This window comes from Agelaius tricolor, unplaced genomic scaffold, assembly GCF_023055355.1.
Source record: "Agelaius tricolor isolate 1412-34295 unplaced genomic scaffold, bAgeTri1.0.p SCAF_26, whole genome shotgun sequence".
Lineage (NCBI taxonomy): Eukaryota > Metazoa > Chordata > Aves > Passeriformes > Icteridae > Agelaius > Agelaius tricolor.
In genome coordinates, this window is record NW_027269286.1 from 1,474,955 (window position 1) to 1,528,258 (window position 53,304).

The window sequence follows — 53,304 nt, forward strand, 5'->3', positions numbered from 1 at the left end:
ACTCTCAGTGTGAACCCATTCCCCCTTACTCTGTCCCTACATGTTGTAGTGTGTTTTTATATTTTGTAGTACTTTGGAGTAGTTTTGTTTTGTATTCCCATATTTTTCCCAAATGGTTTATCCCAAACTGTGCCCCCCATCCCTTTACCTGTGTTAACCCTCTTGCGGGATGAGATCATCCCCAAACCCCCACCCTGGCTCTCTGTCAGTCACTCAGCATCCCATCCCCTCCATCCAGAAGCTTCTGTCCAGGTCATTGAGTGATGAGCCAGAGGCCAGGGGTCAGCCCCCCAAGCCTTGCCCCATAGGCTGTCCTAAATGTCGATCCCTCAGCATCCATCCCTTAGGGTCACTCATTGGTTGGTAAAATGTTACCTACTTTTGGTTTCTACCTCCCTTTAAACAGTAACCTTGGCACATCTCCCGGGGCTCTTGGCAGGAGGCACCTGAGGTGCAGGAGCTCCTTTGGGACTCCTGGAATAAAACCTTGGATTAACCCCTGCTAAGAGTCGGCCCTTTCTCTTCTACCGATGGTGTCTCTTGTGTCTCTGGTGTCTCTTGTGCTGCAAAGGCGACCAGCCCAGGTGCCCTCAGTACCCTCGGGGCACACACAGACAGTGTCTCCCCCCAGCCCAGGTGCCCTCAGTACCCTCGGGGCACACACAGAGAGTGTCTCCCTGCCAGCCCAGGTGCCCTCAGTACCCTCGGGGCACACACAGACAGTGTCTCCCTGCCAGCCCAGGTGCCCTCAGTACCCTCGGGGCACACACAGACAGTGTCTCCCTGCTGTCAGCCCAGGTGCCCTCAGTACCCTCGGGGCACACACAGACAGTGTCTCCCCGCTGTCAGCCCAGGTGCCCTCAGCACCCTCGGGGCACACACAGACAGTGTCTCCCCACTGTCGGCCGTGTCGGGGCTGCCCCCCGGTGGCTGCCAACTCGGGACTGGCCCAGGGTTCCTGAGAGGCTCGCAGAGAGACCAAGACACCTACATGCCCTTGTAAAAAGTCCCTCTCCCATCTTTCCTGTAGGCTCCCTTCAAGTAATGGAAGGCTGCAATTAGGTCACCATGAAGCTGCTGCTTTTCCAGGCTGAACAATCCCAATTCTCTCAGCCTTTCCTCATAAGAGAGGTCTTTCATCCCTCTAATCAGCTTGTGACCTGTCTCTGGATTTGCTGTAACAGGTGGATATCCTTCCTCTGTTGTGGCTTGCAGAGCTGGATGCAGTCCACCAGATGGGATTTTTACCAGAGCAGAGGGGCTGTGATGGGTTGGCTTTGGCTGGACATACAGATTTAAAATTTTCATTAACTGCTATCCCCTGTCCTTTCACCGATAGGTATTATTTTCCCATCTCAAGAGCATCCTCCACCCCTTCAGATGTCCAAAATCAGGCCATGACTTGGGTTAGATTCCATCAATGGGTGCTCAGGCCTGGAGAAGCAGCACGTAATTATTGGACACTAACATTTGCCCTGTGCCTCCCACTCTCCTTAGTCCTCACAAAATTCATGCTTCATCAGTTTATGTCATTTTTACTGCTTTACTTTTGCAACATACAACTTAAACCACAAATTATTTTTCCCCTGAGGTTAAATCTCCTTGGAGCTCATGGGTGCTCTCCAGGTGTCCCCATCCTTCTGCATTACCCACCAAGTACGCCCAGGTATTTGAGCAAAGACAATCCCATAAACGGGTTTGCCTTTTCCTATAGGGAGAGGAATCCACCCCGATTTTCCCAGCCACTTCCCATGTATAGTATGGGGACCTTATCTCCTCCCCCAGTGTGTAGGGGTTTTGTTTGGGCAGGACCAGGGAGGTTTGCAGACCTGGTGTTAACCAGCCAAGTGGCTTCTGTTAAATTTACATCCCAGTCCTTCCATGCCTCATTACCTAACACTTAACACAGTCTTCAGCAGTCTGTTATACCACATAATCATTCCAGAAGGCATATGGGTGATAAGGGATATGATCTCCTTTCAATGCCATGTTTTTTTGCCCAAGAGTTTATTAGGTTGTTTTGAAAAGTAGTCCCATTGTCTGATTTGATTCTCTCTGGGGTACCATGTTGCCACAAAATGTGTCTCTCAAGACCTGAGATGGTGTCTTGAACAGAGGCAATGGTTTACAAGGAATGTGGCCAGCCAGCCAGTTGTTGCCTCTACCACGGTGAGTATGTACCACGTATTTGGTGTGTTCATGGCAGTGGTCCACTCTGCCAGGTCTCACCATACTGGAAACCCAGCTGCTGCCCTCTATTCCAGGGAAAGTTTACTTCAGTGGCTTGGTTGATTGCAGCACATGCTTCTCATTCATGAATGATCTGTGCAATGGCCTCTATGGTCAGGTCAGTCCCTCAGTGATGAGCACATCTGTTTGTTGCAGCTGATGTTTCGTGGCCCCATCAGGTTATAAATAGCTCACCATTCCACACCCAGTCCAAGTGTACCTAATTTAATTCAGTTTTGGCAGCCATATCTACCTGTTCTTCAGTGAAGTGGTTTTTTGGCATGTGAACATCTCCCTGATACACCTTTCCAGTCATATTTTCGACCTGTGCACTGATGTCCTGCCCCCTGCGCAGGTGCAGTCCAGCCCAGATGGGCTTATTCTTGCATTGCCAATTGGTCTTCTATTTTTGCAGCCACCTCCATAGGTCATTAGCCACCATCCAGGAGTCAGGATAGAGAAAGAGGCAAGTCACTTTTCTCATTCAGCAATCTCTCTGACTAGTTCAGATGGCTTTCACCTCTGCTTGACTTGCCTTCTCCTTCAGCAGCCTCAATGACTTGTCCACCTCTGATGGTTTCCTGCTACACAGCAGGATCCGTCACTAAATAGGGCAAAGCCTCTTTCATCTTCTGGAAACTCGTTATATGGGGGTGCTTCTTGTGCACAAGTCTCTTTCTCTGGCAATGCTCCAAAATCTTTGCCTTCTGGCCTGTCCATGATTTTTTCCAGAATTCCCAATTGAGCTTATGTAATGCTACCCTCTTACTCCATGTAGCACTGGCTGCGTGATCTCTTATGGGGATGTTTCCTTTGAAATCTGGAGAAGTCTTTTCCAATTATTTTTAAACCTTCATTTTAATATTTAATTTTTTAATATTTAATTTGTAAATAAAAACTTGTTTATGGTAGCAGTGTTTAGCTTTACACCCTTTTCTACTAAAATTATAATAAATTAACATTTTTCTATGTAAACATTTACAGTTAAGCCAGTCTTTGATGACAATCATTGATGGAAGTCAGTTACTTTGTGTGGACATTGTGAAACAAAGTTCTGAAGTTGAGTCAGTCCAGTGGCATTAGCTTACAGCAATTGCTCAGGGATATGAGAGATTTATGTCCTATAGAATCTTGTACTAAAGGCAAAGACAACATGCCATCAAGAAGTCAATCCAGCTTCAGAAAACTTCAGAAAAGTACAAGTCGGTGATCTCTTTCTTACCTGCAAGTTGAGTAGGTTTGAAATGCTTCATTGTGCATAGCATGTAAAAGAATTTGCACTTAAAAGTTTCTAAAGTGATAAATGGCAAAAAGCTTTAAAAAGTATCAGGTGAAAAGTATGAAACTGAGAGTTGGACCTTGTTACATGGAGTTATTTGAAATTACTAGCTTCTTATATGTGAAATATAATTTAATTACAGATTAGAATACCACTAATTTTTAAGTGGCTAAATTAAATTATAAAGTTTTTAACTCATAATAGTAAATAATTCAAAATCTACTCTTTTTCTTCTCAAAAAAGTATAGTTAAAATTCTTTTATTAAGACAACAGATCTCTAATCAGCTGCAGTGCTAGACTTCACAGGTTTTCAGCCAATTAAAATGAACTTGCAATTGATTGGGTTAAGAATCCAAACACTATATTATGTAAATGTTAAATCCCATGTTATATTTATAAAAATCATTTTGTATTAAGCCACATTTCTGAATAGAGGTTATCCAAATGGGTTAGGTGCTTATTATCAAGTACTACTTTTATATTGCAGCAGTTTGATCCACTAAATAATATCTCTTTGGCAGTGTTTGTTAGTCTTATGGATTTTTACATGCTCTGCTTTTTGTATCTGTACAACTTGTTCTGTGGGGATTTTTTGTGTTTAGCATTGTGCAAGTTGTTCTTTAAAAAAGAACTTGAAAGACTTTGTATAAACAGTTCTGGACCAATAAGTGAGTAAAATCTTTGGTTTTTCTTTAAAAAAATTCTGTTCTTTTTTGTTTTGTTAAATTTGTATGGGTTTTTCTTCCTGTGCTAAAACAGCCAGCTCTGACTAGAAGGAAATTTTGTCTTTCAAAGTCTTGCTACATAAAATTATTTTAGATTTAAGCAAAATTAGGTTACTTTTCAGTGTGTAAGAATATATGTAAAACATAATTGGCAAAAATTGTAGAATAATGTATTTGATTTTGTTTTAAATAGTCAACTTTTAAAAGGTGAACAGGACATTTGGGTGGACAGATCTGATTGAACTTTTTTAAAACCAAAACCCTCAGGGCAGAAAATTGGCACAGGGAGTGTTTGTTAAGACAATATTGAACAAGTTATCGATGTCAAAACAAATGTCAGGTGCTGAAGCTGTGCATAGAGATGTACAGTAGAGTGCAGCTCACCTCTCCTGTATTTTTGGTAGTCTGTGACAGCAGCACCATCAGGCTGGTGCAGACACTGGGAGATGTGCTGGTAGCAGTGCTCTCCTGTTCAAGCAGAAGATTGAATGGGATTCCCAAGCCAGCACTGTCTGTGTAGCTCTGAGACCCATTATGTTGTCTACTCCCTTCTGTTATCAGAGAACTAAATCCGAATTTTAGGAAGATGGAAACACAACACTTCCCTAAGAGTACATTCTTACTATATCTCTCACTGTCCCTGAGCAGTTCAAGAACTGCGCAGCTGCAAGTCTGTCTTTCCACTAATGTCGGTCTGGTCCAGAGGGAAGGCTTCTGTCACAGGGCAGCATCACTGTTCATTGACAGTGATTGCCTGTCAGATCAGAGCTGTCCCCATCCAAAGAAAACTGCACCATCCTCTTGAATCATCAAATCTGTCACAGGACAGTGAGGGATTCATATACATGGAGATTTTATGCTGAATTAATTTTCAATATATTTTCTTGTGTCAAGCGTCCCATTACTCACTGATTCCTCTTGCCTAAGACTGATTTGTATGATAAAGGCTTTCTAAATGCTCCAGTTCCCAAAGTCACTTGTGGTCATACTGGGACCTACAGCCAATCTCTTTAAAAGAGAAGAATGGGAGACAACCAGAGAAGGAGCTCTTAAAACAGAAATATCTTTATTAACAGTAAAACACAAGATGTGAATAATCCCTTTTACAATAGAATAATTCCGGCCAAAGAAAGTGGAGTGTGTTAAAAAGTGTATTGTTCAGACTAAATGTGTTGTCTTCAGAATGCCTCAAATCAAATGCAGCAGAAGGAATGCTTGGGAAAGTGTCCTCTTGGTTAGCAGTTGTTCCATCTTTCTTGGTATGACATGGCATGGAATAGAGTACTCTGGGGCTGGTTGGAGGACTCTGAGCTGCCCGGGTCTCTTGCACTCCTGAAGCTATGTCTGTGATTTTTCATTCTCCAGAGGCAAGAGCCCAAGTATTGTTTTTTATACAGCGACCTACGCTGGTTGACAGAATGTCACAAACCATGAGTAATACTTGTGGATAGTGCAGATGTTTTGCTTTGCTTCTGATGGAAAACAGAGGGCAGAATTATTCATAGACATGAGTGACTCTTGTTAATCTGTGGATGACTCACAGTGATTTTCTCACCAGACTGATAGGTCATAGTTAACACAACCCCATAGTTAACTCTCCTTGCTCAAATCCACCATTTTAGCCCCTTGCATAGAGCTTTGCAACTTCATGGCTTCATTGATCCATACAAAAAGGCCTGTTTCTTAACTTTCTTGTCTAACTTCTCAACCCCATTAATATCACAGAGGTGATATGAAATGAAGGCTTAAATTGCTAACACTGACTTATCTGCAGAAAGCAGGCTGTGGTACATTTAACTTGTACTTTAAAAGTACTATAAATAATTAAGAACTCCAATTGCTTGAGTAAGTGAAAAAAATTTATCTGAATGCGCATATATCTCTGCTCATCGTTATGTTTTTTCCCTTGCTCTTGTTTACAAAGCTTCTCATGGACATAATTGTGAATTAATAAGACAACACACACTTTAGCATCAAATAAACCACTTTGAATATGACGTGCTCGCTCACTACTGTGAAAGTGCAAGGGGTCAGATTTTACCAAGTTTTCTCTAGCTTTTCTTTGCTGATGAGGTCTGTATTTAAAATTATTAACTGGTTGGTCTATTTCACCCTATGCTATTCATATGCAATATTATTTGAATACTAACACAGAATATAAAATAGCAGCATCCATGGATAATAAAAACACTATGACTGAAGATCTAAAATGTGTTCACAATTAGCTGCAAATGTTCACATTGACCGCAATGGAAGAGTAGCTGATTCTGGAGGACATAGTGGTTATGTCTACCTTGTGTGAGAGACATGGCCTGCAAACTAGATTTGTTATCTATACAGGCACCAAGTTTGCAAGCATGGCCCAGGTGCAAGTGGAAGTGTCCTCTTGCTAGGATTCTCATGTGCCTCACCCCCCTGGCAGAGAAATGTGGCATCAGTATGGCAATGTAATGTAAGGCACGCCTGGGCAGGGTGTCTGGACAGCCCTGGGGTGAACACGTAACAGGATTCTGGCTGTTCCTGACTGTTCTGGAGCTTCCTGTGGGTAGATGATGGGTACAAACCAAAGGCTGTGTTCTGTGCTGGTCCCCAACATGCAGAAGTGTCTGTCTGTCCTAGACACACAGTTTTCTCTCAACTGAACAAAGACTAAATGCCCGCTCAAGCTTCCTGTATCTTGCAGAAGGGTAGTCCTGGAGCTGCCATGAGGAACAAGCCCTGTTTCAGTGGCTGCAATGAAGCCTCCAGGTTGAGAACTTCTTAATTCATAGATCTCAAGTCTCACAGAATCTCTCTCCCTGCTACAAGATGAGACTAACTCTCTCAAGCTCTTTTTTCATGGTAACTTGACCTCTTAGTTGCTCTTAGGGAAGCACACTTGTCCATCCTTATGTACTGTTAAAAATCTGATTTCAGTCAGGAGTCCTCATGAAGGTTCCTGCTGACTGTTTTTCTTTGGGCACTGCAATTTCCCACCTTATCTTGTAATGAGCTGGTTTGTCGCAATTCCCAGGTTAGATGCTCTATATTTAGTCCACAGCTTTCAGCAGTGCAGTTTCTGTTCAGACTGCATCTTTCTTTGAGGAGTATATACTGGATGTGTTTGTAGTGTCCTTGGACAATGCCCTGAAGCTGAGCTCCTCATTAGTCTCGTGGTGAGGCAGAAGATAATCTTCCAAGTTTGGTTCCCAAATGCAACCAGAGCTTACTCTCTGGAACACATGGGACACCATTTGCCCCACTACATTGGATGGCTTAATCAGGAAGCTGGCACATTCTCCCGGGCCAGGTGTAACAAAAACCCAAGCAAGGATTATGGTACTTCAAGCTGCTCCTAAAACAGGCCTTGAGTGGCTGCCTGAGCAGGTACTGCCTTATACCTCCAGCGATGACCTGGGTTATCTGGTTGTATGCTCCCTTTTCCTCCTCAGTCTCTTCATCATCTCAGTGCACTTCTGGCTACTAGAACACCCATGAACTAGTAAATCCTTTATAAAAAATTTCTCAGCCCCTTCAGTGAGGTCTCCACTCACTCCGAAGGACTTGCGTTCAGATGTTCAAGTAACAACCAGTTCTCCAGGTTTCTCCAGGGCAAGGATGTTTTGTTTCTGGCTTGGCAGGCATCTGGGACATCATTGTCATCAAATAGTTTGGGTTGGAAGTGACCTTTAAAGATGATCAAGTCCCAACCTCCTGCCATGGGCAGGGACACCCTCCTGTAGACCAGGCTACTCAAAGCCGCATCCAACCTGGCTTTGAACTTCTCTGGGACAGCTTTTCCTGTGCCAGTGTCTCCCCACCCTCACAATAAAGAATTCCTGCCTAATATCTTAACTAAAACTACCCTCTTTCAATAAAGCCATTACCCACTTTTCCTATAACTACATGGCCTTCTCGTGATATAAACCTACATTTTAGGCAGCACTTCTCAACTTTGAAAAATGATATGTAATTACTCTACTTTATGACTCATTGATCTTTTTTTGTTGTGTTTGATTTTGCTTGTACTAAGTTAGGTTATGCGGAGCTAGGGGAAGAGCTGAATCGTACAGAGGATGTAATGTTTCTTTCCTTTGCTGAGTACCATGTAGTGCTAAAGTATTCCTAAAAGTTATAGCTGTACCAGAGCAGTCTTAATCCAAGAACATTAGTCTTATACTTGATACCCCTTTAAAATTCCTAAATTGATCAGGCTTTTTTATTAATTGATTCCATGCAGTCAAGAAGCCAAGTCTCTGTCTGAGCTGCCTCTGTAAATCCAGCTGTTTGTGCATCTCCTTAGTCACTGGTGAGATTCATTTGTAGAGCTGATAGACAAAGGTGGATGTTGTAAGTCAGGAAGAACAAGAGCATATTAGATAAGGTTACAGTCACAATTGCCTTGTTTTCTGCATTTTAAGAGGGGTGTGGTGAAGATATATTTACACTGAGAGACATTTGGAGTGCTGATTTTATGCTGAGGGAACACTAATATGAAATAACTAAGGAGAAACATGTTTCATCCTGAAAGTGCTGTTAACAGAGAGCTCCTTCCTGTGGCAACCAGTTATCACTGAATCTCCACAGAGACCCAAAGGATGATGTATATTGGAAGGGATCTCACCATGGCATCAAGTCTGACACCCTGTTCCAGAGGGTGTTCAGGGACTGCTTGAAAAAGGCTGCTCAAGGTAGTGAAATCTTGACACAGTACCTGCTGGAGATATGGAAAGGATTTCCTCAACTCCAGCTGATGCTACTTTGGGCCACAGTTGCCCTTTATGCTTCTGATACTTTACCCTTAAGACTGAGCTTGCCAAAGCATTCTGATGAGGAGTAAACACATTGGTGGTATAGCAGCTGATGGGGAGGGCAGGCACGTGCTGCACCTTGCAAGGCTACAGTCACTGCTGTGCCATACCTGGGCAGCTTTTCCTAGGCAAGGGGATGGGACTGAGCCACCCAAGCAGCAGTGCCATGGAATGGCTCCAGGCAGTCAGGGTGCGAGATTTGTTCCTGTCATCTCTGGATGAAAACAGCACATTAATACTGCTGCTGCTGAAGAACTGGCAGCAACTGAAGTCATCTTTAATAGGAAATTTAATAGGAAAACAAGTGGTCTACATACCATGCTGCATGTGCTTTATGACTCTGCCTCATTAGGCTCCCACCGCTGCCTGCTGATGCATGGTAGTCCTCCACAGAAACTTTTAAGAGGCTATGAACTGTTGATGACTCAAAAAACCCATTTTAAAAATCTGCTTTCAACTAAGTAGTCTTGCTGTAAGTGGTTTTAAATCTCTCAGGAAGACTGTCTCCAAAGGCTGAGCATTAACGAGTAGAACATTTATAAAGACCTTAAAGTGACTATGGGTTTAAAGGTTCATGAAGACATTTGAGCAGAAATTATCTCCTTCTAAAGTGGGGAAGACATTAGAGATACAAAGTTATATTGCTGTAAATTGTAAGAAACCTGAATTTTACCAATTGCAATTCATATATATTAGAGAAGCCTGTAAAAGAAACCTTGTTAAAAAAGAAAGGGAAATAAATGGTTTATTAGCCTTACTTTTTATCTGGGCAGGTGTCATCATATTTACTTTTTTGTCTCATCCACTGTTACCGCTCCTCCCATGTACTGTGGGCTTTGGGGAGGAGCTGTCAGCTTCTGTGTGTTTGCACAGCACAGTGGGCTAAGCCCCCAGAAACCATCACAATAGGAAACAACTGACACAGTGGTATCTGCCTTCCCAAAGGCTAAAAACAGATGGTTGTTGCCAGAATTGCCCAGAATCGAGTGCTTTGATCCAGTTTTCAGCAAATAGTTAAATTTGTGGAAATTCATCTCATCCTAATACAGGTGTTTTAAATGGGTCAGAAGAATCATGCTCCAGAAATGCCTCTTTTCTTATTAGTAAGGCAGTTATTAAAGTGACTACCTTAAATGAGATGCATGTATGGACTACATGGAAGCCAAATCCTATTTGTAAAATGATTAAAGGTAGACATAAAGGAAAGGAAAAACTGCTCTAAATTGACCGACTTCCATTTAAATGAAACAAACACTTGCTGAGCAAGCATCATTACTAGGCTGGGAAAGTCACTGCACCTTCATTAGGTTCCCTTCATCTATTTTTGAATACATCCAGTGTAGCAGTCTGCATTTGAGCTAATGACCCTGAGTTCCCCTTTTATTCAGTGGGAAGACACAAGCATGTTCAGATAGGAGTGTATTTCACCTGCCTGAAACACCTTGTGATGAAACAAATAATGCCCCAGAAGAAGCTGCTTCTCTTCACTGGCCATCCAATTTTTCTCTGCAGTATTGACAGAAAACTGAGTTCTGGAACTGCCCAAGAGCAGATGCACCTCAGAACATTTCCCTTTGCTCTCTGTGAGGAAGATGACAATGCTGGGAATGTCTAAAAGGAACTCCTAGGAACTCCTAGGCTTCTCTCTATATTAAAAGGGAAGGAGGCTTCAGCCTAAAAGACAAGGAAGAATCTAGGATAAGAGACAGAGCTAGATCCTGGACAGTAAAGGTGATATCCTCTGTCCTTAGCTGCTAAAAAAAAAAAAAAAAGAAGAATGAGCAAAATCAAAAGATGCTCATCCTGGAGCAAAGGTGCAGCTGTGCAGCTGGAGAAGAGGGGCAACAAACGTGCTAAAAAATGTTACCAGTATCTGATCACTTGTAACAGAGAGAGCTGAGGAAAATGCATTTTTCCAAACTGATGTCTCTAAAGTCTACTAAGTAGTATATGGCACACCTGGAATTTCTGTATATGATTATTATTGTTATTGGATTTCATTGCTGCAAGAGACTGTAAAGTTTATCCTATCTCACAGTGACACTGCTGACGTCAAATGGTGACAGAATAGGGTTCTTTGCACTTACAAATTTCCTATACAACTTGCTATTACTGCTCAAACTTAACAGCAATTTATCCTTCTGTGCCCTGCTAAAGCTGCAGGCAGCTGAAGATGCATTCAAATGAAATAACACTGTTAGTTTACTCACTGTCTTTCTGGTGAATGTTATTTCCTTTTGCATTTGTGATACAGCTGAAGATTTCAGGAATCTTCTTCTAATTATGCAGCAAAATGTCCAGCACCAGATATTGTGTGAGAAGAAAAGAAATATTCTGAAAAACATTTTTTTTCCACTAATATTTCTACTTGTTCTATGGAGGAATGATGTTGCAGATGTTTTCAGTCTTTCTGACCCTTAAATAAAAACGATTTTCAGTGGACTGTTATGCCTGGAAAGAAATAATCTCAACTCTTTCAGCAAAAGGAACAATTATCAAAATGTAGTAAGAGTTTCACCTGTCTTCTCAGGAAAGGTTTCCAAGTGAACAGCATTTTGCAAGGATGGGATTAGGGTACAGGCAATAGGTTTCCCTGCTTACAGAAAGAATACAGACAAGGTTCTGCACACAGATTCACTCTTTACTTGTTCATGGCTTCACCATGCCTCACCATCCTCTGCAGGCAAGGCAAAAGCTCAGCAAATGAAGAAGCGTGCGTGTACCTCAGATGAGAAACCATCCACAGGGATGTATGGAGTTACTGGCAGGGAAGCCCTCTCAGTCAGACCCGAGCAATGCTGTCAGATCCTGAGGACTGGCCCAATACAGGGGATGGATATGGCTGACTCCCATCTCCTTCTCATTGCATCCTTTGAGTGCGGGGCTTTCTGTTCCCAAGGTGAATGATAAAGTAATTATTTGCTTCTTCAATGCACAATTAATGTCCCTTTTCTGAATCACAGTTCAAATCCCTTCTAGGAGTACCTTGATATCAGCACAGCAGTCTAAATACAGACAGTCCTAATCTTAAAACAAACTACATCAATACTGTAGAATGAACAGGATTTAGTTTACACACCGGACACATATGCAAGTATGTATGTACTTTGCAAAAAAGCACTGGAAGTTAATTAATTTTTTTAACTCATGGGCATATATTTAAATTATTATTTTTTTCTTAGGAGCTTGTTGCTTTTCAGTGCAGCAGTACCATACCCTACTATGTTAGCAGTATCAGACTACTCAGATTGTCCAGAATGCTCTGAGATAAGGTTCCTGTGCTGAACATGCTCCCTTCTCCTGCCAAATCCCAGGAGAGACAGTGTACATCAGCTCTTCAGAGGATTTGTTGTCCCATCGTGCTTTGCAGTAGGGAGACAGACTGGAATGGCAGTTTAGTCCTTCAGTTCACTAGATAAAAATCATCTCTATGCATAAGTCCTGTGCACCACCTCAGGTCCTCTTCTGGACTTGAAATCAGGATGTAAGATGAATTTAAATGGCACAGAGATCTGATTTTGGTTGCCTGCAGAAGGGTGAATTTCACCTACTAGGAGCAGTGACAGACAGGTTTCTGAACCCACTTGAAAGTGCTGGGAATTTGCACCGTTTACTGGCTTGGCAGGGGAATGAAGATGCTCACAGAAAATGTTTGACACTTTTGCAGGAATTTGGCTTATTTTGTACTAGAGAACAGATATGCTATACCCGACTTTCTAAACTTATTGTACTGGCATCAGAGTAACTAGAAACCACAAAATGAAAAAAAAATTAAAAAAGAGAGTAGACTATGTATAGATATATTTACATCTACATACATCTACATATAGAAGCTTCTGTTCATGGGAATTCTATAAGCCACTGCCTGCAATAGCATCCATCCTAAGGGAATTCTAGAGATGATTCTTAAGAGACTGAGGAGATGGGGTTGTGAGGTGAGCCCATCTGTGTCAGCACCTTATCCAGCCATTGCAATGGTCCATGCAGATGGATCTCAATCCAGCAGGGTGTGCTTGTAACATCTTGGCGATGATACTCTGCTCCCCAGCCCTATAAAAGGACCAAAAAGTGAGGTGGTTTTGTTTTTTTGTTTAAAAACACTCAAAACATTAAATCATAACTCCAGTGCTGATAGTCTAACACAACTACAGACAGCCCACCAGCCAAGTTCCCAAGATTTGCTGCTTTATCCTAGGGATAATTTTCTCTAAAAACTTAGCTCCTTTTTAAGGTCATTGTTAGCATAATTGCCAGGGACTCAATGCTATTAAATTAAAAATCTCAGTTACACTTCCAGGTGCAGAGAACAACTATCATGGAAAAGCCTGGCTGCCTGTTTCCAAGCCTGGCTGCCTGCAAACAGCCCGTGGGGAATGGTCCCTGTTGTTTGCACCCCAGGGACATGCCCAGGGAAGTCTGGCAGACTGCTGTCTGGCACTGACAGAAAGCAGGCCAGCCTTTTTCATTAACAGGAACTAGGGATGGTCCTGGGCACTGCTTTGTGTATTGGTAGAGATTCATCCTGTGATTCTAAGAATTTAGAATTTCTAAGTATTTGCCTAACCTCTGGAAACTTCCAGCAGTTCCTATGTACCATACTTAGCCTATGTATAAATATTTCCCATGGGTTTTCTATCCTTGAACATGATCCTCTTTGCCAACAAGAGTTCCCAGCTGTCTGCTGTGGGAAGTCCTGCAGTAATTTCTCCAACTCTCTTGGGGAAGATAAGGGATATGAGGCATCTGAGAGAAGGTAGGGATGGGGTGCTGGCAGGGAGAAGAGAAAACCTGAAGTACCCATGCTTCAAGGAGCAGGTTTAAGTTAGGAAAAGACTTTTCTCTCAGAGGGTGGCTGGGCACTGGAACAGGCATCCCAGGGAAGTGGTCACAGCACCAAGCCTGACAGAGTTCAAGAAGCATTCAGATAATGCTTGTGGGTGTAATTCTTGGGGATAGTGCTGTGCAGGGCCAGGAGCTGGACTTGATGATCCTGATGAATCCCTTCCAACTCAGCATATTCTATGATTCAAGCAGGCACAGTGTCTAAGCAGTGCTAAGTAGGCAGCCTGACGTCACAGCAGCACAAGGCATGCAAGTCACAGCCCAGAGTCTTGCAGCTCACCAGATGTCTCACTGGCAGAACTGATCTCAGATTTCCATAGGGCAATGTGCAAAACATGGTCCTACTACAGGATGAGGATCTTCATTTTTGGGATGCTGATCAGACACTGAGTCATACCTGTCATTATGATAAGCAGGCAGGTTGGTATTCTTGTCACAACAAAAGGACATGGAGGTATATTAGGACTGATGGCTGCCAAAGTCACCAAAATTTGAGTGCTGAGCAGCTCAGACAACTGTGGCTGCCAGTGCAGCTACTTCTTTAGATGATAGCTGGAAAACTAGGATCAACACTAAAATGAGATGTTACCATAAGTGGTCTGGGTAAAATCCATGCCAATTAATGAAGAAAAGGGAAAAGAAAGCAGAAGAGTAAGATATGGACCCACCAAAGCCCAAAGAGCACTTCCAAACAGACAGCATTTTTCTGAACTGCAGAGCATTTATCAGACTAGAAAGAGCCTGCATTCACAGAACCTCAAATTGATGTTCTATCTGTTTGCATAAAATGCCAGCACAGTCAGACTTCTGAGATGGTGAAGTCACAGGTACTCAACTGCAGTGAAGATACACAGCCAGGAGAGCAAGTGTCAGAGGAGGTGGCACACCTTGCTGACAGGCAGGACAGAAAATCTAGAGGAACAGCAATTACAGGATTCAAGCACAATGTGCCAGATTTGGGGGAGCCTGGCAGGTGGCTGGCCATCTCCCTCTGCTGGCAACTCCCAAACACTCCCAGCGATGCTGTCTCTGGCTGGAGCGCCCCCAGGGGAAATGCCAGGAGGGCAAGGACTCTGATGCTCCCTCTATATCACTTTTGGGTTGCAGGTAGCCTCCTTCACCCCAAGACTGAGAAGAACCCAGAGCTGGAGTTCTCTTAATGAGGGAATGAAGTGTGTACAACTTTCAAAGCTGCAGTGGTGTTTTCCACAGATGGTGGGAAGAGGATACCGGTACTCCCATGGGTCCTGCTGCTTCTGCCAACACTTCCCTCCTCCTGTGGGCAACAGCTCTCTCCAGCCTAGGCTCCATGTCCCAGAGTGCTGAGCTTTCAAGTCTATTGGGTGTTCCCCTTAGCCCCAAAACCTGGGGAGATGTGGGAGGGATTGAGCTGGGTTCAGACCTTGGCTTGGAGAAACTCTCCATCTCTTCCCTTTGTGCTTCAGCTGCTTCACCTGTGGAGAGGTGGCAAGAGCCATCCTGCTTTGGTTATCAGCAGTGCTCAGTGGATGGAAGCTGCTCTCACTGATGATACACCACATTTGAGCTCCTCTAAGCTGCTCTGTGGGCACAAAAAGGGCATCAGAGGGGACAAGACCTCCCCTCCCTCTGTCCCATGCCCTACCTCCAGAAGATGGCACAGCCCTGTCAAGTTTCTCATATCTCGATCCCTACCTATCCCGGCCTCCCAGCTGGTAGCTCAAGCATTGGTGGGGTCAGAGGCAGGGTCTCCAGCCCTTTGGGCTGTGGCTGTAGGTGACCAGCAGTATCTGGACACGAGTCAGCAGAGAAGCCACAGCATGGCCCTGCACACGAGGGCTCTCTTGGACTATGGCTCTGATAGACAGCAGGCCCCTTTGGCACTGCATTCCCAACATCCAGGATCACTCCTGACCCCAGACTGAACACAGGAGGGCTCACTCCTTGGGAGGGAAATATTTTGGGAAGACTGAATAAAGGGAAGTGTATTTGCAGGCCAGGAAGAAAGAGCCTAGATGAGATTTGCATAGCAATTTTCCAGACGTCATGGGAAAGAGTTCAAAATAACTCCTTGCACTGGTCTTCTGGTGCCTGAGGCACAATAACAGCTGCTATTATTTCAACAAAGCAAGGTGATAATATGGCAGCAGCATTTTATAGTGCATCAACCCCACCATTTCTGCTGCCGTGCTGGGCATGGAGGCAGATAACACATCAAAGAGCTTGCCCCTGAATCGCTGATATAATGAAAATATTGTGTAACTGGCTACACTGCCTTTACAAACAACATGCCCATTCATGCCTTCCATTAAAGAAAATGCTGTTTGTTGGGTTTCTTGCTTTCTTTTTTTTTGCCCTAACGCTTGTATGTGAACAAGATATCAGTTCACTCCCAAGAACAAAGCAACAGCATGGTCGTGGGCATGGAGATTTTGGCTTGGACTCCTGGGAGAGATTACAGGGCACTCCTAATGCTCTTGAAGACTTAAGAAGATGGGTCCCCAAGGATGGCTAGAAAAAGACCAGAAAGATATGTAGGACACAAATCATCAGCTCTGTAGAACTTAAGGAAACTGGACTTGAGCCTCAAACACTTTTTGGTATCTTAGATGAGAATTCAATCACCTCAATTCAGTCATTTGTATAAAAACAAATCTGCAAGACAAAGGAACATACTCAAGCCATTTTTATGGTACCTAGCAGGACCAAGAGCTTCTAATGGTGGAGCAGCTCTAGTTTGCAGGCTGAACATTGCTGCCGGCTCTCCCCAGCAGCACTATAGCAAGTTGGTCTAGCATCATCTGGAAACTATCTGATGCTACAACAGGCATGCAAATAAATCCTAAGTGCTAAAAGGAGTTGAGAGATCTTGTTCTGGTGAGAAGGCCATTCAGAAGATTTGAGAAAGTCACACAAAGACTGATAGATTTCCCACAGAGCAGTCAGACTGTGAAATTCAAATATGAAGGACATCAGAACAGTAATGCATTTGGTAGCTTCTTGTCTCTTTCAAATAACAGGGGGAAGGTAAAGTATTCTTTTGGGCTTTCCATTCTGCTTGCAAGAAGCCCTTCTGGTTGTGTGGCTGGCCAGAGTGACTATCATCAGAAAGTAAGATGATATTTGTGAGGGATTGGGCAGATGGCAAACAACAATTCTCTTCAAGCTCAGTGAGGGATGAAGAAGGACCCAGTGTTTCTTGATTAAGACATTGTATACCAGTCTGTGCTACTGGTGAGACTGTAAATTAGCCTAAATACATATGGACATTCTTTTAAATGGCTCTATTAAGCTCTGTTTCAAACCAGTAACAATAGGAGAGATCACAACTGCCTAAGATATGTGCTACAACATTTATATGTTGCTGAGCTCTTCTGAGTTGAGCTTTTTGAACAATCAGTGGGGGAATACCACCATACATTCTCAGCCTATTTTCCACAGAGAGTCTATGGAGCACCTAAATTTCGTAATCAAAGAGATTTTCAGGTTGACCACAAAAGCTATTGATTTTGAGCACCTATAAGTTTAAGGCAATACTGGAAAACAGGCAGTATGAATTGCTATTCGAAAGTTGGGTATCTACATCCTCCCTTGAACAGATTTGATGCGATCTAGTTTTGCACCAAAGGATGCAAGAGAAAGCAAAAGCAAGAATGTAAGAGAAAGCAAAGAATCCTTACTTTAACAAAGCTCATTCGAATAGTACACATCTTGGTCAGCTCATACACCACTTCAAAACCATGATTGACTGACTGGGCAAGAAGCTGGGCAAAGAGCTGGTTGTTGAAGATCTTGAGGCTGCAGCCACTGGGGATCTTGCAGACCGTGGCTGGATGGAAACCGTGCTGGTAGTTACAGTTGCGGCTTTGCACAAAAATACTGCTGTCACTGACACATTCAGCATAAACCTCTCCACCGACATAGTAAAGATGAACACCTTGAAAAAAAAAAAAAGTAACATGTATTATGTCTCCATTTTTCACAGCGCATTTTATGCCAGTAATTAATTATTTTACTGGTTTGGGCATACAAGCCCAGGATCCTTCCAGGATCTTTGTTTCTCAGTGCTGGTTTCTTTACTTCTACCCAACAGCATAGTTGTACTAAAGTAGTAACTTTATGACAAAATACACATACATAAACATCAAACACATGTCAACAATATCCTAAACATCAATCAAAACTACCCAAGACCTGAAAAATCACTATTGCATTACACAGCTAAATGTATTTTTGCTGTTAAGCAAATGCGCACTGGCCAAGATCCACTTCACTGTACGCCGTTGTTTTACTACAGGATCCTATTGTCAGACATTTAAAACACAGCATGGCATGTACTTAAAATACTTTTCTGTATTTTGCTTTATCTGCCCCTTCAGAACCATGTATTTGCATTTACATGATGTGACTTACTCATCAGATCCTGTTCCAAGTGACCTTTTGCAAGAAAATGACTGATTTTCTTCAGAACTTTTCAGTGCCCAAGTAACTTACCAATACTAACTCAAATTTTGACTGTGACTTGGGGAAATTAAGATGGAAGCACTTCTATCCCTTCAAATATTCTGATCCACCAAGGATATCTGCTTGCATGAAAACATACCTGAACTGGTGGGAGAATTTATCTTAGCCTAATTCAGCAATCTTGAATTTGGGGATCATCTGTAAGATAATAACTGTGTAGATGCCTTCTCTAGCTGATAGCTAGCGAGAGGCACTGTGACCAGATGATTCACTCCATCTGCTACAGAGTGCAGGCTCAGAGCCAGCTTAATGCCATGGAAATCTGTGCAGGTGCTGAAAGGGCTCTCCCATTCCCTGCCCCTGCTGACACACCTGCTTTCATGCTGGCAGCAACAGCTGAGGATTGGGCTGCTGTCCAGGCTGAGGAACTGAACCAGCTAATAAACTTAAAAACAAACAAAACAAAATTTATTTTCAGTGAGATCTTGTGAGATCTTTATCAGTATAAGTGTGGCAATGGGGACCTTGTCTGCTTGAAAAGTGAGCATGAAAACTGCTTGAAAAGTGAGCATGAAGCCACAACCTGAAAAGGGACAAGTCATCCTGTGAAAATGCCCAGTCACCCTTCCCATGGCTAGATTAGGGGAAATGAATGCTTCCCAGGGCCAAGAGAGGTGGAAAAACTCAATTCTTTGATCTTGTAAAAACCACCACTACATAAAAATAAAATCCTCCTCTCTAATACTAGGCATGCTCTTCAGACACACACAAATGTTCACAGAGCCTCAGTAGACTGCCTGCAAAGCTACTGGTAACTGTGCTTTAATAATGCAGCTGTAATTAGTTTTATTCCTGCTGTCTTTCATACAAACAGACTGGTTACATATTCCCAGTCTGTTCATCATTCTGCAGTCTTAACAACAAGGGGCAGCAGCACATCCTTAGGACAAAACCAGCCTCTAAACAGAAGTGGGAATGGCACAGGGGAAAGCAGGTTGAGTGGGAAAAGAATCTGGGAAAAAATACACTCTCCCATAGTCTTCCAGGGTGACTCAGATGGGAACCTTAAAACCTGTCTTCAAGCCATCACTTGACTTCTGAGCACCCACAAGATCTGAAATGAGCTGTGAGTGGCAGGGCTGTGGCTCAGAGCACACTCTGGTGCTGCACTGGGAACAGCAGTGACAGGAAAGCATCAGCTTCAACTGCACCAGGCACTGTGAGGTGCTGCACACCATGACTGTTACCACTTGATCTTCCTTCCCATGGAAATGGGCAAAAGGGAAGGACAGAAAGGAGCTTGATAGAGTCCATATAGCTGTCTGAAATAATCAGATGAAGTAAGAACAGAGGGTAGGGAGAGAAGAATTAGGACGTAAATGTGCACCACATTTCAAATCTTCAGGAGAAGCTACTGACTGAGGGTCACCACAGGGGATGCTAAGGTGAAAAATTTTAAAGGCTGAGTTTTCAAAGTATATTAAGTAACCCATTTTCTGAGAAAAAATGAATGCTTTCAAAGGCATTGCCCAAACATTGTGCTACAATAACAAAAACATCAATGCCACTTCTGAAAGCAGAGAGGTTACAAATTGTTTTCTTCTTGTGAACTTTTTAAAAGCAGTAAATACAACACTGATCAGTGTGTATTCTTATTATTCTAGTACTCATTCACCAGAGGAAAGCACCCTAAAGGAAATCAAGCAGCTAAATACATATTTGTAGAAGACCAAATCAAAGGTCCATATGTTTTAGTGGTATTTCATTGCCTTTGCAGAAACTGAAAATTCAGCAGTCTCCAAGCATCCACATCTTTTTGACACTGATCAAAAGTTACTTTTTTGTCCTTGAAGTCTGACTGCTGAAACAGGTCCAATTGCTCATATATGTTGCATTGTGTTCTGGATTGTTTTTAGCTTTGATGTGGTATTTCCAGGAAATGGTTTCATGCTGATACTCTAGATGACAATTCAATCACATATCCTTATCCTACTGAGCTAATCTTGTTTACTCACTCTTTTTTCTCCAGTGTTAACATGTGACAATTGTATCCATTTCAGCAGCTTTCATCTGTCCACCATGCCTTTGAACTATACGCTTCTGGAGCTGCTCTGTGCTCTTCTGCAGGCCTGCACTGGTGCCACTTCTATTCCACTTGTATATGTTTTTTTAGGATTTGCATAAACAGGGAAGAGCAGTAAAATTAAGGATCTCTGATATATTAAGCTCCTCTCTGGGCAATCTGCTCCCTTCCCTTGGGCACATTCCTAGTGTAGGACTTTAAAGGACTTCTAATCAATTAAGACAGATCTTCACATTTAAATGGATAAAGACCATTAGCATTTACCTAACTTTATTTCTGTTCTGTCTCCTCACCTTTTGGGGGCAGAAAGTCACAGACTGTCACATTGCCAAATGACAGCTGGGATCTTTTGTCATTCTTCTTTTGGGGCCAGGTTCGGCTTTGATCTACATCCCTCTGACAGCCTACACTGATAGGATGTAAAGCTTTGCTTTATTTTCTAAGTAAGTTAGAATTAGATGTACAACACATTTGCACTCCACACAACAAACCACTAAGGCACACACTTGTAGCATCTGCAACAAAAGTGTTTTTCATTCTGGGGAAAAGTGCAAGAGCTTAGCACAGCATTGCCTGCTCCAGCCTTCAGGTTCACTGCTGTTTGCAAAAAATGTATCACATTTGTCTCAGAGCTTCCTTGTATTCAGTCATTCAACACTAGACTATCAAGAGCCAATTAAAATATTGCTCTAGGCCTGGGAAATGAGGTGAGGTTGACAAGATAATAGGAGTGGAACAATTAGAGTTAATTAGCCCAGTGGGAAATGCATTCCCAGGCAGCTACTGGTGAGAGGCTGGGTTGGCAAGATAATGAGTCTAGACTGGATGTACCAGAACAGGCGAAGCTTCATCTGCATGGAGAAGTGGCTGGCACAGGGCTTCTGACTCACCACCACAAACAACAGTAAGTTCTGGGGGAATATCAAACCCTACACAGCCCTGGGGAGCTGGGACAGAGTGTGTGTGGCCATGTGTGTCCAGGTGTGGTCTCCTCGTGCTTGGCCCCAGCAGCATGTCACATTGCATGCTGAGGGTATATGTACACCAGAGCTGGAGCACACAGAGCTGCACCAGCAGCTGCTGGTGGGAGAATACAAACCTTAGTTTTACCGGTGAAAAGCTGACAAAGCAGGGAATCAGATTGGTGGGAGGTGGGGGGGAAGGGAAAGCAGCAAACACAATTCCACCAGAGTTCTTCAGCTAAGTAACTCAACTACTAAGTGTTTCATCCATCTCCCTTTGTTATTTGGTGGGAGGAGAAGCAGCCCTGAGGCACCAGCAATTATCCTTTTAGTGGCATTTAAATGGCAATATTCCCAGTTGCCAGAAGCTCTAATAAATAAAATGAAAATACATACTGCTAAATTAGAACACACAACTATAAACAACATTTTTCTCTTTGCTGGCCAAGTAAATAGCCTTTGTAAGGAGTTACTCTGTTGATTGTTATCCAGTCAGAAAAGAATCCATTGCTTTTCTTCTATTTCAGATGTCAAAGGTCTGATTTTAAGACAAGCACATCTGATGAATCAGATAGGTTTGTTCATGCAATGCATGGATCGTCTGAGCTCTGAATATTATTCCTGAGGAGAGGGGATTTCCTCTTACCTTTTCCTATGTGTCTCCTGGTGTTTTCTATAGTAGAATTGCGGTTTACATTTGAGAGCAGACCCAGGCAGAACCTGTTTTTGTTATTTGAAGGATCTGTAAATCCATCTATAAGGATACTTCTAGAGGAGGCCTGGAAAGTCTCCCCTACCCGGTTGTTGAGTTCATAGTAGGCAACTGAGCACCAATGTTGGGGTTCCTCATAACAAACAGGCCGAAAGTCTGTAGGAGATAAAATTAGGAAGCTGCTCAGGTTACAGCATATTTTTTAAACAATCTTTCTCTGTTTTCTTTCATTCCCTCCCACTCTCAGCCCCCCATCTCTTATCTAAACAGTCACTTATGTCATACTTTATCCCAACAGAAGCTCCATTGCTTCTTGATTTTATGACTGAAGTACCAAACATGCAAAAGGTTGGTGCATCAGCTTAACTCTAAGCCTCGAGGAGCCCCACTTCTTCTTAAAAGTGGGAAACTCCACTGCATTAAATCAACCATACTGACAGTCCTTGCTGAACTGGGGCCCGAACTATACACTGAAAATAGTAAGGGATACATCTGCTCTGCACACCAGCAGGAGATAGGGATGACAGATGGGCTCAAAGCAAGTCAAAACTGAGCCAAGTTTTTGGTATTAGGCCTTCAGCCTAATACCAAACTCTGGAGTTCAGAAGTAATAAATCACTCCAATTTTTGCACGCTTTCAGGCTTTCCGTTTCCATGTGGAACTGTAAGCAGAAATGTCAGCAAGGTCATTTCTTTTGGATATATCCCTGCTCAGGTTTTCTAAGTCAGAGACAGAGAAAGATTCAAAAATGTAACAGAATCTCTGAGCCTCATTTGTCCTACAGGAATTAGTAGGAAACTTTATCCTGCCTGCTCACCACAGGCATGTGAGCCCGCCTGCCCCCAGAGCACCTCTGTGCATAACCTCTAATAAACTTCCAACTAATATTCACTAGGATAGTGATCAGGGATGGTAGGCTGTGATAAAGAGATTAAACTAGCTTGACAGTTTATTTATAAGTATTGGTGTCTGATAACTTGTTATTATCCAGCCATTCTGTGTCCCCATCCGTAATTAGCACTATCCCCTCACATTCCTTCTGCTCCAGTTCCATGCTAAATACACACTCCTCACTGTTTCAGAAGGCTGGCGATATTTTTTAAATGTGCATGTGTGTGCAGTGCTCAGTCCTCATTCTAGAAATAACACTTCTTTAGGAACACAATATGATGGACTAAAAGAACAACAGTGATTTTTCATTGCAGTAGCAGGAAGCCAAAGCAAAAGCCAGCAGAGGAATTCCATTTCCCCTTCCTACTCTGCAGCAACGGGCTCTCAATGGTGGGGGCATTAGCACTAGCCAGTACTAGCCCAAAGGTAGGAAAGGCCATCAAGAGGAGAGGTCATCAAGTTGTTTGAGGGGTGCAAGCAGGACCCCAGACCCTTCTTTGACCATTAATGCCTCTCCCACTAAAGAATTCTTATAAGACAACAAAGACTTTGGAGTTCTGTCAAAATATCTTTGTACTCCACTAGAACATGTCCTTTCCTTTTCTAGCCAGCCAGAACCGTAACATTTATACAAAGATGGCAGTAAAAAGGCCCCTGCCATAAGGCTTTAAAGTACTTGAAACCTAGAGCTGAAGGTGATAAAGAAATGAGTTCTGATATTGATAACGCTTTTGTGTTTTATATTGCCCCACCATCCCTGATTTGATATGTTTATCTTTACAATGTAGATAACAGTGTTTGCTTGCATTAACAGCTTTTTAACTGTAATAGTCCATTGATGCAAATAAGGTCTAAACTCTGTAACTTTGCACATAATTCATGGAAATATTACATCAACCTCTCCGGCTAGCTAATGGATGGGTCTAGCACACAGCCTTACTGCAAAACTGACTGAAACTTATTATTACAGATCACTAACCCTTCATGTGCAAATAACAATTTTTTAAAACATTTTTTTTTCTTAAAAGTTTTTACTTAAAGAATAGTACAAATGGTATTTACTTTCAGCTTCTCCATCGGCAGATTTACCTCCATTGGGCAAAGACAACACTAGCTGACTTTCAGCTATTGCATCCATTGACCGTCCATTGTGGATTCCTGGAGGCTCTCTTGCATGGTAGGGCGGAGGTGGAGTTTCCACTACAGAAAGAAAGAAAAAAGAAAGGAGAAAGAAAGGAAGAAAGACACCTAAGTCAGTATGTTGGTAAATTCCTCCTGTTTTTTTCCTGGTGAGTATTTTACCACTTCAGTACTGTTTGGCTTGAGAAGACTGGAAAAAGCACAAATCTGAATCTGACTTCCCTTCAGTCTCTGTATTAAGACCATTGCATGTTCAGCAAAGATGGGAAGGAAAAGCTGTCATGTTGGACATGCAGTGCTTGAAAGAGAGAGGGATGGTCACAACAGTGCCTCAGGCCTAGACCCATGTAAAATCAAGTTCTCTGTTAATACTGGTTGTTACCCTAAGAAAGTAATGCAGTTTCATCTGTTATTTCCAGAATTCTGTCTTTAATTTAAAACTTGTGGAGGACCATTTAAGAGCAGAAACTAACTTTATTTCATCCTCTGGGAGAAAGCTCTCTTTCTTCATAATATGTAAAAAAAGCTTATGGAAAGCTTTAGAAACCAGACTTGACAAAACTCCCTCCAGACTTGTCTTTTTCCCCCGTCCTACAAGGGAAGTGTGTCCCTCTCCTGGTTTGTTCAGTCTCCCATCAAAGAGCAATAGATGTCATGAAAACATTGGGAGGAAAAGTATCAAGTCACAACTGCTCAGCTCCTGATTTGTTTCATTTACAGCAACATGAGCTAGAAAACAGAAGGTGACTCTGCAGTGGGGATTATCCAGAAAGGTTGGAGGCTTTAGAAAGCCAAATTAAAAAGGAATTCATTTTCATATTATAAAATGACAACATTCAGTGCATAAGCACTAAAAGTGTGTAGTTTTGCCTCATTTGAACAGAAACTCAATGAGCTTATATGAAAATTATAGCCATATACGAGCTTGCAGGACCAAGGGCCTCTCTAAGAAGGGTTTAACTTGGTTCCAGACTGAAATTCCCTCTTGTGTTTGGGGTCTGTTGTCTGGCCCTCAAAATGAAGCAACTTGATCTGGAGTGGATAACTAAGAACTGTATCATGAGACAACCACTGAATCTTCCAAGTAAGCCATGTTATTCTATTCTATTTAAGCACTGTTCAGGACCTAGGAATTTCATACACTATATGATATTTCTAACACTTAGATGACATAACCGTCCAACAAAAAAACAGTAAAACAGAGTCAAGAAATAGTGAAAGAGAAAATAAGTTACAGAAAGGAATATAATCACAGAATCATGTGGTTATATGGACATTTTTAATGTCTGCTCCTAAACTAGTCACATTTAGGTCTCCTTATATCCACTAAAGAAAAATAGGAACCTGCAGACACAGTGTATTGGACATATACCAGAAGATGCAATGAATCTTTTTCTAGGAGTGTCTGTTTTCCTCCACTGGTTACAGGGAGAGTATAGACAATTCCATCAGACACAGAAACTGCATTGCTGACATCTGTATTTGGTCACAGCAATCCCTTTCAAGGTTCTTGATGTAACTCCAGTTTGCTTTAGATAGCCTTCCATCCCTAATTGTTACACATGCAAATTATGCTTATCAGTATGCTATGTGCTATGATATACTGAAGCTCAGGTTGAGCCACTTCCATTATTAAGTAGCTTTGAGAGGTCCCAAGTTCAGTTAAATGCACGAGTCAGAGTCATTACACAGCTGGAATGGGCCTGATTTACCTGTCAGGACCAGCTCCACTGAATCCAACCTAGTTACACACAGGAGAAAGAAAAATATTGGCAAGACAAACAAGTCTTGCTACTTGATGAAATGTTTCAGTGTTGCTAAATATGATATAATCAGAAATAGAGATCTAGAGAAGAAATGAATGAAGGCACATTCAATGAATGAAGAGGGAAGGAAAAACATCATACTGTGTTGAAAGTATTCAATTTAAAAGGAAGTTCAAATGCTACAAAAACCTTGTAAAATAAACTTCTTTCTTATAATGAAATAGGCATATCATTAAGGACCTGAATTTAAATGCTTCATAGTTAAGATGCTAAAATCTTAAATTACAAGATTCTGACCTGAATTCATCTTTGTGAAAAAGCTGACATAACCGAAACTGCTTGAAAGTTAAAGTGCTGAAGTGAATCTGAACCGTGTTTTGATATTAAAACTAGCTCTTAACTGTGTTGCATTAGCAGCAAAAGCACAGTTAAATTTTCAGGTAACTAGAGCTGTACTAAGTCAGGAGTTCACAACACAAACAATCTGAGTGATATAAGCCTGTTAATCTCAGAACTGTGGAACATGTTCCAAAGTCACAGGAACTTGCTGTGACTTTTCCAAGTGTTGGCCAGATTGTTAAACACCTTAATGTTCTGAAATTTATACAGTCAGTAGGATTCCCATAAACTTAAAAAGCTTTCTGCACACGAGTGTCGTCATTTTATCCTCTCTCCTTGATGGAGTTTCTAAAGGTTCTGACCCTGACCATCCTAGGTCCCTAACTTAGGTCTTGCAAGTGCTCTTTTCTGCCACACCTGCTTCTCTCTTCAGTTTTTTCCCCAGAGTAATCATGACATCACACCCAGGCACTTCTAGGAGCAGGACAACTACAGTTCTCAATCTCTTGAGCATCTGTCAGAAGTACTGAGAGACAGTATATGGGAGACAGTCACGAGAAATCACATTCCAAGTCCATTCTATCCAACAGTTCAATCTGCAGCTACAGTCTGTGGGGGAGCACAGAATTGTCACCTGGCCCCAGGCCCTGTCACAACCCTCAAATGCCTCAGTGAGGGTGTCCCAAAGCTCATTCTTACCTGTGAGCTGATAGGGACTTCCTGGTCCAGAAGAGCTTTCTGGCGAGTTGGGGTAGCTGATGCTGTTAGGTGACTGGGAGAACATGTGGCTGGGGGATGATGGGAAAGGGGTGCATGGAGGATGCTGGAAAGAATCCGGGTAAGTGGCATTGTGCGGCATCAGTGGCTCGCTGTGCAGAGAAGTGTTTCGAAACTTGGCAAGGAGGCTGAGGTGAGGGTTAAATTCACTGTGTCTTGGAACAAGTACAGGAGGTAGGACTGGAAACAAAAACAGCAGAAAAAAATGGTTAAAGCTGTGTTCTTGAAAGTATATCTTGTTGTAAGTTAAAAAGAGGCATATTCCATGCGTCTCAAATATTGATGTCTGCATACAAGTCATTGAAGAGTAACAAACCTGTCCAAACCCAAGAATCAAAAGCTGAATTCTTGGACATTTTTCTCCAGATCTGCAGCCAGTTACAGCAGTTCCACATGCAAAATAAGGAATCTTGACTTGAGCAAAGTACCATAAAATTCATAAATACAGCACATCTCTCCCTTTCAAAATTACCTATTCCTCCCTTCTTCAAAAACTGAACACATCATAAGTTTTCTAAATATTATCACCAGGATGTGCCAAATTCACAGCCAAGTGTAATAACAATTAATAGTGCTCTACAATACACTACATATTTTACTACCAGCATGTTACAGATGGGCAAAAAGAAGTAGAGACCTGAGGCCAGACACCAGATCTAAAATGTCGTCAGGTACTTGAAAATGCTGCCAGACAGACAGTGGGATCTTTGAAAGGAAATTTAAATGGCAATTCAAACATTGCAGCAATATCAATTTGGGTCTTGCAATATAGTTAGAAAAGATCTAGCGTAAGAAGGCATATATCAGTAGTTGGTATTTAAGACATGAAAAATGAGGGCCAGAAAATGAAATCCAAATTAACCCATTTAAAAATTAGTCTAGTAGAAGATATTGCCTATCCACAAACTCCATTTTCATCTCACACTGTCAGTGCTGCTAACAGCATTGCCCCTTTGAGAAACCCAAAACTGATCCAAATTACTTTGGATTCTGACATGAGAAGCAAGAGTAGAATTAAGACTCAAAATACCTTCAAAATCTTGAATAGTGAGATACCTATGAAGATGCAGTCCCTAGGCTGGAACACAAGGAGGCTTGCTGAATAATTTTCAATATGAGAGTTCAACCTGAAGCTTTAACTGTGTCTTCCATAGTCCTTGGTGGGAAGAGCAGCCCCTACTACAATGGGTGATTCCTGTACCCCAAGATTTCTCTGTTAATTACTAGCTCATATAATGCCTAATTATCTTAGTTAAGGCTTTCAACACAGGTAGGGGGAACAAATTCCCGGTTGGTATCATGCAGATCTAAAAGCCACCAAAGAAGATAAGGAGGCAATTTGAGTTATTGTGAGAAGGATGAATTGTCCCAGCATCAGGGACAATTCAGCAGGCTTGTATTGACTGACCTAGTATCCAGAGTTCCTCTGGCCTAAAACCCAGCAGCACATCATCTTCCAGTCTATCCTTACTAGTTTATGGAAACAAATAGCAATGTACACTCTTGTTTTTAAATGTTGATGGGAATATACAGTTTGAACATGTTTTAACATATTGCTTGGGCCAAAAAACCATCTATGTAAGGCAAATTATTTTTAGGTAGGTTAGCTAACAACTTTTAATTATAGCAAACTCTCATTTATCCAGCTTAATGAAAGAGTGGAAAAATTGCTATTGAATAAAGCAAATAATGTATAGATAATGCAAAACATGTGCATGAGAAGAGGCTGTAGGAACTCTGCTTGGAATTCACATTCAAATCAGCTGCTCAGAGAGCTGGGGCATTTACAGTGCCTGGTACCAACAATGGGTTCACAGCTTCTTGCTCAATGTAGCACCATGCTGCAGTAGAGGCAGGGTTAAACAACTTGTCTGCCCACCCACTGGAATATACCACTGGGAATCTGCTGGTCACCCATGACCTGAAGAACTGAGCCCTAACACTGCAAAAGATTGGACTGATGGCAGGGAGTTCACTGCAGAAGTTATCTTCTCCTCTGCCCGGAAACACAGGCACTGGCATACCTGTTAAGACACCACACATACATGGTTCTCTGGCCCAATGCATTGCTAATTAGCCTCTGGCCAGGACAAGGATTGGTGCTCTGGAGACTATTTTCTTTCCTTCTGTCTCTCATATGCCCCTATTTGTGGCATGAAGAGTCTGCTGCCACTTTCTTAAGTCATTTGGTAGAGAAAGGTTTTTTTGCTTCTTTACTGTTCTTTTAGCTTTAAACATCCAGGTAGGACTCATACAGGCAATACAAGTATTCACATCTGGAATGCACTGCCCAGTCCCCTGTGCATCTCTTAACAGCCAGTGGAGAGGAATAAACTCTTTAACTGCTATATATTGGGACAAGACCAATACCATCACTGTAGATATAGTTTTGGTGAGCTGTATTCCTCCCATCCCATGCTCCTGTGAACAGCTCCAGGCTGTGAGCTGTTGCTGCTTCTGGAGTTTTCCTTTGTTGCTTCTGGAGTTTTTCACAGCAGCTCCATGAAACTGGTATGATGCTTGTCAGGTCTGATGCTGATCAGCCAGCTCTGACCAACAGCCTTCAAAAATGAGGAGCTGGAGATCCCTTTGCACCCAGCAGAGGTGCTGAGCAAGGGGCAGCTGTGTGCAGCAATGTCCTGCAGTGTTGAGAGGCTGACTGTGGGCACCACAGCTGAGGGAGCTGCTTCCTTCAGCCCTGTGAGAACTCAACTCCTTCTCTAAATGAAAGCTGAGAATCCGGATGTGTGAACAGCGCTTGCCAGGGAAAGCCTTTGATTTGCCTTGAGTGAGTCAGCAGGAAGAATTTTCAAGCCTTGAACTCCTTCCCAGCTCTGACCATGGCACTCTTAATTTCTGCTCTGCTGAACAGTTTGTTTGCCACCTCACTCACTCTTTCCACTGACTGTTCTGTGACTGCCTAGAGGGATAAAGGCTCTGTGGTGGGGAGGCATTCCGAGATGTTCTTGTTTGTGGCTAAGAGTATCCCCCAGGGCCTCGTTCTCCTTGTTCTTTCAGTAACATGTCACTCTCCAGGGCTCAACCACTCTGAAGGAAGTGTGACCAGAGGCATAAAACTGAGTAACTGAATGTGTTGGCACCTGTCTGTCCTCATAAATTACCCACATTTTCTCCACTCATTGGGGCCCTTTTCTTCTATGTGCTACTGTCCACCAAGAGCCAGAGGTGGATTCTCCCTTCTATGCATGCTCAAGTGTTGATGATCTTTGTTCAACTGAAGACAAATATGGTCATGTCCTAAGTCCTGCCACTGCTTTTCATACCTTTCTCCCATTCCCTTTAGCTTAAACAGTTCTTGCTGGGAACCTGGCTGTGCCTGTGACTTCAGATGCTAGCAAGCAAACTTCTGTGCCTCATTTTAATTTAAGGTACAACATCCACACTGCGATTTCTCACACATTAATCCATCTCCGCATAGTTTACTACTTTTGGAGACCACTCTCCAGTGAGATCCATCTCTTCCCTGTGCCCATGGCTACTCCCAAACACACGACCAACAGTGAAGCCATCAGATGGTCTTCCACCCTGCAGGCTATCACATCTTAGTCCCACTCAGGCTTCATGAAAGCAGTCAGTTAGTCTAAGTCAAAAATTCTCCTGTCCACAGCAATGGTGCACCCTCAAATTTACAGTACTTACATATGAATGATCTCTTATAAAAACGATAGGGTACATGTTTAGGCAGCTTCTGCTGACAACAAACCAGAGAAAAGCTCTGGTCTGGTCAACAAACCACTGAGAAGCTCTTCAAAGGCAACAATGAAGGGGGAAGCAGAGCATAACCAACATACCTACCTCTTTCAGATTAGGTGGCCATCTCCTCTCTGCAGTGGGATGTTGCACACATAGAGGAAATATTTTCTGCTTTTTTTTTCCTAAGTGGCACCTGCTATTCAGCAGACCTGAGAAGAAATCTGCCAGGAATAGTTGTAGCAGCAATAAAAGCCATGTGTAATCTGTGCAGTTTCAGTAGCAGAGCCTAAAATGGGACTGGGCAGCCTGAGGACACAGGCTCTGACCAGATCTCTGACCAGATTTCAAAGCTGTACTCTAGTAACAGAGGATTTGCCAGGCTGTCAAAGAAAGGATGAGGCCCTCCCATCTTTGACACAGCTCATTCATTCTGGATTGAAGTTAGTGGATCTGGTCATGGAGTGGTTGACTCAGCAACAAAGACTGCAGTGATGGAAAATGATCCCCAAAAGGGTGGACATTCGTATGAAATTAATGCTGGTATGTGGATTATAAAAAATACAGTGTTGACTTATTCAGTGAGGGATTCTTTAGCACCAGAGGATGAAACTCAGAGAATCTCATATAAAACTAAAATCACTAACAGCCAAGATGCAGATTTCCTGAAGTTAAAAGAGGACTGTTGTTTAAACAGACTGGCACCTAAATCAACCACTCCCAGCCTTTTCTGTGGTGATCTCACTGCTGCCACTTTCTCATGAAGCTCATTTGTTCTCTTGCCTTGCCAACACCTCCTTGCAGCACTGCTTTCTAACTGGAGCTGCATTGCACCACTTGCAGTGGTGCAAGTTCTCTCTCCTGCTGCTGCCCCAGAGCATCCGAGTGGGTTGCACTCTGCTATACTGTACAAATATATACTATGGCTGTGAGCTTAAGCTTCTGAGTTGTGCCTGTAAGCAGAGTTGTAGGAGTGAATACAACAGCCTGAGAGCAATTCCTGGGTCCTATGGAGAACTGGTACAGCACAGCTCACATTTGCACTCACTTTCACCTCCAGAACAAGTTGGCCAAGTCCAAAGTGCCCAAAGTCCCTCCTGTGGGCTAACTCTGCACTCTGAGAGCTGCTAGTCCACACAAGTCCACATGGGTGAAAGCTGTTCCTGGGATCATGTTACCAATTCAGTAGTACCCAGACCTGCACCTTGTCCCCTTCTACTTTACTAGCACAGATACTGCCAGTCTGCTGCACAGACAGACAATAGAGACATGTTCACAGCTGAAAGCTTCTGAGTTTCAGGATCAGAACAACAAGCTTTGGCAGCCATTTAGCAGCTGCTGGACTATTCCATTAGCAGTGTTAGCTGGCACTGAACAGATGAGAAAACCAGGGTTGAAATCAGCACTGTTCAGTGCTGTCAGCTTTGAGGAGACTCCATTAACTGCACCAAAGTTACACCAGAAGAAATAAGACACGAAAGACTGCAGCCTGCAAATAAAGAAGTGCAATAAACCAAAAAATGGGATATTTTATGAGCATCTTTTCTTAAATTATTGAAAAGTTTACTTTAGCAAGGCGTGAGATCAGCTTTTTCCACCGAAAACTGTTGACAACAAGCGCCACTCAGTGTAGCTATAAAATATAAAAGTTTTGACAATGTTTATAGCAGACTGGATACACCTTCACAATGACAGCTCTGCTGCACTGGAAGGATTATCAGAAGAGGAAGCAGCCCCTGGTGTTTAACAAATGTTAGCAAATGTCTTTCCCTTATTTCATCTGTGGGAAAAGAAACATCCCACGGTTCACTTATCTGATCCGAATGTCACCTCAGAGTAAAATTCATGCCAGACAAGGAGTAATCTCAGAATAAAAAGTATACACTTACCAACCGTATCCATTAGTAAATTAAATTACCATGATTTTTGGCAGTAAGGGAGAGCTAGGTTAGATATTAGAAATCATTTTGAACTGTAAGGATAGAAAAGCAATAGCTTCACTTGCCTGGGGAGGTTGTAGAGCCTTAATCACATGGGATTTTTAGAGCTTATTAGGAAATATCTGTCAGGAACGTACCTGGTAATTTCGTTTGGTTCAGGAGTCTGGGCAGAGGAAAACGGGATGACTGCTCAAGACCTTTGCCAGCCCTGTCTTCCAAGATCCCTTATAGAAGTCAACACTGAACACTACAATTTTTTAACAGCTGTTTCATTGACATAAAGCCCAATTAAATGACCTTTCAGTGAGGTCATAAGTTTTTAGTGCAGTCCAAAGAGGGTTATCAGTAGAAAATGTCAAAGTTTTATGGGAACCTGATGGATTTATTTCACATAAACTCTCCATTTAGGTAAGTAAATCCCACTTAAGGCAGTCCACCAGGTATTTTAGGAAGAATCAACTGACCTGGTTTCGTATTCACTGCAAAATATGCCATTTTACTGCAACTCTTATCTTTAAAGAGAGAGCTAGTGTTTCCTGGGGCTTAATGAATCAACTGTTGGTTTTCAGTGAGACATAAATCTCACCATGGTGGTGAGGCCAGGCTGGTGCCCAGACTTCATGCAAACCAGTTCAGACAGGGAGGATTCAGCACCCACGTCCAGGGAGAGGAAGATGCTTTCAGCACCTTGGACAAGATCCGGGTGCCCTCAGGGGTCCGACGGGACTCAGACCCCAACGGTAGAGGGGCTCTTGCTCCCTCCCTAGTCCTGGCTGCCAGAGCTATGATAGCAGCAGGCAGGGTAAGACCCAAGATCCTTCCATCAGATGGAACCTGCCTTTTCACATTTCAGAGCACTGCTGTAGGATGCACCAAGACTAGACCTGCCGGAGCAAGAGCTAACGCAGAGATGCGAATCATATGCAGATGACATAATTACCTGGGGTTTCCACCCGCCGGTAATGGTAGGGGTTGATGCACACTTCTTTCTGTTTTGAGCCAAAAGGGAACTCACAACATTCCAGTGGTTTCAATTCATGGTGAGATTGTAAGTCAGGCCAGCGCCACACTCTGCAGTATATGACATGGGGAAGCCCCTTGCGGTGGGACACCTGCAGCCGCCCGTCCAAGGAACGTGGGATCGTGACGCACTTACTGGGCTGACCCGGGCAGCTCAGAGCCCTCTCCAGTTCTTCCATGGCTCCTTTTTTCTTCTTTAACTTCTTCACCAAGGAATCAACAGCTTTTTCTGCCCACTTTTCTTCTTCATCTCCTTGTTTCCAGCCCAGCAGCCTTTTCACTGCAGGGCTGGTGAAGGAGAACAAGGAGCTGATAGGGGTGCTGGAGTGCATAAGAAGCAGAGATTGTGCACGAACGTCAAGGGAAGCACAAACTGTTCTCCTGCTTTGCAAGGCGTGCAAGGCGTTTCCACAGTGCTGTGATGGACACTTCCTTCAGTGGAATGAAGGAAGAGAGGTTCTTTCACACGTATGTTTTTGTAGTCTTAGGCACAAGTAGTCCAACAGGGTGGGTCTCAGAACTTTCCAAACATCAAGAAACTGCTGATGAAGCCTGGAACAGCAACACAATACATGGTTAGGCTTCACACACTATTTCCATTGTTCCTTCAATAAAACGTTTTGAAAGAGAAATCATTCAAAATGTGTAGTTAATTTTCAGTGGTTTTCTGTTTGGTTTTTAATGTTTATTTTGGGCCCAAGCCTCTCTTCCACACTATCCACTCCACTCATTTTAGAGTTGGGGATTTCATGGAAATTGTAAAGTATCCAGTCACTTCAACTTGTGTTTAGAGTTTAATGCACCAGGCAAATGGTTGCAGGACTAAGATTATTATTAGTACAAAATAAAATTTACCCTCTTTTTTATAGGCTGGTAGCTGTAGGTTCAGCTCAATCCTCTTCTATGAAAATAAATCTGTGATATCAAATTCTATGGAAGCAATGAGTAGAACACTGTTCTGATTTCAACTTGCTCTCTGCCACTACAATCTCACTGTACTGACAAGAGTTGTAAAATATTAACTGCAAAATTAATTTAAACTTCTCCTAGATTTCATTTAAGGCTTTTGAAATATTTATTAGTATTCTCTAAACTTATTTATATTTTCTTACATGGAAGAGAAAAGTCTTTTTTGCCTATACAGTCTGTTTCTCTCTCATCAACAGTTCACAGCTTTCTGGATCCAAATCATAGACTTTTGGACAGTTTGTGCTGGATGGATCCTGAGAGGATGGATCCTGAGTTATTTTTGCTAGGAGTTGCTACATCTGACAAAGTCCAAGAGAAAGAGTTTAGCTCTTGAGGGCTTTTGCGTTTTTTTTTTTCTCGTATAGCTGGAGCCAGTCTAATTTTAGCTGAAAATTACATATTTCCACTGACTGGAACTCTGAGGAAAAAATGTCCTTGTATGTCAAGCTATTTACTGCTTTAAATATATTTCATGGACCCCCTGTGCAAAGCAAGTCCAAAAAGTCTGAACTACACAGAGGCCACTTAAAACAAACTATGGGGTCAGCTTCCAAATGGATGCCTCTCCATTTGGAGAGCAGCAGCTCCATGACTGCCCTTGTCCACCTCTGTGGACCTTTTTGCCCCACCAATAAAGGCCTGCTCCCAGTCCTCAGCACCACTTAGATGCAGCCACTGGGGAGACAGATATTGCCCAGCACAGGGAGCGGCAGAGCTTCATAAACCATGTTTTGTGCAATTTCCTTGAATATACAGGTCTTGTAAGAGTTCAGAGGGCACCTGGGGACACTGTGTGCAGGCATAGGTACAACACAGTGAGGCAGGAGGCCAATCCCAAGTACCGGTTCTTTGGCATACTTGGATACCCTCGGCGCCACGGAGCTCTGGAGCATGCTGCAGTGTGAGCATACATGGCCCAGGGCAGCACAGCCTCTTGGACAGGCTGTGATGTTTACTGAGGACCAAGGACTGCCTAGAGCTGTTTTTCTCCCAGCTCTTCTGTTTTGTTCTCATGCCCATCCCTATGCCCCACTGCATTTCCCTTTGAGAGATGCCCATCACTGAGAAATGCAGATACATGGAAACATAACAAGCTTTTTCCCTTCCTCCACAACAGCAGCAGTGGTGGGGGAAGGAGCTCAAAGTCCCAAAAGCCTTGCACTGCACTAGGAGGATGGAAGAACTTGGCCCCACAGAAGAGAAATCATGAAAGCAACTCTTTGGCAGCAGCTGCTCTTCCCCCAAGACTTTCATATGCCAAGCACCATAAAAACATGCACAAAGGAACTACAAAACAGGAAAGCAGAACAGGCACACCTTGCTTCAGGCACCCACCAGAGCACTGAGCTCTGGCTTCTGCAATTTCTACATTATCAACTTATGTGTGTGTCCATTTGTCCCCAACTGTCAAGAGGGGCTCTTGACAGAGCACGGCAGAAACCCCATCACTCATGCCCTTCATCAGTCAAAGATCAATTCCACGGGACTGTGGAAACCTGTCCCACCATACAAAAAGAACATTCAGATTCCAGATTTTTTTTCTCTCCTCTATATTAGTAGAAGTCCAATGACCTGGAGTATTTAGCTGGATAGTTACTAATGCCTCTAGACAAAACCAAAGTCTATTCCAAACACTTAAGGGGTACATGTGAGAATGAAGGAAAATCAGAGTGATTTATCACAGGAATAAACACCCTCAATCTGTTCGTAAAACATAATGTGGATAAAATTTAGACAGGCAGGCTCCAGTCCTTGCAGGAGCAGGCTCAGGCTACAAAGCCCAGCACCAGCCCCATCCAGACATCCTGTGCAGTGGAGGTGTCTGTCCCTCGCTGCCCTGGTGAGAACCTGTGGAGGATCCACCATCACATTGCTGTCATTGCCTGGTGGCACCAGAACTCATCTTCACATGAGAAAATAAAACAATGCTGGGATCACTGTGGATCAACCCTGAAAGCAGCAACAGGAAGCAAGGAAAGCCTGGGATGAAAGCCCACCAGACCAGTAGCAGTGTAGAAGTCTATGCTCTATGCTGAAAGGGAAAAGGTTCACACTTCTTATCTGAGGGGGTCTCCTGGGCATTGGCATGTGTAAACAACTACTCCTGATAAGTTAATGCAACATTACAATCATCAGATGTGAAAACATACATGTTCACATAAAAGTATTGTCCCGAGATTTTCTTTTCCATTTTGACCAAGGTTTTAAATAAACACATTAATCTCGTTCAGTCAAATTAAATAACTCAACAGTGACATCAGTATGAGTCTGAGCACTATTGTTGCTGGTGGGAGAGTCGCCAAGACTATGTGTATAAAAGCAAAAGCCATGCTTTGCAGACCGTGTGATGTAGTCTCAGATAAGTACATTGCACAATTTCCTACCACACTCCCCCCAGTTTCTTCTAAAATCTTTTTTCCCCAAATTCAACTGACATATAAAATATAAATGGTATTAAATAAACTAAACAGCTTTCAAATAATATTATCAGAACATCCTAGTTTAATGTTATTAAATTACATAATACTGCACACTATTCACAGACTAAGCCCTGTGTTGCTACCCTTAGATCCTCCATTGTGAAATAGCGAGGCAGCCACTCTGCTCCAGGGCTGCAACTACAGAGATATCAATTCACAATTTAATTTTAACAGTCTTTCAGGACAGCAGTGGCTTAAGCCATATGCCTTTGGTAACAGGCAACTTGACTATCCAACTGGAATATTTCAAACCCACACTTGATGTATTTTCTGTGCTGATAATCTATTGTGTTTCTTGATGCTCGATGCAGTTTAGAATGGCAGTGGGAAGTGTTAGAGTTTTGATCCATATTCCCAGCACATGTCCATTATACAAGGATGGAAGTTCTGGTCTGGTCACCTCTACCTCCCTCAGTGACAATATGATGTGCTATCATGAGGATGAGTCAGGCATCGTTCAGGATACATTCCTAACACAATTCCCTCCCCTGGGACTACAAGGAAGGCTTTCTCTATCTGTCAGCTAAGTGAAGGGTCAACACCAAACACGGTCAGTCTTCCACACTGTAAATCTTTATTCCATCACTGAGTATATCCTAAGATCTGAAGCTTGATTTAGGGAAGAGGTAGAAGACGTATAGGACTTGAGCGACCCACCCTTTTTTTTTTCTGTGGCCTGCAGGAGAAGGTGGGACTGGAAACACGTCAGCCCAGTTCACTGGTTCCATTCTCCCTAAACATAGGGTTGACTACTATTGCTGTGGCACAACAGTGGTGGGAAACATCTCTGGCACAGGAACTTTATTACCTGTAGCATGTTATTACCACAGCATCTGGAATGGCTTTGGTCTGTGCCAGCAGCACTCCCCCAAACCACTTCTGTGCAGAGTTCAGGAGTTAGGAGGGAACAGGGGTCACTCCTAATAACAAGTCAGCATACAGCCACCATGTTTTGGAGGGTGAGACAACCATTGCACAGAAGTAAGCCTCAAGGCCAAGAACATTATAAGGAATGTTTAATTTATTAGTATAGAAGAAGTCTTTCAATAGAATTTACTTGGCCTCATAAACATGTCCAAATTTTTATCACCCATCTGACCTACTCATCTCCAACTCCCTAAATTTGTATTTGAGAAGAATATGTGTGTACATATCACAGAGCTTATCACATAAAGGTAAATATCTAGGAAAAAAAAATAGCAAAATCAGGCACTGCATACAGCTAATGTATGAGAGGAGACACCTCAAGTCTGAATGACTGCTGCTAATAGCCAGCAAAATGGACATGAAGTAAAAGGGACTAGGATATTTTCTCTTCCTCCTATGCCCATTTTCACCTTCTGGTGTAGAAATAGCCTGTAGGTCCTCAGGTCAACAGGAGAAATGTGTTGCTCCAGGAGCTTCACTTCAGTAACTTCTACTGTGGTACTAAAGACCCCGACACACCAGGAGCAGAGGAAAGCCCACCATAACTGTGGGCTTACAGTTTCCTAACTGGAGCCAGGTCCCAATGAAGCCAATAAGAGGGGTTCCAGAGCTCATGGATATTAAACATGCCCTGCTCTCTGTCTAGTGCAAACATGCTGATATCTCCACCATAGAAAGATTTGGTAAGTTTAGATTTAACTAATGTAAGAAGGATCCGTTGTGTCAGGGAAGATTCACATCACACCCTAGCAGAATGCCTGTGCAGTCCAACGTGTTGATGAAGTTTCCTCTAATTCAGTTGTCATAGAATCACAGAATCATAGAATATCCTGAGCTGAAAGGGACACACTAGGGTCATCAAAGCCAACTCCTGGCCCTGCACAGACCACCCCAAGAGTCACACCATGTGCCTCAGAGCATTGTCCAAACACTTCTTGAACTCTGTCAGGCTTGGTGCTATGACCACTTCTCTGGGGAGCCTGTTCCAGTGCCAAATCACCCTCTGGGTGAAGAAACTTTTCCTGATATCCAACCTAAACCTCCTCTGACACAGCTTCATACCATTCCCTCAGGCTGGGGGTATTTTGCTCCCAGAGGCACAGCAGGGAAATTGTACCAGTCCTTGTTAAATTTCACTCCAAGCTTTCTGCGGAAGTCAAAAAGAAAAATTTTCATGGATGCTAACGACAACAGACTTAAGACACCACTGTGTAAAAGCAAAGTGTCCAAAGTCCCTCAAAAGCATATCTGTGTATGTGCATGTAAGCAAAAGTGTGGGCAGATGTGTATGTACTCATGATCTCAGCATAAAGCTTCAAGGTGCTTCCTCCACTCCAGCACTTGTCTGGTGAGAGGCACAGCTATCTGTCTTGAGAATGCCTGACATCATTAGTCTTGGTGTCACTGCAACAGCTAAGTAAGGCCACAGAGGGAGATTTCTCAGAGGGTCGTCTAGACATAAGCTGTGCAGTTCTTGGAGATGCATGCGGCTGGAAAACAGAGCAGTGAGACAATTATAGCTGGAAGTCTGACACTAAGCAACTAAATCACAACAGAACTGGAAGGGAGAAAATTGTTTCAGTCCATCAGTGTGAAGAGGAATGCAGTGAACATGCTCTTGGTTAGTTATTTTTACCTAGCACTGATTCAGTTACTTCTACCTACTATGAAAGAGAGAAGCAAACGAGTTTTCTTAAATTAAATGATTCTTGGTATGTTTTCAAATGTGCCCAGCTGGCAGCAGCCTGCACACATGCAGGGCTGGCAGAGAACCTCCCGAGTCAAATTATCACTGCTACTTGCTATGGGGATCTTCTACACATCAGCAGGGAAAAGGGTTTCAAAACAAACAAACAAACAAACAAACAAAAGTGTGTACAAATATGTGGGTCTCAAATGAGTGGCAAACCTCACCAACCTTGCCTTGGGCCTCATGCACCAACCTTTTTATATTTTTGCCCGAACAGCAACTTGGAGCTGGGCAGCAGAGGTTTCACATGTACACTCATTCCAGGAGAGCAGTGTGAAAGCACAGCCTGAGCAAGCCTGAGCAGCACAGTGCAGTAATCAGCTCTTGGCTCAGCAACAGTGGCCACATGTTATTTTTGAAGCATGTAAATCACTTGTTCCACTCATGGCACCTTCAGCATCAGTTGGGATCCCCCGAGGCTTCTTGTTGTCCTTGGGACCCATCCTTGGGACAAGCGTACTATTATGAACCTAGCTGAAACCACTGTCTTTCACACACAAGAAAATACAGTGAATGAATTATTCATTGCAGTGTTCCCAACTTCTTCCACAACCACAGAACCTCACACCTAGGGTTTTAATTTAATAGGATGAAAAGAAGGTTGGGGTTTTTTTATTTAAGAAATTAAATTTCTTCCCAGTTTGACCCTGGACTGCTCCAACTAAAAACAGATCCAATGACAGGAGGTAGAATGTTTGAAGCTCAAATGTATCCATGTTTCGCACAGCCCTGGCAACATCTTGTTTATTCATATAAGCTTAAATGAATAAGCTTCTGAAACTAATTTTCTTGAGTATTTTTCAAGTTTGTTTAGAAAACCCTTCTACAGTGAACTTTATGTGGAGGCATCAATATCACAAAGCAGATCTCACAGCACCTCATGCTTCTCAAGCCACTTGTTCACCCTGTGGAGCCTTCACCTGAACTCACTGCCTCCCAAATAAAGTAAGAACAAAATTTGATGCTAGTGACTAAAAATTTCAGGCATCCACATAATTGTTCTGAGCTCATGTAACCACTCAAGTACTACCTCATCTACTCAGCATCTTTTAGCTTCTCGTGGCAGGAATAACACATTCTTACTTGATACAAAGGAGGAAAGATTCAAGTATATAAGCTGCACACCTTAACACAGCTATGTGCACTTCCACACAAACAAACAAACACCTGCAGAAGTGTTTCAGGAGCATAAATTCTGTCACAAAAGAAAATTAAGTACCCAGGTCATGTCTGGTATGCCCGTGATGCCTGATTAGGAAGCAATTCCTGCTGTAGGACTGCTGTGGGACTGTGGATGAGCACATTGGCAGATATTTCAAGAAAGCTTCATCATAAGATGGGGAGAACAGAGGTGCATGGGCATGGTAACAGTACCCCCATGTGCAAAGTCTGCTCCAGACAGGATAGGGGCAATCTGTCTTTCATATCCACTTGAAAAATCAGAGAGAGCATATGAGTAGGATGGATACATGTTGGGACAGTTGTTGCTGTCTGCGAGTGCATTTTACACAGCTTGTTTTAAGAATAACTGTGCTGGCCTTGGGGAGGAAGAAGAGACTGGAAAACCCTTTGAGATGAGCCCTTATGACCCTACATCCCCAACCAAGTAAAAGGGTTACTCTGTTCTGGTGTAGCACTGGGCTAACCCGGCTACACTGGCTTTGACCCCTGGGCTGCTTGCATCCAGCTGCTGAGGACGGCAACCCAAACCAGAGGGCTGGATGTTCCCACCAAATTTTGCCTTTGAAAATCTCCCACAATATCTGAAGGCACCCCACAAAATTACCACAACCAAGGTCTATGTAAAAATATTAAACTGGACCAATTTATCACTATGATCTCTCTCCGACTGCACTTCCTTCCTCGGTATTAATTTTTAAAGGAAACCAGTGACTGTGATGTTTATAAGGAGTGAACCACACAGTATTCCCTGTCTGGGCCACACCAAAGTTTCTAAGATGCAATCCCACAGGGACACATCCTCTTCTCTGCTTCACACCCTGCTCCCCGCAGGCAGGAAGAAGACCCATCCACCCAGTCCCTGCCTTACCCCTTCCTGAGGCTGCCTTGCTCACACTCAGACTGGCACCTCCAAGGCAGAGCCCCTCTCTCAGCTGCTTTCCTCCAGCAGAGCTGCAGGCTAGGGAGCACTCATACCATGGAGGAGCTCAGAGGGTGTATCTGTGGGAGAAGCAGGAGGCATTGGGGTGATGAGGAGGTGCCTCAACCTGCCCTAGGAAGCCAAAATGTCTTCTCATGGCTCTGGCTATCCCCATCTTACAGCCAGTTGGTCCTGCATTCCTCACATACCCACCATTCCCATAGAAACTGCAGCAAAGCCCATTGGTGTTTCTAAAAATGGAAGGGTTAGAAATACGCAAAAAATAGAATTCTTGCTTTTAAAATAAAAGCTGATTCGTCTCTGATACAAAGCATGAAGCCAAGTGCCTCCAGAACAAACACTTCACAAAGGAAGAAGGAGACTTGAAAAGAACTTCAGCTTCCATGCTAGTCTGAAGTTTACAGCCACAATAATCCGATTCTGTAATCCTTGTTATCAATCACTGGCATTCTTGGAGTCATTCCCAAATACTCATTCTAGGAAAAGGATTTGCTTAGATTCAGATGTTAAGAATGTTGTGAATAAGGATACTTGTAAAGAACAATTACTTCACCAATGATGTGGCACACTAGTGTGATAGGAACCTATTCTGAAAATTTAGTGTCTTAAATTGTCAGAAGAGAATATGCTTTTGCATACCTGGTTGTGCCATTACAGTGCACACAGGGAAAAAGGACAAAGCAAATGTTCTCCTCACATTGTACAGTAGCACATCCCACCTCAGGGAGGTCTGTCTGAAGCATTACTCAGTTCTGGTGTTAAAACAGGAGACGTCCTTTGCAGATGATTTAGCATCTCACAGCTTGGAAAGTGAAATACAGATCAATAAAAAACACAAAAGGAAGAACTTCCAGAAGCACTTCCCCTCTGACTGGCAGCAGGCCTGGGGAGGAAGCAACAGTACTGCTGGCCACATCTCTTTCTCTGCAGGTGAGACAGCCTGGCCAACTGCACAGGGGGGATGGATTTCACACACAAGACACTTTCTGTACACATCACACTAGCAGTTGTCCACGGAATCGCATTAGCATTTCATTGTGTTCAAACCATATCACACTCAAATCTGTTTTTCCTAAAAGGCCTCCATTGTGCATCACTGTGGGAAATTGCTAATGCAATAAGATTGACATATAGGTTCTCCTGCATGAACATCCGCAGTAATCTGTGCTAATTGAGCCCTCAGTGGCTTGTGAAACCCTGCACAAGGGGGGGAGGAAGGGTGGAGCATCCACATGGCCTACATCTTGGAGAACTACAGCAAATAACTTTGTTGAGAAGAGGTAAAGACCAGCATTAGTGTGCTTATCCATGTAAAGATCTGTTTCAGTGGCAAGGATTGCCTTAGTCAAGGGACCAGGATATTTTCTATGAAAAATATCTGGATATGCTTGGACTGTCTGTGGAAGTTATTTCCCAACAACAGGACTAAGAACAAAAGGAGTGAGAACTTGCCTATCTAGTTCCCTCCTGTGGGGGATAGAAAGAGATAGCTGGCCATTCCCAGTGACTTCAGCTGAAGATGTGGGTGCTCAGATTCTCTGTAAACCAGAACACCTTCTTAGGAGATTAAACAGGTTTCATATGCCTACATTTGAGCCTGGGAATAAAAAACCAAAGGCTGGATTCTCTTTAGCATGTGAGATTATATGTCATGTTAACTACCAGCTTCAGAAAACACTGAACAGAAGGCACAAATCAGGCCCTGAGTCCTTAGAAGAAATATTTTACTCTTCTTCAAATCCATCTCAGGATTCCAAGGAATATTCGACCTCTTCATGGCTGTTGCTACCCTTCCTCTCCCCTCCTAACACTCAGCTCTGGCCCAGGCAGCCCTTACAGCCCAAGGCTCCCAAGGAGGCCACCACCAAGAAGCCTGAGGTGGTCCTCTAGGACCATGCAGCAGGACAGGCATGGGAGCTGCAGCCTCCCATGGGAATGGATTTTTCTTTCTCTACTCTAGATGTCTCTGTGAAGGTTTCATGCCCTGTGTGAAGTAATCCAAGATCTGTTGATGAGAGAGAGATAAATCAGCTACCTCATGTATGCTGCAGGGTGAGAAACTGCACCTTGGCAGCTGGGCCAGAGTAATTTGACAGAGACAAGTAGGTTTGGATAGGCAAGACCAGCAAGTAACCAAAAGAGAGTTTTGAAAAGCCACATGAACTGCTTGTGCCTCTGTTCAGTTTTGTGCCCACTGGGCAGCGTGAGGGATCACTTCCTGCCACAGGCCTCAGGGTGAACAGCCTTCCCTCAGGTGCCTCGATTGCTGCATCTGTCCCTCAGGTGCCCTGACAGAAATGGCTTTGTAAAGCATGATCTGATGAGTAATGCTGCAACGAAATGCTTGAAAGAAAAAAATGTAGGTTTTTGGGGTTTTGTTTTTGGTTTTTGTGTGTGTGGTTTTGGTGTTTTTTTGTTTGGTTGTTTTTTTTTTTTTTTGTTTTTTTTTTTTTTGTTGGTTTTTTTTTTGTTAAATTGCAAGCAAGAAAACACACATAAAAAAAGTTTAGGCATTGTTGAAATGTATTGACCTCAGCTGCAGGGTTATTCACATTATAAAGGATTCTTCATTAGGTGGAGCTTTGCTGCTGGCAGACAAGGCCTTCTGGAAAGGGCACCTCCATGGCCAGCTCCTGCCTGCTGTTCTGCCCAGCACGGCTGCGTGACCCAGCTCACCACCAGGCTGAGCAAACACAGAACCACCCTTATCAAGAAGTGGCCAGTCTGGCTCCCATTGTAGCCAGGTAATGAGGGTGAAAGGAAGCCTGAAGCAGAACAAACTCTAATGACCCACGGGTCTGCTAATTTTCTTTCCTCCTCATTTCTCTCTTTTAATGGACAGTGAGTTTGAGGCCAACAGTTGTGGGGAACTCAGGATGAGGGGAATATTTTCAAAACCTATACAAAGGCCAGGCATATAGAGAGACTCCAGAATGGGAGATGTTTCAGGAAGAAAAGCAAAAGATGCAGGATTTTGCATCTGGGAGCAGAACGGAGGTGGGAGAAGAGAGCTTGTTGGGAAATGGGAGGTTGCAGTATCAAGCTGGAAGGCTGCCACAGTGTGGACTAATGCTTTGGCAGCTGCAAAAAAAGGGAAGGAGGAATGTAAGAAGTAACACAAAGAAAAACTGTCAAGAGATATCTGGAAGTATCACAACCTGTGAGGAAACAGAAGAGGCAAAGATGATGCTAAGTTTGGCAGAGGGAGGATGGTGATGCCACTGACAAGGAAAAAAGAGTGGGAAGGAAACAAGTTCTGGATAGAAAGATGTGAAAGATAAGGCTTTGCTTCTCCCAAACAGAAACACACTTCGACCTTAATGCTGTCTCAGAAAAACAGAGATCAATTACCAGACTTTCTTCTTCTGTTTTTTTTTTTTCTTGGTTTTTAAAGTAGGGGTGGCTGCATAAATTGGGAAGTGTCCTTCACTCCATGTCCACCTCCACCATGTCCTTGCTGTGCGCCTGTTTAGAGGAACTGAACCTCAAAGAGAACTGCTCAACCTTACATCTCTCTAAGGTGCAGAAACCTGAAAATGGTCCTGTATAACAATCCACCTGATGTTTCACCAGCTTTAATTAAAATGCAAACATGTATTGGTCAGGATCTCTGTCTGGGCTCTGATCCTGCAATCTATTAAATCCACTCATCTGCAAAAGCACAGCCAGATTTTTAGCTGCTATAATAAATACACAGGGCCCAAGTCTCTTTAAGTCACCTTTCCACCTGTAAAATTCCCACAGTATTTTCATATTCCCATTCAAACACTGCAGGCAAACTATCAGATGGGAAATAATTTGGGATATTTTTGAAAAATTAATTTTGTTGCACTGTGTTCAAAGTCTAGCGCTTCTCACAACTGTTCTCAAAGACAGTAATAGGACTGCAATGATTATCTCAAATTATTGTTGTTATTACTAACCCTTGCTGCTCATGCACAGTAACACTAATGATTCTTTACACCCACCTGTACCAGGAAACCAGGCAGTTAGACAGAACAACCTTTACTATGTATATTTCTGCTGTATTGTTTTCAGTTAAAATATTTCTGATGCATTATTTGGGTTTTTTTTTTTGTCTTCCCCAGCCCTGTAATTATTATTTGTAAAGGGTATATATTGCACAGAAAGTGGAATCTCTCTACACTATCACTGTATTTTTTGCAGCAGACAAATTATAGAGCATGTATATATATACATATATATATTTGTCTCCCCTTTTTCTTTTAAGTTTCTTTGAAACAGGGTGCCCAGTACTGCTGATGCTGGAATTACTGTTAGTCAGTATCAGCACTGGTGATAAACTCCAGCTAGTGTTTTGGTTAAAGGTCACTTGTAATTAGTAGTCATTGTCCTTTGAATTTAACAATGGAAAAATAAAACTTTATAGCGACAGATTAGCCTGGCCATCAAAATTACAGCACTTTAGCACTCAGGAGAGAGGATTGCATGACACACTATCTCCCTGTCTGATAACAGCAGATAGCTAAGAATTCAAACATGAGATGCAGAAAGCCTGTAAAAGAATAAAAGGAGAGAAAGGAGAGTTAACTGTGCAGATGTTATGTGATACTTTATATTGACACTTCCACACTCCTCTTTCAGTGAGCTGGGCCTCATCTTGTACCCACTGAAGCAAAGATGGAGCACTGCTGCCCGTTTTCATGAGAGTAGCTTTCAAACCCGAGGTGCTACCGAGTTCCTCTACACCACATCCCCACCTTCTGAAGATATTTGGCATGTGTGTGCATGACTCTTTAGTGAAATACTAATTCTCAGCTTCTTCACAAAGTTGTGCAGTTGACAGCTTTGTGCATGTTCGTTTCAGTTGCTGCACATAAATAAAAGCTCTCTCCACCTTGTATCAGTTTACAAGTACTGACACCGATTTGATGCATCCATCAGGAAATCTCTTGGTTTGCATATATAATACGGATATGATAAGGATTTGTTCTAAAATACACTTGACCCTTATTCAAGGCACTTTTGCAGAATTCCTGTTTATCAGCTTATGTGCAAGCTAATAAAGTGAAGAAGAAAATGTTTCTAATTCCATCACAAAGGGCAGAGGGAAATGGGAACTACTGCTAAACCTAGTAAATACAAGATATCCCTCCTGATACAACTGAACTAAAAATGTATTTTTGGGCATGTTTATTTTAGCTACTAAGTCAAATTAACTCAATATTTAAAAAACCAAAAAACAAACCACAAACATCCCCAGCGTCTGCTTTAAAATCTAACAGGAAGCAAAGATGAACCAGCCAGACACTGGTACTTATCAAATCTGAAAGAAGGGAGTTGTCTGGCTGGATTAAAACAGATGAGGTTTGTTTGAGTGATGACATTTGTCCTACCGTTGCTGAGGAGAAGAATTTTGCGGCACTTTCTTCATCTCATGCTCCTGAAGATGGGAAGATTAGTCCTACCACACCAATACTTGCACATATAGAGGGACACATTTCCACACGTTGGAGATGCTGAAGAGTACTGAAACTTGCGTTATCTGCAGTGCCCTTCCCAAACCACTGCAAACTTGAATTCATTCCCAAGCCGTGCATACAATTTCCTACTTCTGCCAAGGGAGAGCTCCTTCACTAAATAGTTGACCATTCTGGGCTGAAATATTTCTTTCACTAATTTATAAGATGCAAGTAATTAACAGCGGGCGTGCGTGTCTGTGCATCCGCACGTGTCCGTGTGTCTGTCTTTTATTTTTACTCCACTATTGCCTCTTTTAAAGCAGACCTGGCTAGCCTGAAATAAATTTACCCATAAAATCAAACACAAAGTTACCAAACAATATCCGAATTGTTACCAATGAGCCGAACTCCGAATTTCCCCCCACTTAGAGTTGCCTGGGCACGGAGATAAAATTGCAGTGATTTCTAATTTGCCATATCGAGGGCTATTGTTTTTGGAAATGTTGGTTACTTGCTAACCAACAAACGTGTAACGTTTTAACTTCGGAGCCAAAAGACAGGAAGCCAATCAGAGTCACCGTTCATAGCTGGAATAAAAACCCCCCGAATCCCAGCAATTCTGCTCCGTTTTTCCCGGGAGCGTGTCCAGGAGCGGGATTTCTTGAACAGAAAAAAAAACTCTGAAAGGAAAAGTATTTCCAAACGTGTCATGTGGGGCTCTGTTGTTTCTTTTCTTTACTTTCCTTTTTTTTTTTTTTCTTTTTTTTTTAACCTCCCCTCTCCTACTTAAGCGAGAAAGAAAGAAATCCTGACAGCGGGAAGACATGTCACCGTTTAGCCATCCATAAAAATGTTTTTCCCCGCGCTCCTCCTTTCGCTCGCCGTCCTGGCGTCGGTCTGTCTCATCTCGCTGCTCTGCGGCCCCAGCCCCCGCCCGCACACCGCCCCAGCGCAGCGGGGCCGGGGCCGCCAGCCGGGGGGACCCCGGCCCGGGGCGCCGCCGCGGCTGCTCCGCCGGGCGCTCGGGGGGATGGATGCTGCGGCCGCCGCCACCGCCCCGCCACCCGGCACCGCTCGGGAAGGATGCGGGACAGCCCCGGCGCGAAGTTTGGAGCGACGGCACTGTCCCCCGTCCCCTCTGCTTCCCCCCTCCGCCCTTCCCGGGACGCTGCCGGGAGCACCGGCTCTTACCTGCCACGGGCGCGGGCTGGGGTCTCGGCGCGCCGCGGGCGGGAGCGGGGCTGCAGCTGCGCGGCGGCGGCGGCGGGGCCAGGGCGCAGCGGCAGCGGCAGCGGCAGCAGCAGCCCCGGCCGGCGTCAGTCAGGCGGGAGCCGCCAGGCTGTATTAGTGCGCCGGGCTGGAGCGCGGCCAGCAGCGCCGCGGCCGCTGGCCCGCCCCTCGGCCCCCCGCCCCCGCGCCCCCCCGGCCGCGCTCACACACACACACGATCGCACACACACGCTCGCACACACCCGAGATCGCTCACACACGCTCGCACACACACAAGCGCACATCCCCACACTCGCACACGCTCGCACACTTGGCACCGCTCACACACACGCGCATCCACACAGATACAGATACACACACACGCTCAAGCACACGCGGACGAGCGCACGCCCATGTGAGTTATACGCGCACACTCGCACTCACACACTCACACGCACACTTTCATCGTGCACCTCCCCGCACCCGCACCAGCCGCACGCCGCCCCTCGCCGGGCTCACCGCCCCGCACCCGCTGAGTTCTGCCCCTCCGGCACACGGGCTCCCCGTGACAGAGCTCACCCGCAGGCACAGACACACGCGAACCACCCCGCCGAGCCCGCCCTTCCCACACCCCTGCTGCCGCTCGCCCCCAGCCCCGCATCCCGCGGGAGCGCAGCCCCTCGGGGGCCTCCATCCCGCCGGCCCGGGCTGCCCGCCGAGGGGGTGCCCCGATTGCTGCCCTGCCCGGGGCCGTGCGGGGCCGCCGAGGCGTTGGTGTGTGACCGCCGGACCGCCCCGGGACAGGTTATTCGCCCATCGCCCCCGCAGCCGGCCCTTCCCCGGGGTCCCTTTCGCCAATCCTCGAGGATGGACACAGGAGCCAAGCGGGGCGTGGGCCCCGTCCTGCGCTGCTACGATTGCTGCTGACCCGGCTTTTGGGCGCAGTAGACAAACGCCGGCTGCGGGCAAAGACTTGGAATCAACGTCGTCCCCCTGGGATGGCTGGACAGCACAGCTGCAACGGGTTTGGGGATCAGACTGCGCCTTCCCACGCCGGGCCGTGCGGAGGTCCCATCATTTCTCGGACTGGTCAGAGAACACCAAACTGCAGCTGGCACTGATGAGCAGATGCATTTCCTGCTCCAGAGATTACCTATTAAACCCTCATATTCCCTAGAAGTAAGCATCTCTAGCTATGTAGTGTATTGCATTAGCTGTAATAAGGAAGGGCTGAAAGAAGGGAAGTCAAGTGGTTTCAAGGACACTAGACATAAAAGCTACTCATGAAATTGGGGCTCCAGGCAGTGCTAGGAACAGGTACTGTCTGAACCTGACCCTGGCTGCATTGAGGGGCTCCAGTTAAATTGCACTGTGCCTTTTGAGGTCAATCAATAAATATGATTAAAGATACCATCCTGCTGACATTTTCACCAAAATTTTTTACATTGTAAAACATGACAGCAAAGCTAATGTTGTTTGAGTAGACATCAAAAAGCCACAATGCAATTACTGCTCCGCAGCTCAGTTTTATCCAAGCATGCGTGCGTGAGGGCTGTGGTCCAACAGGGAGATACAATGTAATGCCCCAAAATATCTCTGTTTCCTGTTTGACTAAATCTTCCTCAAATACCGTTGGCTTCCCCACTGCTTATCGGGCTTCTCCTACAGATGAGTGGCAGAAGAGATGCTGTTAATTAAAAATCACTGTAAATATTAATAAAGTGTCAATCACACATTCTAACTGGACGTGCTTTCAGATTTTAGGTCCACAATGCTGTTTATTTGTAATTGAAGACATCACATTTCAGATGTATACATGGGGAGTTGTGGGGGATAGGGGGGGTGGGTCGGCAGAGGTGTGGTGTGCACCTTACTGAGGCACAGCCAAATTCTGCTGGGTCTCACTGGATCTCTGTCAGGTGTTGAAACCTCTGGTTTCTCATGCCTCTGCTCAGAGTTTCTGCTACCAAAAGAGGGGTGGCAGGACAAGGCGGTTCTTTACTCCTGCCACTCTGGTGCACAGCCTGCTGTGGTATCTCCAGTGTGTCTTCATTGGCAGGATACATTAAAATACCAGTACCACTACTGGAGTGATCCCAACCAGTGGAGCTGCTGCCTAGATTGAGCAGTCAGTTCCCAAAACTTTACTTTGATTGAAGCTTTCAGTTAAATAGGCATAAATTATTTGTGAAATTATTTAATTGAATTCCTATTTGTGTGGTGGCGGTTTTAACTGTCCCATATCAGAAAAAGCTCTAGCTAACAGAGGTCATATGTGTGTGTTTATACATATATATATATATGTGTGTGTACATATATAACACTCGAGTTTGATACATTATAGATTATATAGCAGGCAACAATTTTTTTTGCATGCAGTTGTATTTCTGATCATGCGGCATGCACACATACATGTTTTATTACAAGAGCTGAATATATGCTGGTGTTACCTGTGATCTGCTTGGAATAACCTTTGGAATGAGGGATCTCCTCAGGAGCAGTGCTCACATATCCTGCCTGTCCTTTCCACTCTCTCCACACACACTTTCGGAGCCCAAATCCCTAAGCCCAGATGTTCTTCCACATCGCTTTCAAAGCCAGTGTCGTCTTTGTAAGGCTCTGCTCCTCCTGCCAGGGTGACTCTCCTGTCACTCCTCTGCACCACCTGGGCTCTGCTAATTCCATTTCTCATTTGCCATTATCTCTCTCCAGTGCCTCATTTCCCATCCTGCCCTTTGTAAAAGCCCTCCCTTAGCCTGCACATGATGTAACTCTCGTTCTCAAATCCCCTCCTGTAAAACGTGGACCAACCTTCTTTACTCATAAAACAAGACCTTATTGGAGTATTCTTCTTATTTTGGTCTGTACTTTGTCTTTTTGTACTGGATAACTCTGTAAAGAAAATCATCAGTATAAGATTATATAGTAAAGATTGGGTGTAGCTGTAAAATGGATGGAAAGGTACTAATGTCTTTTAGCACTGATACTATGTAAAACATAGAATAACATGAATTTTCCACTTGGACGGAACTGCACGTTCCTGAGAGCTGTAAATACACTGACTCTGCAGGTACTGCTCCAGAGCTCCAGTGGAGTACTGCCAGTGTCCAGCACCGAACAAGGAACAGCTGTTACAACAGCAGTGTCGTGTGCCGGGTGATGGAGATCCCTCAAACAGCTCCAAGTGTGCTGCACTAGGAGACTCCTAGCCACGGTATCTTGGATTTAATGCGTGAGTTACATTTTCCTCAAGGGCTTTCTCCAGCCAAAGACACAGCAGGCACTTGCCTCTGGCAGCAGATTTTTGGGAACAGTGACTAGCTGTGGTTCTGTTGCCCGCTTTGCCTGTGCCAGAGCCCTGGAAAGTGAGGGCTGTTCCTGTATTGCAGGGTGGAGTCAGACATGTGGGGCAGCCTTGCCAAGAAGAAGCTGATTATTCAAGCAGCAGCAGTCACCATCTCACTCTCTCCGTGGGTGCCTGAGCTACAAGCCCAACCCTGCCAGGATGCCTAGCTCCACACCTTTTACTCCCCTTCTCAGGATAGGGCTGGACCAGCCCCCACTCCTTACCCTTGGGTTTGACTGTTTGATATTTCTTGTGCTGTCTGGAAGCATGGAGCTTACCCTGCTTCTTATTCACAGGCAGTTTGGGTATCTCAGTATCCTAACTAAGATCCCAACAGTTTGGACACATCTGTATCAGGCTTAAAAATGAGCACTTGAACCATTAGGGAGTCTTCCTTCACACATCTTTTCCAGCACAAGAAGAATGAAACATTTGCTTTTACAAACATGTTTTGTGCTACTCACATCAATTCCCTGCATGTTTATGGTTTAAGATGCTAATTCTCAGAAGAAAAACATGTGGAAAAAGCTGCTGCAATCTTGTGCAACATGTTAGTGAATGCAGAATTGCAGAGACTGTGCTGAGCAGCTGAGTGGTCTGTTCTGTCACAGAAAAGGAATTGCAATTGCTTATCTCACTGCTCTTTGCTTCAGATTCTGCAAGTAAAGCTATACATCCATAGAGGCAGAAGAAGGAGGGAGGCAGGCAGGTTTGAGGGTGCATGCCTAAAGGGAGAGAAGGAATAAAGGGAACCAGCAGTAGCATGAAGGGAGTAACAAGGAGCACCTGAGAAAACTGAAAAACAGTAGCTCGGAAATATTGGGAGACACAGGTGAGCGGGCTGAGTGGCTTCAGGTACTGCCACCAGGATGGGGATTCCCTCCCTTTTGGGTCAGATGACTAGTAAGAGCTGCAATTTGTCATTTAGCTTCATGGCACTTTTCATCCAGGGTTGAAAGAGGTGTCAAGAAGTGAATGAGCATACTGTGGTATGGACAAATGAATTTATTCTCTGTAGCTTTCAATTACCAGATGAAAAAGACTCTGCAAAATATTTGGACTGGCCAGGTTACTACAGTTTTCATAAGTGGAAAGGATAATTTCCTATCCAGTACCATAACAAGATTTTTGTTAGTGTGTGTATGTAAGTACTGGCTAAAAGAATGAAATCATATTTGTTATTAAAGATTTTGGGGGCAACTTCTGCTCCGAGATAAAACCTCATAAATTCTAAGGAATTCCAGGGAAGTTTGTTATTATTATTATTATTATACTAAACTTCATAGGGTCCCTTGATTTCTTTCCTTTTCTTTGATCCACATACAATGACTTGACTTTAATTCTCCAAAGCTTTTAGTGCACTGAGATTCTGCCACCTGTTTTGTTATTCGTGCTGAGTTTGTTCTCTGCTGCAGAGAATAAGACTT

At 43.7% G+C, this 53,304-nt stretch overlaps 1 protein-coding gene across 1 annotated transcript; it reads right to left on the reverse strand.

The window, feature by feature from the left end:
- Positions 1–5,277: 5,277 nt before the first annotated feature.
- Positions 5,278–49,064, reverse strand: SMAD9 (SMAD family member 9). Its single transcript, XM_071448272.1, has 7 exons — positions 48,514–49,064; positions 33,572–34,203; positions 26,903–27,160; positions 24,021–24,158; positions 22,001–22,222; positions 17,526–17,782; positions 5,278–13,074 (listed from the first exon to the last, which is right to left on the reverse strand). The coding sequence occupies exons 2-7, from the start codon at positions 33,981–33,983 to the stop codon at positions 12,931–12,933; spliced, it is 1,431 nt and encodes a 476-aa protein (XP_071304373.1). The 5' UTR covers positions 33,984–34,203; positions 48,514–49,064; the 3' UTR covers positions 5,278–12,930.
- Positions 49,065–53,304: the final 4,240 nt, after the last annotated feature.

Excerpts from the sequence above, each read along its gene's own strand:
- SMAD9 (XM_071448272.1), bottom strand. The coding sequence starts at position 33,983 with ATGCACTCCAGCACCCCTATCAGCTCCTTGTTCTCCTTCACCAGCCCT. Across the intron at positions 24,159-26,902 it reads AAGTCCCTATCAGCTCACAG|TGGAAACTCCACCTCCGCCC; the intron begins GTAAGAATGAGC and ends TTCTTTCTGTAG. Across the intron at positions 13,075-17,525 it reads TTCGAATGAGCTTTGTTAAA|GGCTGGGGAGCAGAGTATCA; the intron begins GTAAGGATTCTT and ends GTCCTTTTATAG.